Source organism: Aulonocara stuartgranti (assembly GCF_965226115.1).
Source record: "Aulonocara stuartgranti genome assembly, chromosome: 3".
Classification (NCBI taxonomy): Eukaryota; Metazoa; Chordata; class Actinopteri; order Cichliformes; family Cichlidae; genus Aulonocara; species Aulonocara stuartgranti.
The window spans coordinates 76,733,809-76,802,195 of record NC_138941.1 but is presented as its reverse complement, the minus strand read 5'-3'; the positions used below and the strand labels follow the sequence as shown (position 1 = coordinate 76,802,195).

The 68,387-nt window shown below is 41.7% G+C and overlaps 1 protein-coding gene and 2 long non-coding RNA genes across 3 annotated transcripts; all 3 read right to left on the bottom strand.

Annotated features, from left to right (window-relative positions):
• Nucleotides 1–10,181: 10,181 nt before the first annotated feature.
• On the bottom strand, nt 10,182–29,418 carry LOC309703510 (uncharacterized protein). The gene is made up of 10 exons (XM_082528396.1): nt 29,321–29,418; nt 27,467–27,823; nt 18,839–18,955; nt 18,158–18,502; nt 17,077–17,415; nt 11,976–12,317; nt 11,568–11,903; nt 11,152–11,236; nt 10,748–10,811; nt 10,182–10,631 (listed from the first exon to the last, which is right to left on the bottom strand). The coding sequence occupies exons 1-9, from the start codon at nt 29,355–29,357 to the stop codon at nt 10,769–10,771; spliced, it is 2,001 nt and encodes a 666-aa protein (XP_082384522.1). The 5' UTR covers nt 29,358–29,418; the 3' UTR covers nt 10,182–10,631; nt 10,748–10,768.
• Nucleotides 29,419–39,192: 9,774 nt separating this feature from the next.
• Nucleotides 39,193–41,958, bottom strand: LOC309703750. Its single transcript, XR_014276015.1, has 4 exons — nt 41,569–41,958; nt 39,976–40,042; nt 39,403–39,798; nt 39,193–39,319 (listed from the first exon to the last, which is right to left on the bottom strand). It is a non-coding gene; the product is annotated as an uncharacterized lncRNA (long non-coding RNA).
• A 7,288-nt stretch (nt 41,959–49,246) lies between these two features.
• On the bottom strand, nt 49,247–49,858 carry LOC309703760. The gene is made up of 2 exons (XR_014276025.1): nt 49,716–49,858; nt 49,247–49,609 (listed from the first exon to the last, which is right to left on the bottom strand). It is a non-coding gene; the product is annotated as an uncharacterized lncRNA (long non-coding RNA).
• Nucleotides 49,859–68,387: the final 18,529 nt, after the last annotated feature.

Below are 68,387 nucleotides of genomic sequence, written 5' to 3'. Positions count from 1 at the left end.
TTAGCTCGTTAACGTGTTGGCTGTCTAGCCCCATGCACGGAGCGATCGGCGGTAGCTGGTTAACGGAGATTTGCCGTTGATAGGTTTGTAGCTTGTACCTATCCGCTGGAACGTTGAAGACAATATAATTACACTGCAAAGCAAGACACAAGTAGGCAAGCTTCTTCATGTTTCTCGTGCACGGGAGAAAACCGGACAGACGCCGTTCTCTCGTCTGACCCCAGTTGCTCTCGTCCGTTCTCCCGTACCACTGTTCTTTTATTGAGGTTACATGAATATGCATAAGTTCATTAACATATGACATCTACATACACACAAAGAGTACCTTGCCTGTGTATGTGTGTGTGTGTGTGTGTGTGTGTGTGTCTGTGTGTGTGTGTGTGTGTGTGTGTGTGCGTGTGTGTGTATGTGGGTGTGTGTGAGAGATCTGTGTGAGGTCAAGATGTGACCCTGTGAAGACTCTGGCGCTAGCTTGTACCAGGACGTCTGGGTCCATCTAACAAAAGGCTCTTATACTTAAACAGATATACGTGTGCTTGCTATACCATAAATCAAAGATAAACTCTCCTAGGGAGTATGTGATTTATACCAAGGATACTGAGTAGAGGAATGTATGCACCCCCCTCTACACAGAGTTAATACAGACCTCTTTTAGGATGAGACATCCTTTCAATCTACCAATGATTATATACTTCTAAGCATATAGGAGTAAATGTTTCTAAGCATAAATGACAATCAACAATACAAAATCTAACAGCCGTGTTGTGGCGTTAAGGTCATTTCAACGAGATTAACCTGAAAGCACTAGTGGGAACACAACGAATATGACTGCACATTTACGCCGACATCATCCTAGTGCAAAGACAAGTGGAAGCAGACAAAAACAAGCAAGCATGCTACTAACTTTAGCCGAGTCATTTAGACAGCTGTTAGCACAGGATTCTCCTTATGGAGACCTGATATGTTTAATATGCTGCTGAGAATATAGCCCAGAAGAAGCGGATAGTATAGCTTTTATTTTGGAAAGAGACATTTCTCTGTAATAAACTCTCTTTTCCAAAGATGAGTGATTCCTCGATCAGATACAGGGCTCGCAATATCGCTAGCCCGACGTCCCCGGGCTAGCGATTCTTTCAGTCGGGCTACCAAAATCTATCTCTTCCCTGCCCGTCGGGCTATTGTAGGAAGGAAAAATATATGTCAATGCTTTTGCATTCTTTCAGAAATGTAGCTGGGTAATTATGTCATTGGCATCGGTGAGCCACTGTCAATATGTGACATATTGAAATTGCGTTTGAATTTGCGCTTTTTTTTTTGCTTTCACTTTGCAATCGTGCGAACTATGTATAGAGAGCGACAGCACTGATCTGTGAGTGATGATAATTTTTGCACCAATTCCTCTGACATCGTCTTATTAATCGTTAGCTTACTATGCAAACATGACAAGTGAAATCTCCCGCAGCTTAAACATGTGAGAGGTTGATCGCGCAGAGAATCGCTGAGCTTATGTGAGTGCGTGTGTAAAAGCATTTCAGTTCTGCTGAGCCAAATAAGACAGGTCAGGGTGAAGAAGTGACAGCCAAAGAAAAGCTTACCACAAAACGGAGAAGTTATGACAAATCAGACTATAAGGCAAAAAGAAAGTGCAGCTTTATGGTTTCATGGACAAAAGAATTTCTGTGGCTGCAATATGACGAGCTATATAACCAGGGCTGCACATAAGTGGTCCGCAGGTGCGCATTCGCTGTCAAAATAAAAAACACGCACAAGGGTTAGGGTTAAATTTAAAAACTGTACTTTTGAGTTAAAATATATATTTATAATTTTAATAAATGACAAATTAAAAAGGCATGAACATTTTTTTGTATTGAAAAAATATCAAACCGTGACACCAAAGTATCGAACCGAATCGAACCGTGAATTTTGTGTATCGTTGCACCCCTACTAATCACCTCCTGTGTATTAAGTCCTGTGTTTTCAGTGTGTCATTGTCAGATTGTCTGCTTTGTTTGCAAGCCAAGAAGTTGCGTCAAGTTTCCTCATGTCAAGTCCATATTCCTGTTGTAGGTTTTTAAGTAAATTTAGCTCACCCAGTTTAGTTTATTGTTAGCCTTGCATTTTGCCTTTTCTTTACAGCTATTTTGCCAGCCTCAATAAATGGCTCGTTTTCTGTTATTCAAGTCATGTTTCACATTTTGTTTCTGTCTGCATTTGGGTCCACCCTTCACTCTACACACAGTCAGCCCTGCTGATTGTGACAGAACGATCTGACCAGTCATGGACCCAGCAGACTCAGCTCTCACTGAGTGTCTGGAGGAGATGGCTCGGATCCAAGCAATCCTCAACCGCGTCCTCACAGCACCCGATTTGAAGAGCAAGCTTGTAATGGTAAACGTCGCTGAGGCTATTATGAAGAGGGATCCCCGCCTCCTCCAGCTCCCAGACTCACCTGCCATAGTTGATGCTTTTACAAGGATAAAGGAGATGCTGCAGGCCCAGGATCTGTCGAGTCATGTAATGGCTTCTAGCGCCTACCAGTCACAGCAACCCCACAACCAGTCGTCTCCACCACTGCCTCTAGAACCTGAGTGTGTCCGTGTCGGCTCACTGAGGTTTGCCACAGCGCCCCTCCCTTCGGTGCCGGCACTGCCCCCCAGCTCGCCAGTTTCCTCTTCGCCATCACGGATTAGTCACTCACCCTCACAGTCTCATTCAGACTTCATATCTCCAGCCTCATTTCTGGCGAGGTTGTGGTCAGAGGATGAGGAGCCAGACCCCACAATTAGCCCTGCTTCAGTCACAACTGCTTCTAGAAAAAAGCGGCGTTCACGTCGTCAACGTACCTCACAAAGGTTTGAAGTGAGTGACTATATTTTGGCTCCTCATGTTTTTTCTAAGGTGAATATTAAAAGTAACACTGCCTTACCAGTTCATGGGCCCGGCTATAAAAAGACTGTTTATGATTTTGAAGTTACTAAGACTGAGAATGTTTCGGCCAAGTCTTCCACGGACCATCTTATCCCTTTGCAAAATTATCTAGCTTCTCTGTATGTTGATCATGCCATGAGCTATGCTTCCAAGAAGCCAAATTATAAGACTGTTTGCACTGGAAATGCTAGCCATCAGGCTCAGCTAAGCCGCTGTGGGACTGTAATCCAGGCAGGCCAGGTTGGAGCCAGGGGCTGAGTTGCAGTTTGTGCAGCCTTTTCCAGTGTCCGCTGGAGGGCCCGAGGAGCCCGTCCAGCCCCATGCCACGTCAGCTGGAGGGCCCGAGGAGACCGTCCAGCCTCATGCCACGTCAGCTGGAGGGCCCGAGGAGCCCGTCCAGCAACCTTCCTCGTCAGCTGGGGGTTCAGGAGAACCGCACCAGCCCCATGCCTCGTCAACTGGAGGGCCCGAGGAGACCGTCCAGCCTCATGCCACGTCAGCTGGAGGGCCCGAGGAGCCCGTCCAGCCTCATGCCTCATCCGCTGGGGGTTCTGGCGAGCCCGTTCAGCCTCCTGTCTCCGCTGGAGGGTCCGAGGGGCCCGTTCAGCCACCAGCTGCTCCACCAGCAGCCTCATCCATGTTTGCAGCAGCCATGTCTTCATCCACGCCAGCTGCGGCCTCCGTGTCTCCGCCCACGCCGTTGCCTGGTCCAGCTTCATCTGAGCCTTCATCCTCGTCTGGTCCAGCCCATGCCACTGCTTCTGCCACGCCTGGTCCAGCCTCGGCTTCTGGCCCTGCCACGCCTCAGCCGGAGGACGACGCCTCGTCTGGTCTCGACGCGACCCAGCCGGAGGACAACGCCTCGCCTGTGCCTTCCACGCCTCAGCCTGGTCTCCTTCCACCTGCCAAGCCACGTCCAGGTCCAGCATGGCTGTTTCCGGAGCCTGTCAGGACAGCCTGTCGACGGAAACCAACCAAACCATCCAAGGATTATCGTCCACGCCATCGACCACCAGCCAATTCTTGTTCACGCCGCCGGCCACCAGCCAAGCCGCCCGACGGTCTTCATACGCGCCCACGTCGCCGCCGGCCGCCAGCCAAGCCGGCCGCCAGCCAAGCCGCCCGACGGTCTTCGTACGCGCCCACGTCGCCGCCAGCCGCCAGCCAAGCCGCCCGACGGTCTTTGTACGTGCCCACGCCGCCGCCAGCCGCCAGTCAAGCCCCCTGACCGTCTTCGTACATACCCAAGTCGCCGCCGGCAGCCAACCAGGCTCTCCAGGTGTGGTCAGCCATGCCTGCTTCGCCACTGCCATTTTCCACGTTGTTGGCCTCCTGATCTGCTGCATCGCCACCATTGGACTCGTGGCTGGCCCCCTGAACCCTTGAACTATGGACTACTGAACCGTTGGCCTCCTGGTCGGCCACCTGAACCGTGTGAACTCTTGTACTGCTGTCATCTGGGTCGGCCTCCTGAAACTTTGAATATTGGACTTTTTGCTTGTCCCCCAGGGTTGGGTTAGTTGGTCTCATATGTTTCTGTTTTAGTCTGGGATTCCACTTTGAATTTTTTTTTGTTTTCTCGTTTCCTTTTTCCTTCCCGGTTTCACATAACTTTAACCTCAGCCAAACCGATTTGCTCAGTTGTAAATAAAACAGCGAAGTAAACGTGACCCGACAGACAGAACCTGAGTGAATGAAGTCCAGCGTTTAACCACTGAGAGCTAAAACTCAGCTGAGGTTCAAAGCTGTGTGCCGGTGATTGGACATCAGCAGCTGATGAAGCTGGTTCGCCTATAAAGTGCTCTGTAAGGAAACAAGCTCCAGCAGCTCTGCGCTCTGGGAAAACACTATATTTACTTATCTTGTGCAGACATTGACATTGCTTTATATCAAGCACCGGCTGCCCAGTTAAACTGTGACTATCACCAGGTAACGTGGGCGTGTTTCTTGAATTAGCAGCAGGTGTTAAACAGCTGACAGAAGAGGAGGAGGATGCATGCAGGTAAACTGAGGGTCTGTTGAGCTGATCGCTGGTTTCGTGAGAAAAAGGTCAGCTCGTTCTTTATGTTACAGAAGCACAGAGACACAAGACCAGGCGGAAAGAGACGATCGTTCGGTCAAAATGAGAATCTGTGAATGCAACATGTGGAACACGGAGAGTGGAATATGTAAACAAACCGGTTAACGTAACCCCCTGGGTGCACTCTGCATGCTGACTGTTAGCAGAGCTAGTGAAATCTCTAAAGTCAGAACAGAAAGATAGCGTAGGAGCATTAAAGATTAATGACTGTGTTTTATGATGTGTAGTAAACTATCCTCTTTTTCTCTGTCTGTCCTTCTGTGTGTGTGTGTGTGTGTGTGTGTGTGTGTGTGTGTGTGTGTGTGTGTGTGTGTGTGTGTGCGCGCCTTAGAAGTCAAATTAGGCATATTTACAAAAACATTTTGAATTTCATTTAGAAGTGAAATTTGAAGTTGAAAGCAGAAATCTTGTGCTCAGCCAGAAGCATGTACACCCGCTTTCACAATGCTAAGGTGTCAAATCCATGAACCCCAACAGATGGTTCATTAAACAAGGGCAACAAGGGTGTAATAAACTCTGTGTAATAAGTCACCCTTTACTGACACAGCATCATGCACTCTAAGATTTTGGAAGTCTGTTTAGAATGGTTTAGCCACAAGCATAATTGTCACTTCTGGATAAAGGTCGCTCTATCTTCATGCCTAAGAAATTAAGCGTGCCGTGTCTTTATTAAACTCTTATTTATAAATAAACGATGATAATGATAAATGTCACACAATGATATGTGACATGTGCTCTTTTACATTATAAAATATCAAAATGAAGACATTTATTCCAATGTATGAAATGTCATGACCTTCCTTCTGCAAGCATATATATTAATGGCAAGCATTCATCCATGTGTGCCATTCCTGAAACATGGATCAATGCGGAGAAAGGACTGGACTTTGGACTGGAGGGATATGAAGTGAATTTTGTAAATAGAAGGAACAAGAGTGGAGGGGGAGTAGCTGTGTATGTGGATAAAAACCTAAATTACAAGGTGGTAGAAAGTATGACAACTGTAATTGATAATTTATTACAATGTATAACAATTGAAATTTATAAGGAAAATGAGAAAAATGTAATAATTAGCTGTATTCCTAAAATAACCAGGCCTAGCAGAATTACACCACATTGTGCCACCTTACTTGACAATATTTTCACTAACAATATGGAAAACAACATTGTGAGCGGAATATTAATTAATGACATCAGTGATCACCTACCAGTTTTTGCAGTTTATGACACCAATTATAAGAGAAATCAGCATGAAGAACAACTGAGATACAGACGTGTAAGGACAGAAGAAACTATGACTGCATTTAAGAACGATCTATTAAATCAGGACTGGGACAATGTGTACAAAGAAACTGATACTGATATAGCATATGGCATATTTTTAAGAATATTCATGGAGTTGTACGATAAAAACTGTCCAACAATAAAATACAACAGAAAGCACAAATATTCAGATAGACCATGGATCACTAAGGGTTTACAAAATGCATGTAAAAAGAAAAATACACTCTATAGGGAATACCTAAAACAAAGAACAAAAGATGCTGAAAATAAATATAAAAAATACAAAAATAAGTTGACCAATATTATACGTGTATGTAGAAAGGAGTATTATAGTAAAATATTGAACAACAATAAACATAATATGAAAGGAATATGGGATGTTTGAAACGGTATCATTAAAAATAATTCTGGACAACAAAGTTATCCACAATACTTTATCGACAATGGCAATATTATGGAAAACACTGCTGATAAGGTCAACAGCTTTAATCATTATTTTGTAAATATTGGACCAAAACTGGCAGAACAAATTCCTGAGTCACTGCCATCAGTAGACTGTAGTGAAAACCTGATTGATAGGAACCCTAACTCAATGTTCCTCGCATCAGTGGAGGAAAAAGAAATAATTGACATTGTACACATGTGTAAATATAAAACATCTACTGATTGTCATGATATTGACATGAAAATCGTCAAGAAGGTCATTGAAGGAATTGTAGGACCTCTAACATATATTTGCAACTTATCATTTCAGACGGGAAAAGTGCCAAACAAAATGAAAATAGCTAAAGTTGTGCCGCTGTATAAAACCGGGGATAGACGCCACTTCACAAATTACAGGCCTGTTTCTTTACTACCACAATTCTCCAAAATCCTAGAAAACCTGTTTAATAAACGATTAGACAAATTCTTAGATAAATATAAATTACTCTCTGACAGTCAATATGGATTCAGATCAAAAAGATCAACATCTCTGGCATTAATCGAATCAATTGAGGAGATTACGAATGCTATAGATCAGAAACAGTATGCAGCTGGAGTATTTCTGGATCTCAAGAAAGCATTCGACACAATCAATCATGACATATTAATTAATAAACTGGAACGGTACGGGATTAGGGGGGTTGTACTGCAATGGGTGAAAAATTATTTCAGTGACAGGAAACAATTTGTGAAGCTGGGTGTCCATTCCTCATCATGCTTGGACATTGCTTGTGGTGTTCCACAAGGCTCTGTACTGGGTCCAAAATTACTTGTTATTTATATAAATGATATTTGTAAGGCATCTGATATATTAAAATTAGTATTATTTGCAAATCACACAAATATTTTTTGTTCTGGGGGGAATCTAAAGGAGCTGCTGGATACAATTACTTCAGAAATGTGCAAAATTAAAAAATGGTTTAACAGGAACAAACTAGCACTAAATCTAAGTAAAACTAAAATTATCTTATTTGGGAATTCCCTTAGAAATGCACAAGTGCAGATTCATTTAGATGGTGTGGAAATTGAAAGAGTACTTGAACATAAGTTTCTTGGTGTGATTATAGATGATAAATTAAAGTGGAAGTCTGATATAAATCATATACATAACAAAATTTCAAGAAGTGTCTCAATCTTGAGTAAAGTAAAACACATTCTGGACCACAAATCACTCCACATTCTCTATTGTTCCCTGATTGCACCGTATTTGAATTACTGTGCAGAGGTTTCGGGCAATACTTACAAATGTTCGCTATCATCAATCTTTCTATTACAAAAAAGGCCCATAAGGATAATCCATAAAACTAGTTACAGAGATCATACAAATCCACTATTTGTTTTTATTTTTTGTGTTTTTGTGTCTCTGGTCCGACCAGAATCCTGAACTTCTCTGGTCAGTGTCTCAGTTTCACTATCGGTCATTGTCACATCTTCATTGCTTCAGCATTAATGGTCATTTCTGATAACCTGCAGTACAAACATGAGCTGGAACTGTGAATGTGCAGAAAGATGAAAGTAAAAGTCAAGTTCATGCACTGCCGGGTGATCAGTGGGCAGGGCCTGTGCCAGAGCATATGGACTGGATTGATAGCCAACTTTTGACGGGGGGGGGGGGGGGGGGGATTTCTCTAAAGTCTCTCCTTTTTAATTAAATAAATTCATGAAAATAAATTAAAACATTAAATACGAAGAGAGCTAATCTAACATATCTGTATTGTATAAACTGGACCATCTTCAGAAGCCAGACAACAAAGTCACTTTTACACAGGTTACTTTAAACTGCATCGTGACCTGCTTTGTATATTTACTTCACAGACAACAACAGAGGGCAGCACGGTGGCACGGTGGTTAGCACTGTTGCCGCACAGCAAGAAGGTCCTGAGTTCAATTCCACCATCAGGCCGGGGTCTTTCTGTGTGGAGTTTGCATGTTCTCCCCGTGTTTGCGTGGGTTCCCTCCGGGTACTCCGGCTTCCTCCCACCGTCCAAAGACATGCAGCTTGTGGGGATAGGTTAATTGGATAATCCAAATTGCCACTAGGTGTGAATGCGTGAATGAATGTGAGTGTGAATGGTTGTCTGTCCTTGTGTGTTAGCCCTGCGACAGACTGGCGACCTGTCCAGGGTGTACCCCGCCTCTCGCCCTATGACAGCTGGGATAGGCTCCAGCGCCCCCCGCGACCCTGAAAAGGATAAGCGGAAGCAAATGGATGGATGGATGGAGACAACAACAGATATAAGAATGTAAAAATGTCTCTTACAAGTCACAGTGTAATAAAGAGGAGACACTTTTCCTCCAGGTGCAGACTTGATCAATGAACTCCCCTCACACTGGAGCATGTCTGTGAGCACACTGAAGGTCTACACATGTTCATTTGTATTGACAAGCAGGAAAGCTAGCCTGACCTCTTTTTAGCTCCAAAAGGGACATGAAGGGTACCTGACGAGGTCGGTCATCGAGACCACTTGAGACCAAAACAATATCTCAGGATCAATATCTTACCCAGGGTTGCTTTCATGGTCAGTAAGACAACAGGCTATTAGGTCTGTAATAACACAAGTTGGTCTGCTTAATGAGCTTGGGTCGCTACTGCAACAATCTATCAGAGCTTTAACTTTATCATTAATGAAGTCTCAGACCTAATTTTACTAGAGAAAGTAAATTGTATCAGGAGAACTCAGCAGAGGGGGTACATAAACATTTTTGCATCAGCCCAGACCCTCGGCATCCACATGCTCATGAACCTGAGTAGTTGTAGCAGCAGACCCAGACAATCAATAAAGAAAATCCAAAGAAAACGTGTCAGATGTATGCACTAGGAACTCTCAAAGCTTGAAAGACAGACCATCTTTAAACTTCTAATCAAATCAAATCACTTTTATTGTCACATCCCATTACTGGTACACTGGAACAGCACATGAGAGTGAAATTCTTGTGTGCAAGCTTCACAAGCAACAGGTGTGAAAAATACAAAAACATAAGAACAAAGCAAAATATAAGAATGGATAAATACATGTACAAATATAAGAGTGTATGTGCATTACTGAATATGCATAGTGTCGAAATCGACAATTACACGAATGTCGACCTGTAGATGTCCTGGAGGGAGGGAAGCTCACCTCCAATTATCCGTTCAGCACACCGCACTACTCTTTGGTGAGCTTTGCAGTTGTAAGCAGTGCTGTTGTCATACCAGGTGGCAATGCATCCAGTGAGGATGCTCTCAGTGGCACAGCGGTAGAAGGTCCTGAGGATATGGGGGCTTACGCCAAATCTTTTCAGTCTCCTGAGAAAGAAGGAGACTGTTTTGTTTGTGTGTACTGACTATGTGAGATCGTCTTCCAGATGTACACCCAGGAAACGGAAGCTGCTCACTCTCTCCACAGCAGCTTCGTTGATGGTGATGGGGGTGTGTGCTTCTCTGCACCTCCGGAAGTCCACTATCAACTCCTTTGTCTTTGCGATGTTGAGGGTAAGATGGTTGTCTCGGCAACAGTGACCTCCTCCCTGTAAGCCATTTCATCACCGTTGGTGATAAGACCCACCACTGTGGTGTTGTCCACATACTTCACAATGATGTTGGAGTTGCTAGTGGCCGTGCAGTCGTAGGTGTAGAGTGAGTACAGGAGAGGGCTCAGTACACACCCCTGTGGAGCACCAGTGTTCAGTGTGATGGGGGATGAGGTGATGCTGCCCAGTCTGAAAACTTGGCGTCTGTCAGACAGGAAGTGAAGGATCCAGCTGCAGAGAATGAGCAGGTGTCCATCCGAGATTATGTTTTCTAAAAGTGGAACCAAAGAGGAGTATACAGGGAAAACTAAGTGGCCCCAATATAAAGGTAATCCGAAAGATCGTCCTTTTCCAAAGGTGAGAGAGAACAGTCAGTCAGAGATACACACTGGATCAAACACAGATCTGCATGTAATTTGAATCAAACATTTGTGAGAAGGACGGCTGTGCACAATGACCTACCTGCCAGCTCTTCTCCTCCATTTAACTTGCTTCTTTAGTAGTGAGTGGAATAGATTCATGAATCCTGGTCCAGAGAAGACAGAACAGTCAGCCAGGAAGAAGCAAGCGAAAGATCAACATATGTAACATTGGTATTTCCAGTTTGACACCAAGTTCCAAATAATGAGTCACATGATTACACTTAGATATTTAATATAAATAAAACAAACTTGATCAGTAAAGAAGACTGAAAGAAGGATGAATGATTCAGGTTCTGATGTGAGCTGAGGTTTTAGCAAATATTGGATTTAAACCTGCAGGATGTGCGCTGAGTTAAAGATTCATTATAAATGTTCCAGCTCCAGTCTTTACATTTCACACCAACTTTACAACAGACAACAACAAGAAGAGGAAGAGGACTTTACACAGTGGAAGAAGGTCCATCAGTCATGGATTTTTTCTTCTTTCTGAAGCCTTGAAACTGCTCTGTAAAGCTTGCACCATGTTTTCCTGCAGAGGAAACAGACAACATTGATTCAGAGTCTCATTTAACTTGTCTTCAATCTCTGGTGCGAGTTATCAAGAATATTTGAAACATCAGAATCAGGACTGCAACCATTACTCAGTGATATCAAAGAAAACTATGGGAACCTTTCCTCATTTCAAGACAAAGCAGAACCATAAAATTACACTAATGGTTAACATTTAAATATTGTTTCAGAATGAGTGTATTAAGTGAATCTATTTGGCATCTGACACTCAACAAAAATGGACACTTGATGTTTTCACAGCAGTTCCTCAACTAAAAGAGCAGTGGGTGGAGGAAGCTACATTCACTGACCTCTGACAGTAAGCATCACAATTTTCTGTCTCAGGATGTCTTCACCCTGGGAGACTGTGCACATGTAGAAACCACTGTGGGTGTTTTGGGGGTCTTTCAGGGTCAGACTGAGGTCTCCAGTCCTCAGTGGCTCTTCATTCATCTCTGTGCGACCTCTATAATCCTGTCCCTGTTCTTCTAGCAGGTTTTGGCCATCCTGATAGGTGTGGACTGTGTCTCTGGAATCACCACGTCTCCACTCGATTGTGACATCATCGGGTAAATCAAGAGTGGTTTTAAAGGGCAGCAGCACAGACTTCTTCCCCTTTGTTACTTCAACTATTTCCACCTTGTAGCCTGATAAAATACAACATGAGCTGTAAATACAGACAAATTATAAATTTACTGGCCTCAGATGAGTTTACTGACCTCTGATAGTGAGTATCACTATTTTCTGTTTCAGGATGGCTCCATCATTTTTGTAGACGGTGCAGGTGTAGACTCCACTGTCAGTAAGTCGAGGGAAATTCAGGATCAGACTGAGGTCTCTGGTTCTCAGTAGCTCTTCATTCATCTTAGTGCGGCCTTGATAGTCCTGGTGTTGCTCTTCATGCTTGTTTTGGCTGTTCTCATAAACAAGGACCTTCACATCTTCAAGGTCTGAACGTCTCCACTCCACTCTGACGTCCTCAGGCAGGTCAGCTGCGGTTTTGAAGGGAAGCAGAACACGCTTCACCCCCGGTGTCACCTCCACTGTCTGAAGCTCGTAGACTGAAGAAAGGAGAAACAAGTTGTACAGACAGGCAGAAGTTATGTGCTGCAGTTAATTCATATCAGTTTGATTTATTTAGTGTCAGATCAAAAGTATATCCGAGTGCTTTACAATGAAAATAACTCTAAAATACCAAAGACAGAACCACACTGATCAGGTAATCTCATTCATTTTAAAAGAAGATACTTCCAATAGAAACAGGATCACGGAGGTGTAGCCATATTTTGGGTGGTGAGGGGGTAGAGGAAGAAGATCAGAGAGACCACACATAACAAACAGGACAAATAACAAACTGCAGCAGAGAGAAGACAAAGTTCAGGACATGAACTAGTGGCGTATGAACATACAGGGAGTGAAATATGGGCATGAAAAAAAATTGGTTTAGTGCATCATCGGAAACCCCCAAAGCCTGTAGGAGGAGCCTGTATACAGGGAGTGCAGAATTATTAGGCAAATGAGTATTTTGTCCACTTCATCTCTGTAACGAGAAGGGGTGTGGTCTAATGACATCAACACCCTATATCAGGTGTGCATAATTATTAGGCAACTTCCTTCCCTTTGGCAAAATGGGTCAAAAGAAGGACTTGACAGGCTCAGAAAAGTCAAAAATAGTGAGATATCTTGCAGAGGAATGCAGCAGTCTCAAAATTGCAAAGCTTCTGAAGCGTGATCATCGAACAATCAAGCGTTTCATTCAAAATAGTCAACAGGGTCGCAAGAAGCGTGTGGAAAAACCAAGGCGCAAAATAACTGCCCATGAACTGAGAAAAGTCAAGCGTGCAGCTGCCAAGATGCCACTTGCCACCAGTTTGGCCATATTTCAGAGCTGCAACATCACTGGAGTGCCCAAAAGCACAAGGTGTGCAATACTCAGAGACATGGCCAAGGTAAGAAAGGCTGAAAGACGACCACCACTGAACAAGACACACAAGCTGAAACGTCAAGACTGGGCCAAGAAATATCTCAAGACTGGTTTTTCTAAGGTTTTATGGACTGATGAAATGAGAGTGAGTCTTGATGGGCCAGATGGATGGGCCCGTGGCTGGATTGGTAAAGGGCAGAGAGCTCCAGTCCGACTCAGACGCCAGCAAGGTGGAGGTGGAGTACTGGTTTGGGCTGGTATCATCAAAGATGAGCTTGTGGGGCCTTTTCGGGTTGAGGATGGAGTCAAGCTCAACTCCCAGTCCTACTGCCAGTTTCTGGAAGACACCTTCTTCAAGCAGTGGTACAGGAAGAAGTCTGCATCCTTCAAGAAAAACACGATTTTCATGCAGGACAATGCTCCATCACACGCGTCCAAGTACTCCACAGCGTGGCTGGCAAGAAAGGGTATAAAAGAAGAAAAACTAATGACATGGCCTCCTTGTTCACCTGATCTGAACCCCATTGAGAACCTGTGGTCCATCATCAAATGTGAGATTTACAAGGAGGGAAAACAGTACACCTCTCTGAACAGTGTCTGGGAGGCTGTGGTTGCTGCTGCACGCAATGTTGATGGTGAACAGATCAAAACCCTGACAGAATCCATGGATGGCAGGCTTTTGAGTGTCCTTGCAAAGAAAGGTGGCTATATTGGTCGCTGATTTGTTTTTGTTTTGTTTTTGAATGTCAGAAATGTATATTTGTGAATGTGGAGATGTTATATTGGTGTCACTGGTAAAAATAAATAATTGAAATGTGTATATATTTGTTTTTTGTTAAGTTGCCTAATAATTATACACAGTAATAGTCACCTGCACACACAGATATCCCCCTAAAATAGCTAAAACTAACAACAAACTAAAAACTACTTCCAAAAACATTCAGCTTTGATATTAATGAGTTTTTTGGGTTCATTGAGAACATGGTTGTTGTTCAATAATAAAATTATTCCTCAGAAATACAACTCGCCTAATAATTCTGCACTCCCTGTATGAGGGATATAAGCAGTTCCACGTACAATATTTATTTAATGTGAATGTTCACACAGGCACATTTGTTGGCCCTTTATGTGTATACATATACAAAGAAAAGTACTCCATCTTTTGCTTTACTTTCAATGTACTTGCCAGAATAGACAAACAGACAATATGACAGATGCTGGGTCTGCGCTTCCACAGGCCCCGCTGGTTAGAAACTTATTCTTGTTAACGGCAAACAAGACGAACATCTTTTACTTGCTACCAAGGGAGGCCCGCTTGTAAAACCCCCCTATGGTTACAAAAGACAAGGCACTATGTGTGTATGTGTGTGCACTTGTAAGCATGTGTATGCATGTGATTGATGATCAATCTGAAGCCGAATGTCTTGGACGCTGTATGCATTGGAGACCTGGCGCACCTAAATATATAGTAAGGTTTCTCTGGGAATGCCTGGCAGAAGTCCTGGTCTCTAAGATCTTCAACTCCCATCACCTACAGCATTCTGTCTGAGACATCAGGCAGAAGAAAGAGTCCTATCGGGCTCTGTTTCCCTGTGGGACTTAGGAGGCAGCTGATGAGTACCAACAGGTTAAGCAGAACGTGGCTTGGGTGGTAGCTGAAGGAAAAACTAGGATGTGGGAGGAGTTCAGAGAAGCCATGGAAAAAAAAACTGTCTTGTTGGGATTCTGTCATGGGCCTTGTCTGCAGTTGGAGTCAGCAGGACTCCACTCCAAGAAGCAGAGTCTGGTTGGCTTTAAGATGGTTAACCTCCTAGGACCTGGCATCCACATATGTGGACATCACATTTTGGGTTATTTAGACCAAAATACTAAATCTTGCTCTACATACAGTGGGGCAAAAAAGTATTTAGTCAGCCACCGATTGTGCAAGTTCCCCCACCTAAAATGATGACAGAGGTCAGTAATTTGCACCAGAGGTACACGTCAACTGTGAGAGACAGAATGTGAAAAAAAAAATCCATGAATTCACATGGTAGGATTTGTAAAGAATTTATTCGTAAATCAGGGTGGCAAATAAGTATTTGGTCACCTCAAACATGGAAAATCTCTGTCTCTCACAGTTGAAGTTTAAACATTTAAATGAGTGCTTACAGAGAAACTCAAAGAAATTTCAGCCCTTGCTTTTCAAACCCGTTGATTAAAATAAACCACACATTTTTTACTCAGTACTGAAACTGAAAGATCAAAGTATTTGGCTTCGATCCTGAACCCACTGGTAGGCAGCTCTAAACACCACAACCAGAACACCTTGGACTTGGTAGGAAGGTGTTGGGATGAGTTCTTTCACACTCAGCCGGAGGCACACAAAGTAATACACACATCTATACACACATAAACCTCACACGGGCTGAGCACACACAATAAAATGTTTCTCCCACTGAAAATGTGACATCCAGATGAACAGAATCAACTTTTTGGGATTTACTATAAACAGTGTTGGAAGGTTACTTTTAAAATGTATTCCATTACAGATTACAGAATACATGCCCCGAAATGTATTCTGTAACGTATTCCGTTACGTTACTCAATGAGATTAACGTATTCTGAATACTTTGGATTACTTAATATATTATCATGCTTTTTACAACAACGTGAATGTACTATTGCTGTGTGATTTATTACTATTACTGAAGGTCCGCGACTCCGAACTGTAGTAAAGGGACCTCTGACTAATACGTCGGGTTCTGTGTCGGCTCGTAGCCGAAAACTAGCTTTACTTTGTTGTCTGGGTCAACTTTGCTAGCGAGAGACAGAGAGAGGCGTTGAAAGGCTGCTCCAACGAAGCTTATTGTTTCGGAGGAAAACACGAACACAGTGTACAGTCGAGTCTTAATAGCTTACTTACAACTGGGCTCGTCAGGCACTCTTCTTGGCTGCAGTGGTTATTATTATATTTACATGCTTCCAGCTCCCGTTTTTCCTCGACGACAACTCGTACCTTTCCTTTTTCTCCCTCCTCGCTCAAAGACACATAACGTGTATGGCAGTCCATTCTCCCTGCAACACGGACTACACTGCCCATGATGCTACATTCTTTAGAGCTATGTTTGTAGCATTCTGCCTGTTAGCTTAGCACAACAACAACAAAAAGTCCTCTCTCACCCAGGAAACATGCAGAGAGAGAGCATCACCTGTAACCATGGCAACCATAACGCTGCCCCCTGGAACAACAGAACGTAGCTGTCAAACAAACCCAAAAAGTCCTGACCCGCGACAAAATGAAACAGGAAAGTACCGCAGTGTAATCCATTTATTTCAACAAAGTAACTGTATTCTGAATACCACCTTTTTAAACGGTAACTGTAACGGAATACAGTTACTCATATTTTGTATTTTAAATACGTAGCGGCGGTACATGTATTCCGTTACTCCCCAACACTGGATATAAACATGTTAACTCTAATCGAGGCAGAACAACTATTAAATATCTAACACAAAGTAATGAAGTGCCACTGCTAACTGCTTATTTACCTATATGTTAAGTTTAAGATGGTTATGCTTGGTCAGATGTACTACCTGTCAAAAGTTTTAGAACACCACAGCTTTTTATTGAAAATTATGTCGTAAAATTGCACTTTGAAATGAAAGTATTGTACAAACTAGAAAGTGAAGATTTCTCTGGCAGTTCACATCTTACCTTGGTACCATTTCAAGCTATTCATTGGAATTGAACAACTTGTATTCCAATAAATACCTGGAAAAAGTGGGGTGTTCTAAAACTTTTGGCCAGTAGTGCAGATTTCCTTTTTTCATGTTTTTCATACAGTCAATGGAGTCCAGAGTGTTGACAACAGGAATTGACAACATACCACAGCCTCTCTGATGTGCTTACTGACCTCTGACACTGAGCACCACCACCTTCTGTTTCAGGACTTTTCCATGCGTGCAGACAGTACAGGTGTAGACTCCACTGTCAGTGATGCCGAGTTCTTTCAGGGTCAGACTGAGGTCTCCGATTCTCAGCGCCTCTTTGTTCATCTCTGTGCGACCTCTGTAAATCTCGTCCTGTTCACCTGAAAGGTGCTGGCTGCTCTGAAACGTGTGAACTTTCCTGTGTTTGGAGTCTGAGCGTCTCCACTCCACTGTGGCATCCTGAGAAAGGTCATCTTTGGTTTTAAAGGGCAGCAGGACAGACTTGTTCCATTCTGTCACCTCCACCGTCTCCATCTGGCTCTCTGAGAGGAGAACACAGTAGAACATGAGACAGACAGACATCAGTGAGGTGGATCCTCCATCATGTCCTCTGCTGTGTAACCAGCAGCTCCTGTTTTCAGTGTTTCTCTGACTTTGAGCTCGACTGCTTGTGTGTTGATGTGTGAGGCTGCACAAAGCGCTGCTTTGCTCTGCTATCTGCTGCTTTCTTTAGTCTTCTGAATTTATTCTGTCACACCTGCAGAAACTTACAGCGTCTACCCTTCAGCATGATGCTGGGGAATTTGTGTTTTTAACAAAGCAGTGAGTCAGCAGGAATCACAGCCTCTGCTACACAGCATGGATCAAACTTTTGTTTGGACTCTGGTCCTGTGTGTGTCACATGTGGTGTGATGGACCCTTATTTTTGTGTTGTTATATTGACAGTGGTAAATTTATTGACAAAAATTCTTGTCATGGATATGTTGCCATGGAGATCTGACATAGTACAGCCAGATGTTAAGTCCTGTAGAAGAAAGAAGCAGTGTGGAAATTAATGAGTTAATGAGCTGAAACAGGGGATTAAATGGCAGATGTTATCCCATGTTTTTTTTTTTTCATTCAGAGGTCTGTGCAGGCCTTAATCGGATTCACACAGCTCCCTCAGTTCGCAAGTTTAATCAAAATGTCTGCATTTATTCATTCAAATGAAAATGTGTCAGCAGCAGTTTGATTTTGTTCAAATTTGTGGAGGATCCAGAAGACAATCAAAGCTGTTCCACTCACCTCTGACAGTGAGAGACACCACTTTCTGAAGTAGGAGGCTTCCATCCTTGCTGCTGACGTTGCAGGTGTAGACTCCGGTGTCAGTAACGCGGGGCTCCTTTAGTTTCAGACTGAGGTCTTTATCTCTCAGTGGCTCTTCCTTCATCTCTGTGCGGCCTTGGTACACCTCGTCCTGTTTGTCCGGCTGATTTTTTCCACTGTCATACACGTGAACCTGCATGTGTTTGGGGTCAGTGAGTCTCCACTCCACTGTGGCGTCCTGGGGAAGATCCTCTGTGGTCTTAAAGGGCAGCAGGACAGACTTTTTCTCTCCCTCTGAAATCTCCACCATCAATACCTGACTGTCTGTGAGGAAACAGAGCAGAACATGAGGTGTGCACACAACACCAACAACCAACACATCATTCTACCAGGACCTCAAAGAGAACGTGTTCAATTGTTTCAGTGCCCAAGTCATGAAGGACAGAAAAATAAGAACAACTGTATCCACTGGAGATCTTTAGGGCCACAAATCTCAAGTGTTGCAAATTAGCATCAATCCACAACTGCACAAAGCTCAGATCAAATGAGTGCCCACAAAGGAAGAATAAGAGGAAAATCATTCACTCATTACTTCCTGTCCAGTTCTGGTTTACAACAACAAACCAAACAGCAGCACACGCAGACACAAGGTCATCCTACCTGCTGGGCATTTCATCCTTTTATATCTATAACACATGACGATCCCACTGCTGACAGCCAGGAGAGCCAAGACAGCCAGGATGCCAGAGAGGACCCAGGGCCAGGTCGGAGGCCGCTCTGTGGTGAACAGAAGAAACCTGAACATGAAACATTCACAGCAGATTTCCTCACTCGTTCACTACTGTGTCCTGATCAATGAGCTCATTCACAAAATAAAATCATTTTAGATGCAATTTTTATTTAATGTAACAAAAGTGGACCGTACAATCTACAGCTCAACTAGCAAGATGTCAGCAACCTATAAGTGAAAAGATGATAGGTTCTTACTAAGCAGACATTTTATTAGTTACAGCATGCACTAAACTGCTGCCATGTGATTGGCTGATTAGATATTTTTGTTAAAGAACAGCTGAACAGGTGTGCCTAATAAAGTGGCACTGAGTGTATATGTGTTGAAGTCAGATTGCTCCCCCTGCTGGAGTCACTCGGACATCTGTTTTTCTTTCACACCATTACAGAGCCACTGTCACAGAGCCTCACTGGACACTTTATTAGGTACACCTTGCTGGTATCCTGTTCCTTTGCTTGTTAATGGCTCAGATGTGACATCATCACTCACATGCTGCACATTTATCATGTGACTCTTCTGTTCCAGCACATACCAAGGACGCTCTGTTGGACTGAGATGTGTTACTGTGGAGGCCGTCAGAGTGCAGTAAACTCATTGTCATGTCTGAGATGATCTCAGCTTTGTTACCCTGCAGGAAGCATACACTGAGGTCATTATGGGATGGACACGGTCAGCATTAGCAGTCATGGCTGTGGGGTTTAAACAATACTCAGTTGGTATTTAAGTGGCCAAAAGTGTCTCAGGAAAATCTCCCCTACACCATCACACCACCAGCTGTCTAAGCCTTTAAGTTAGCATGAATCCATGCTTTCAAGATGTTTTCACCATACTCTGACTCTACCTCTGAATGTTGCAGCAGGAGCCAGGAAACAGATGCTACCCCTCTGTTGTCCAGTGAGTCTGTGCTCTGGTCTTAGCAGACAGATGTGGCTGTAACTCAGGCGGTAGAGCAGGTCATCTACTGATCAGAAGGTTGGTGGTTCGATTCCTGGCTTCCCCTAGTCTGGTTGCCAAATATCCTTGGGCAAGATATTAACCCCAAATTGCTCTCCGATGCATCCATCAGAGTATGAATGTGTGTGAATGTTACTTAGAAAGCACGAATGGGTGTGAGTGGGTGAATGCACAAGTTGTGTAAAGCGCTTTGAGTGCTCAGAAGAGTAGAAAAGCGCTATATAAGAACCAGTCCATTTACCATTTACCAAGGTGTGGCCTTAGCCTGCAGCTGTGTTTCAGACCTCTGTAAACTCACAGATGATTGGAGGGAAAATCCCTGCAAATCACCAGTTTGTGAAGTATTCAAACCAGCACTCATTGCCACATTTAGAGTCACTAAAATCATTGTTCCTTCTCCATCATTGTCCTTCCATACAATATAAAGCGCCTTGGGGCGACTGTTCTTGTGATTTGGTGCTATATAAATAAAACTGAATTGAATTGAATCCATTCTGTTGGTTAGTTTGAACTTCCGAAGGTTGTTTTCAGCATGTCTACATGCCTAGGTGCAGTAAGTTGGTGTCATGTGACTGGCTGATTAGATATTTAAATCAATGAACAGCTTACTGGTGTACCTAATGAAGTGTCCCATGAGTGTACTTAACTCATTCACTGCCATTGACGTCTATAGACGTCAATTGAAAAACTTACGTTGACTGCCATTGACGTCTATAGACGTCAATTACGTTTTTCAATGGGAGGGGCTAGAATACAACCTCGGGCAGCTTGTCAGTGAATATCAGACTTGCATTCATGGTATGTAATGACAAAAATGTGGTGCAAGTCTTGTTGTGTGCCCTTGCATCCCGGAAAGTGTTATAATGATTACCACACAAAAGTGAATTATTCATTGTGAATAAATGTTTCACTATGTACATTTTATTTTTTCATATATTTGTAAATAAATTGTTTTGATAAAACATAACCTTTCTCAGTGTTATTTCTGTTTTATAGAAGTGAAAAACTATTTTATATGTTAGAGGTGTCACAAAGCAAGAAATATTAGTGTCAAAGGCACTTTTCTGCTTGAAATGTATTTTTCACAAAAAGCTCGTTTTCTCCCTTTTTTTGGTCAAAACAGGCATTTTTGGTGGAACCCACCTCTCTTCTACAGCTGATTACTAAAGAATGGAAAATGGTAGAAACAAGCTTTTTTTTTTGGATGAAAGAAGAGAGTCTGTTCTTCATTTTGGTAGGTTCAGCGTTTATATGATCATAACACACAGTTTTCTGTGGCTCTTCAAAAATGAGTAAAAATGCTCAAAAACCCTGGCAGTGGGGAGTTACCTGATTTGAAAATGGCTGGCAGTGAATGAGTTAATGGCCATGGAACCTGTATAATTCCACAAACCTTTAGTCAGTGTTTTGGAATGTGTGTTATCAGTAGGGCTGCCACGATTAGTCAACTATCAAAATCGTCGACGACAAATTTAATAGTCGACGCGTCGTTTGAAGCTTTGTAAGATCCCAAAAGACGCAGGAATAAGTAGTAGGATTTAAGAGTGTAATAACGGACTGAAACAGAAGATGGCAGCACTGCATGTACAAGGATGCCAGCTGCCGTTAAACCCCGAAGAAGAAGAAGCTGTGTCCCAGAATTCATAGCGGCGGCAGCTAGTTAGTTTTAATATTACTCTTATTATTCTTTCTGGGTCACAAAATAAACGTTTAACATATTTTCAGGCGAGAATGTAGCTGTGTAAGCCTCAAATATCTGCTCAGTTTATCAAGACACCACATATTTTCAAAGCGCTCCGACGTTTTCGGAGACGTCTGTTACCCACTAGCTCGATAGCGAGCCAGGGGCAAGGCTCACTAGAGCCGTGAGAACACCGGACTCCCGGCAGATCGTTTTCAAACCCACCGCCGTCTTTCGCTACTCAGGTTAAACATGATATATGAGTCACTTAGATAACTTGTATTGTATTTTGTATTGTATTGTATCTTTATTTGTTTCAGACATATAAAACAAAAAAACAATATATACACACTACATATATTTTCATTTACAGATACGAATATATATGTAGATATACACACACACACGTATGTGTTCAGATAAACAAAAAAAAAATATAATGAAATAAAACAAAATCGTCTGACATAATGTAACAATGTTTGGTCTGAAAAGGAGTAGGAAGAAGTATGAACATACTTATTAATTCCTACCCCTGCTCAACATCTTATTGATCCCACATAATTCACCTAATTCCCATCATCACATACTCCACACAATACACGAGGAGAACCTATATAAACATGGCTACCGTGATTGATATAATTTGGATATAATTTGATATTTTTATACATACAATGGGTGATCATCTTTATCGGTATCATATTCTTCCAAAATCAGTTTTCGAAGTATTTTCATGAACTTACTAATTCCTGAGCATTGCTGTAGATCTATAGTAAAACTATTCCACAGTTTTACCCCATAAATAGTGACACAAAAGGTTTTAACCTTTGACCGTGCTTTAAGAATCCTTAGATTCAATTTCCCCCTCAATTCATAGTCTCCTTCTCTGTCATAGAACATCCTCTGTATATTTCCTGGTAACATATTGTATCTGGCCTTGTACATAATTTTTGCAGTTTTATATTTTATAAGATCCATAAACTTCAGTATTTTTAATTTCAAAAACATGATGTTAGTATGGTCTCTAAATCCTGCTTTATTAATCATCCTGATTGCTTTTTTTTGAATTTTACATATTGGTTGAAGTGCAGTTTTATATGTGTTTCCCCAAATTTCCACACAGTATTCCAAATATGGCAATATAAGTGAACTTAAAATGTTATTGTTTGGTCTTTAAAAACATTTTGACCAAAAAATATAATTGGCGTTTTAACCCTTCCCTTCTGAATGATCAAGAATTTATTAAATATCTCAATGCAAATATGGATACGTTTCTTGCCACTAATGATAATGGAGAAGTTTCAGATTCTATTTTGTGGGAGACCTTTAAAGTTGTGATGAGAGGTCATATTATTTCCTTTGAATCTTCCAAGAAAAAAAATATTGGGAAAAAGACTTAAAGAAATAGAAAATAAGCTTCCTGAATTGGAAGAAGTATATAGATCATCTTTGTTGCAAACTGATTTAAATGAAATTTTGAAATTAAAGTATGAATACAACACAATTTTAAATAAACGTGTTAGCAATCTTCTTTTGAAGCTCAAACAGAGACATTTTGAATTTGGAGATAAACCAGAGAAACTGCTGGCAAATCAGCTTAGAGGGGAACAAGCAAAACGAGCAATTCAAAAAGTGATAATGACATCGGGTAAGATTGTCACGGCTGCCGAGGCGAGCCGTGTGGAGTTGGAAAAAGGACCCAAGAGCAAGCAGTGTATGAAAAGATTAGTGGAGTTTATTTACAAGGTGTCAGTGGCAGGAACAGAAAACGAATAATGAGACAAACTAACGGAAACCTACACTGGGGAAAACTAAAGAGCAACTAGAAATCCACAGGACACGGGGTGAAAGGCAGAGAGACGCAGACTGACGGAGGATACAAAAAAACCACAGAGAGACACAGATGAATGCAGAAAAGCGCGGACTTACATGGAGTAATACAGACGAACCGGCAACAGGCAGGAGAACACACAGGGCTTAAATACCCACACCAGTAATCAGGGGATGAGAAACAGGAGGGCAACACAGCTGGGAGAAATCAGAGCTGACGGGACAGGGGAAATGTAAACTGAACACACTCACATCAGACATGAACCTTCAGAATAAAACAGGAAACTAACAGACACAGAGAACCAGACAGGACACTGAACTTGACAGGCAGACTCATGAGCAGACACAATAACACCATGGACAGACAGAGGGAACACAGAAGTGGGAGCAGGAAGGCAAAGAACAGAAACCTAACAAATGGCAAAATCACAACAGAATACACACTCGGAATGAACAAAAGCATAAAGAAACACAAAACACTGAGTCCTCAGACTCAGGACCATGACAAAGATAAGTATCAATCCAAAGGAAATTAATACCTGTTTTACCAAATTCTATAAAGATCTGTATTCTAGTAAAATTAAACCATCTCAAAGTGATTTTAGCAACTTCTTCGACAGGTTAGCTATTCCTCAATTAGACAAAGCCCTGAGAGATGAAATTGATTCCCCTATCTCTGAAAAACATCTCTTAAGAACAATTCAAACCTTACCACTTGGAAAGACAGCTAGCCCAGATGGATTTGGTAATGAATTCTATAAAGCCTTCCAAAACAAAATTATTCCTCTCATTCTTAGGATGATAAATGATTCCGTTAAAAATAAAAGGTTACCAGCTTCACTTTACGAGGCAAATATTTGTTTGCTTCATAAAACTGGAAAGGAGGAAGGCATCCCAGCAAATTATAGACCCATTGCTCTTTTAAATTGTGATCATAAAATCATAACCAAAATCTTAGCTACAAGATTGAGTAAACATATTTCAACAATTATACATCCTAATCAAACAGGATTTATTCCTGGTAGATGGTCATTTAATAATGTCCGTTTATTATTAAATACAATTTACTCAGGTTATGGAAAAGAGGTTAAAACAGCAGTACTTTCTCTGGACGCTCAAAAAGCGTTTGATCAGATTGAATGGTCTTATATATTTGAGACTCTAAAACAATTTGGTTTTGGGGAGTACTTTAGGGATTGGATTAAAATGATTTATCTGTGTCCTGTATTCTCACTAATGCAGATAAATCCTCTCCCTTTCAATTACAACGCGGGGTGAGACAGGGGGACCCCCTCTCACCGCTTCTTTTTGATATAGCCCTGGAGCCCCTAGCCATTAACATAAGAAACCACCCAGGTATACAGGGAGTTAAATTTGGGAATGTGGAAAGTCTTGTTAACATGTATGCAGATGACTTACTGATCTGCCTTTCCAAACCAGAAATCTCATTCCCTAATCTTTTAAATTGTATTAAACACTGGGAAATTATCAGGATATATGATCAATTGGGATAAATCTGAATTTATGCCAATAACAGATAATCTATGCCCAAAGTTCCTCAGCTCACTCCCATTCAAATTAGTAACTACGTCTTTTACCTATCTTGGTCTTAAGATCTCTAAAAATCCCAAACTCCTTTATAAATTGAATTTCCTGGAAATGCTGGATAAGCTCAAAGATGATATTAGAAAATGGAAACTGCTTCCTCTGTCTCTGATCGGTCGAATAAACGCAGTTAGGATGGTGTATTTGCCACGATTTTTATATCTTTTTCAAAACCTTCCTATTCATTTGCCACTTAAATTTTTTAAGCAGCTTGATTCATTGATTCACTCATTCATTTGGGCAGGAAAACCCCCCTCGGATATCCATGGCTCAAAAAAACACTTCCTGCGGGGGGTTAGGTCTCCCTGTGTTTAGACATTATTATTGGGCAGCAAATTCAAGAGCTCTATTGCACTGGCAGTGGGGTTCGCCTATTGATTATTGTCATGACAAGCTTCCGATCTGGCTCCAGGTAGAGGCAGCAACAGTATATCTATATCTAGTAGATAGTATATCTATCTACTTAGCACTTTTAATTCTTATTCTTATTTTTATTTTCATGTCTATTTAAACGTAATTTATGACAGTATGTTTGCACTGAAGCACCGCAGCAATTTCCTAATGTTGTAAACCTGCTCAACATTTGGCAATAAAACCCTTTCTGATTCTGATTCTGATTCTGATTCTGAAGCCTTAAACCGGTCTTATTGTTTTCTAACACGGGTTCTTTTAACAATTCGCTCAGTCGTAATTTTGTTGTTAAACACTCCTTAAAGATATTAAGTCAAATTAGGAAATCTCTCAAACTACCTGATTTTTCAGTAGGAATGCCAATAATACATAACTACTTGTTTAAACCAGGTAAAATGGATAGGGTGTTTTTAGAATGGGGGGGAAAGGGATTGAAATACATTGAGGACTTATATACAGATGACAAATTTATGTCCTTCCTTCAACTTCAAGAAAAGTTTCAGTTACCTCAATCACATTTTTTTCGTTATCTTCAAATAAGGAATTTTGTTCAACAAAACTTTTCAGACTTTCCACTGAAGCCACGAAGTTATACTTACTTTGATATAATTCAGAAAGCAGATTTTAAACATTTGATATCTCAGTTTGTTAAGTGCTTTACAATCCCAGTTGATTCCGACCGAATTAAGAAAACATGGGCTGAAGACCTCGGGGTCCCTCTGTCTGAAGAGCAATGGTCAAATTGTTTGTCCAATATTCAGAAAGGCTCAATAAATGCCAGATATAAACTAATCCAGTTCAAAGTTATTCATAGACTACACTTTTCTAAACTCAAACTTAACCGGATCTATAATTCTGTATCCCCCTTATGTGACAGATGTAAAGTCGGTGAAGGTTCCCTTGCACATTTATTTTGGCATTGCCCTGTTTTGAATGCTTTTTGGAGCCAGATTTTTATGTGGTTTTCAAACCAATTTAGGAAAAAAGTACCACGTGATGGTACATTGGCTATACTTGGATCATTCGCATCAGTCGAATCTTTTTCCTTTTCACAAAAACAGATAATTACAATGGGTATGCTGGCTGCAAAGAAACTTATTCTTTTACAGTGGCGGTCTTCTTCGGCCCCGTGTTTTAACAGGTGGCTTAATGAGATGGTGTCTGTGGCCAGGGTGGAGCAGATAAGATTTGATAGAAAGGGGAAACTGGCGAGTTTTTGTATGATTTGGCAACCATTTCTAGAATTCTTAAAAAAATAACTGATCATAATTCATGCCTCACACTCCGCGTGAATTATTTTATTTGGTTTTTTTTTTTTTCCTTCTTCCTCTTCTTTTTCTTCTTTTTTTCCTTTCTTTTTTTTTTTTTCCATTCATGCTTATAAGTTCACAAATGTTAAAAACAGTAATTGTTCTTGGTTGATTTTGTATAAGCATGTTATGTTTAATTTAAATGCAAAAATAAAATTTAAGAAAATGTTATTGTTTGGCTTTTTTCAGTAATTTATTTGTTCCTGAGTAAATCGGTTTGGCTGAGATTAAAGTTATAGTTTTTACACAGCTGAATAAACGTCAAGCAGACAGCTGATCATCAGAAGTGTGAGATGCTCGAGAATTTACTCCGGTGTCCTGTTATATTTTAGATAGCAAGGAGTTTATTAAACTCCACCGAAACAATCTGCAGATTTCATTTAAATTTAATAAACTATCATATTGTCTTTATTTTTAGTTAGCACATACCTGACACACTTAAAGCTGTAAGCTAATGATAGTTATATAAGAGCAGATGCTGCTGGTGCAATAAGCTGTACGTTTTACGTCCAATGGATGATGATCTGATTAGTCGACTAATCGCAAAAATAATCGGTGACTAGTCGACTATCAAAATAATCGTTTGTGGCAGCCCTAGTTATCAGCCAGTGGTGATGTGTGAGCTCAGAGTTACAACATCTCATACTCCAGTCACACATTACTGTACACACATCATAACGACAGTACAGACGATTTCACACACTGACCTTTGACCTTCAGTTGCACATGGGTCTTGCTCTGATCTTGTCCATATTTGCGGACGATGCAGATGTAGGTCCCACCATCAGAGACTGTAGGGTTCCTCAGGGTGAGGCTGAGGTCTCCAGTCTGCAGGGCGTCGGCTTTCATCGATGTTCGGTTGGTGTAACGATGGTTCTGATCATTCAGAATATCATCTCTGCTCTGCACACGCATGTGGACTGTTGGGATCTTGAACTCATCACGGTCCCAGACCACTGCTGTGGAGCTACTGGAAACATTAACAGGTACCTGACAGGGCAGCAGGACAGACTCCTCCCCTTCATACACCTCATACACTTCCACCCCTGAGGCATGCTGGGAAACTGATAAGAGAAACAGAGTGTCGTCATTCAGTCTGTCCACAGGGTGGGTCACATGTCGGGATGAGTTCTAACAACAGGTTTTAAATTAGTACCAGTAATGACCACAGTGTGTAACACTAGAAACCTTTGAAAACATATTGAAGCCCATCAGGAGCCTCCATCAGGGCTCAAAGGTATGATCAGGAGCCAAAGAAACATCTGCTCCATGCAGACAAGTTTTTCTTGGAAGGCCTTCGTGTTTGAGCAAAGGATGCTAAACCGCAGACTTCATCTATTCCAGCAACACAGCTTCATAAGAGAAGAGTCCGGCTGCTGAACCGTCTGAACCTTTCACCAGCTGACAACATCTGGAGCATCATGAGCTCAACAACAGGACGAAGCAGAGCCAGGACAGCTGAGCAGCTAGAACCCTCCATCAGACCAGAACCGCTGCTGTCCTCAGCTCACAGACTGATGTTAAAGAGGAAACATGGACCTGTGCTACTTTAGAGAAATTTTCCATTTTCAAACTCCAGCGCTTCTCTGAATTCCAGATGTTTCATTTTCAGGTTTCTGTACTTGAGCATTTCTCGGGGAGCTCATATTTTTACTTTCTATGTTTTCAAAACTCCACTTTTTACATTTGAAACAAGCTCATTATCTCACGTCACTGCACACCTTCCCTGATTAACCTGACCTCAGACTCGATGTGAAGTTCTCACACATGACACGAGTCATGTTTATTTCCTTAAAAGCAGCTCATTCAGCATATGCGCTTCTCTGTCTGCTGTTAGACAAATCCTCACACACACATTTTCTGCTAATTGGCAAAAAAATTATTGCCTGTATTCAAATTGCTGTAAATGACTTGTTGGTCTACTCTAATCTAATCTGTCATAAATGATATAGAGTCATTTTAAGCCTGAACATTCCTGCCTCAGGGTAAATATCCTTTTCAGTCCAGCTAAAAACACACACGGAAACTTCTTCCTGGCACACCAGCATCATCCCCTACTTTGACAGTAAAATCAGTGAAATGCAAACGTTTGATCACTGCAGATTGTGTGGGAGCATTCCTGGTCAGAGCTCAGGGATTATGGTGTATTAATGACGTAAAGCTGAGAAGAAGCAGAAGCAACACAAATGTCAACCATTTGTGTTGCTTCTGTTTGAAAGACATTAATAAAAGTTCCTACAGGTCACCCGAGATCAGCCAACCACTTCCTTTACTGTGAAAAGGTTGTGAAACATCCTAATCATGCTCTTAAAAGTAAAAAAAAAAAAACTGGGTTAACATATAAGAGTTAAAATAAACTCTGCATTCAGTCGGAGACAAAGCTTCATTTGTAAAATACAAAACTACTTGTAAAACCTGGAGAGTAACAGACTAAGCTGTGACTGAGTGTGGCTCATCCAGCAATCTGTTATTCACTGAGTTGAAGCAGGGGCCGGTAAATACTGAAAACATCCCCCTGTGGCTGACAGCAGCCCAACTATAGACGGGTTCAAAGTTCTTACCGTGCACGAGCAGCAGGAAGGACACGAGGTTCTTCATCCTCCTGTGGCAGAGACGATAACCAACTCTGCTCCACCCGACACCCAAAACCTCACACGGCTCTAACTTTCCAGCTGTAACAAGAAAGTTTTACTTTCGGTTTCAACCTTCAAAGTAAAAGCTCATAGAGACGTATTCAGAGACTTCCTTATTCCATCAGAGGGAAAAGTGCTGCAGTCAGTGACAGCAGGAGCTCAGTAAAAGCTCTATTTTTATTCTCTCTATTATTATTATTATTTTTTAATCGCTCTGTGTCGTAGTTTGCAATTGTTACATTGTATTTTACAATTACATTGTAAATTACATTACAGTTACATTGTGTATCACAATTGTAATGTAAAGTGTTTGTAGTTTGTAAAGCTCTGTCAGTAGCGGTTTTTGATACGGGCGACACGGGCGGTTGCCCGGGGCGGCATCGTGGTGGGGGGAGGCATCACGGGCATCGGCAGAAAAAAAAAAAATTGCTCGTACTCATGCTGCCCCGACATCAGCCAGCCATATTGGGAATGGTACAGGCACCGATCGGCTTTCTATCGCCCATTTGCTGGGAGTAAGGGCGCCCTCCGTTTGCGAGGTGCGCCTGCTGCTTGCGGCACAGGGAGGAGAGGGCGGGGCGGCGGGGGACTCTCTGGCTGGCTGGAGCAGCATCTAATAACCAACTCGCAAAATAAAACAAAATAAAAACACCAGACATCATGATACAGACTTATAATTTGCACAGATGTTTTTCGAAATTCTGTACACGAAAAGTGAGCGCGAGAGCCCTCGGTGCGCCTGCGCGCTGCTGAAGTCAAAGTAAACTTTATTGTCATCTCCGCTACAGACAGTCCAGCATATAGAGAGACGAGACGACGAGGCTCCAGTTACAGGAGTGCAAGTAAACAAACAATAAATATAAGAAGAGTAAGAAAATAAATATACACTTTAGGACTCGGGGTAAAGGGATCAATGATAATTTAAAATTTATAATTTACAGTTTGATGATTTAAAGTCTCACAAACAACCCGTCGAAAGGGGAGGGGGCCCTGCTTCTTCCAATTAGACCACATTTCATTCATAATGTTGTAAATCCAAGCCCATTATGTATTCATGATTTGAATCCTGGGTTGTGTGAAATCCCAGAAATAAACCCAAGACAAAGTGAATCTGTGAACTAAGGTGTAGAACAGGGGTCTGCAACCTTTAACACAGAAAGAGCCGTTTGGACCCGGTTTCCACGCAAAAGAAAACACTGGGAGCCGCAAATACTTTTTGACATCTAAAATGAAGATAGCACTGTATATATTATTTTATTTACTTTTATGCTTTGTGTGAACAACTAAGGTGTGTTGCTTATGAAATCCATGAAGTGCTACAGAGAAAATTTCATTTTATTTATGTAATTAACACATTTTGAACTAAAATATAACAAAAGGAACGACACGCAGCTGAACTAAAATGATCCAGCAAACAAAAACTGTTGTCAGCCACCACCCTTATACGATGATACCACCTGGCCAGTTCACCAGTCTAAATCAGTGGAAATCACTGCAAACATTTTAATGTTTAAAATTATTAATTCATGCATTCATTCATTTACAGAGTGGCTTTGGTCATTCTGTGTGAAACACCTCAAAACTGTTGTTCTGTGCTGCCCAACCTTTTTCGTATATGTCCGACAATATTTTCACGGACCGGCCTTTAGGTGTTGTGGATAAATACAACAAAATAAAACCAGTACCAGTGACAAAAAAAAGAGGACTTATTCATAACACGCGGACCCAGGGAAACCGAGTTAATGATAAAAACATTTAAAAATGTAACGATAAAGGCCCTGAAAACCATGAATTTCCCACCCGAGCCTCAACTCTCGTGGCCTGGTACCAAACGTCTCACGGACCACTGGTCCATGGCCTGGGGGTTTGGGGCCAGTGCTGTAAAACACACGTGACACACAGATCAGCTGAGTGTTCAGGAACCCTGATCCTCTCCTGTTCAATTCGATTTTATTTATACAGCACCAAATCACAACAACAGTCACCTCCAGGTGAGGTAGAACCTACAATAATACATACAGAGAATCTTATGACCCGCTATCAGCAAGGGCTTTGGTGACAGTGGGAAGGAAAAACTCCCATTTAACAGGAAGTGTTAGGGTGCCTGGGTCGTCGACCCAGGGTTTTTGAGTGTATGATATTATTTATACTTTCTAGTTTTTGGTTTCTTTGAGTTCTGTCTTATGGTTTATGTCTCTGTCTTCTTTAGTTGTTCTGTCTCCCCTATCACCTGCATCCCCTTGTCTAGTTCGCGTCTCTGTGTATCCTTAGTTGCTATATCCCCGTGTTCAGTCAGTGTTTGTGTCTGCCCTGGTCCCACGTCTCTGTTCCCTCTGTTACAGTGCGTGCGAGTCTGTGTCTTTGTTCAGTCTGTGTTATGTGTTTCCTGTTTTACTTTGAAGGTTTCTGTCTTATCTCAGTGTGTTCAGTTTACCCTTCTTTGGTCTCGTCAGTTCTGATTTGCCCCAGCTGTGTTTCCCTCCTGTTACTCATTCCCTGATTGCTCCCTCTGTGTATTTTAGCCCTGTGTTTCTCTGTTTCCGTGTCGCGATCTACCGTTTTCTTAGCTGTGTGTTCTGTCATTTCTCCAGTTTAAGTTTGTTTTGAGTTTTTTCAGTTATGTTATATTTTGAGTATTAAATTAAAGCCTTTTTTGAGTTCACGTCTGTCTCCGGAGTCTGCACCTTGGGTCCTATTCCTGCCTGCACACAGCCACACCTAACAGGAAGAGCTTTTAAGCAGAACCAGACCGGTTGGGGGTGATGGAGTTGTCATATGTTGTTGTCCAGGCGAGATCCTGATTGGCGGTGGGAGCTGTGCATCTCTGATCTTCCTCTCCTCATCCTTTGAGATGTCCAACTTTTGGGTCGCCCTCGCTTCCTGCTTTCTTTTTTGGATTTGCACTGACTTTGTGCAAGATTTGGGACCACATTTCCACTTGCCCTTACACTTGTAAGCTCAGGTGGTTAAAGTTCACAGCTAAAATAAAATAAATTGAACTGATCCAGCAGAACTAACATTTTGTGTTTAATGTTAGTGAGCACAGAAGCTGTCTCTAGCTCCCCCTACAAGCTCAAACAGAACATGTAATGTCAGGTTGAGGTGATTATTTTGAGTTTGCTGATGGCGTTTGATTTCAGGAGTTGTTGTCAAGGTTACCTGTCAACCCATCAGATTTCTTCTTTTTTTTAAAGACCACCTGACTATAACTGACCTGAGCACACCCTGGGGACAGAAATATGAGGGAATAATATCAGGTAGATGTGAAGGTGAACACTGAATCACCACCATCATCATCAGTTTTTGCTCATGTTTACCTGAAGGGTAAGACACACACACACACACACACACACACACACACACACAGTGAGAAATTGTGTGTTGACTGAAACTATAAAGGATGGTGTGTGTGTGGGTTGTTTTGGTGACACACACCTGTCCTGTGTGAAGGAGACATCAGCATAGGTGACATCTGAAAGAGGAGATGAGTCACTCCTTCCTGATAAATGAAGCAGGAAACAAAAACATATTCTAGTGATTAAACTGTTCATTTGAAGTCCTTCTTATCTTCGTGACCTTATAGTACCATATCACCCTATTAGAGCACTTCAAATCCTTCCTTAGTTATACTGCAGTTATACAGCAGATCTGGGCTCCAGGTTCTGCTCAAGGTTTCATCCTGTTAATTATGATGATAATGATGAAAATGATTATTATGATTATTTTTTATTGGGAGGTCAGTCAGTAACACATGCCTGTAAAATATGTTGGTTGGATGAGGTTATGTTTAATTTAATGCTTTCATGCTGAGCTGACCAAGCATCAAACACAAAGAGTAGCAGCATAAACACCACATCCTGTCACAGACACAGGTACATATAAGGTATGTAGACCACAGGATATGAAGTTTACACATGGGCTGCTTCCTGTTGACAGAGATGAGAGCTCATAAACTTTCACATTATAAAGTATGTCAGAAGCAGATGAAACCACACAGGTCTTACTTGTTTAAACTCTAATGCAAAATATATTGTAGAGCCCAGAGTGGACATTAACACTCAGCTAAAGATTAATTAAATAATCACTTAATTCTTAAAGTACAAGAGCAAGTAAACTAAACAGTACTCTGGTCCTGCACTGGTTTAAACTCTAACAACTTAACAGAGTGAACCCTTTACAGGCTCGGGCACTGATCATGACGGTAGAGGAGAAACAGCTCTCACATCATTTTTATTTTTATTATTGTTGTTATTATTATTATTGTTGTTGTTGTTGTTGTTGTTGTTGTTGTTGTTGTTGTTGTTGTTGTTATTATTATTATTATTATTATTATTATTATTATTATTATTATTATTATCACAAAGCATCTGAAGCACTGTTAAAATGGTTTCCCACTGCCTTTCAGAGGACGGTTTAGGAATGTGACACTGCTGCACTCTTGTAGACTCTTATATGATCCACACTGATCTGACTGCAAACTGTTAAATCTAAAAGACTTTATACCTTTTAATTTCCTATAGAGGAGCAGAGCTCCAAGCAGAACTAGAACCAGAAGAATCACAGAAACCAGACCGGCTATCATGGCAACGATGGAGGAGGAGGAGGAGGAGGAGGAGAGAGGAGGCGATGCTGTGCCAGTACACGGACATGCAGAAGTATCGGGAGAGTTAACAGGAGAGGTGCAGGCTGTGGTGAGGATGAAGATGGTTCAGTCAGTTCATTATCAGGTCAGCAGGTCATTAAAACAAAAGTGATGTCAGTGTTCTGACCTCTGACCCGCAGAAAGCTCTGATGAGATTCTCCAAATGTGTCAGTAGAACATGAGTAGAGACCTTCATCAGACTGCTGGACATTTGTGATGATGAGCTCCGATTTAGATTCAGACCCAACATGACTTCCATTAATGAAGAAATAAGCTCTGACTGTGCCACCATTCCTCTGTCTGCAACGCAAGGTCATGTTACTTCCTGTCCTCACAGGAAGTGCAGGAATCTCCAGGATCACATGTTTATCTAACCAACAGAAACACAAACAGAGCATGACACAACGTCTTTGGAAAAACAGGAATTTTACATCCAACCTCTGGAAACATCTGCACAGAGACACAGCTGGAACATCTGACTGTCTGTACCTGAAACACTGATGGACACTTCATCGCTCTGCTGTCCAGATGAGTTCTCACAGAAGTAACTTCCCCCAGAGGAGACGGAGCAATCCAGAACACAGGAGGAACCATGAACCCTCCCAAAGCCTGCAGCTGCTCCACAGTCCTCAGTGAGTCCTCCTCTGGTCCTCTTCACTGTCCATCCATCAGCTGTCTGTCCATCATCAACACAACTCAGAGACACTGAAGAAGATCCTCTGAAGACCTGCTGAAGGTTTGGACTGACAGACAGAGACACTGGAGGACACACACACACACACACACACACACACACACACACACACACACACACACACACACAGAGTAAATGTATTTGTGTTCTTGTTGGAGTCTCACTGATTGTTTTCATTTCATCAACTCACCTGCAGAAACAGTCGGTGCAGACAGCAGCAGCACACACACACCTGTAACAGGAGGACAAAGGTCAGTAAAGGTCAGAGGTCACTGTGTGGGAATTACTATAATTCCTGAGAATATAGCCTCATCAAATACTGTGAACTAACATCAAAAACGTATAATAGTGAAACTGCTCCATTCACTAACCGTCTGAAAGTTGTTAGAAGCTACTAAATAAAACTGGATGCAAAACTGATACATTACTGCTGGAAAGAGAGACTGAACGCCTAACGTTGCAAAATCACCTCCACCTCAAAGCAGGCACCAGTCTTTTGGTGCCTTATGGACACAGAGAACTATAAAGGTAGTGATTTTGGGGGGTCTGCTATTGTATAGAGCACTTTGAGTAATCTGGGAGAGTAGAAAAGTGCTATATAGGAATCAGTCCATTCACTGTCTGAACAGAGTTTTGTCGTGTTTCTTTTGCTTTATAATGTTCTGGCACATTAAGGTGATTAAGATACACATTAGGCTGACATCTGGGGCCAGAATCAACTGGCTTTGTGCTGGCCCATGTGTGGGCCACCTCTGGCAAACCAGATCTGGGCCATTGAAGGGCCGTCATTCTTTGCAGTATGTGGGCCATGTGTAAGCACATTGTGTGGGCCAGTTCGGGGCCATACCAATTTTGCTATTTGGGCAGATTCAGATTCATGGCACAACATAGATGGGACAAGACTCGGCGGTCTAGCTGCATCTAAGGGGCAAAGGTCACTGTGTGAGGATGCCAAAGTTCACATTTTGGACAGAGAAGATAGATGGTTTTAAAGAGGAGTGAAAAAAGCCACAGCAACTATCTGCCATCTATAATCCAGTGTTGAGATCCTTTCCCAGAATCCTTAACGCCCACTCACATCCTGGGCCATCTGACCTCAGGAAATCACATGATAGGGTGGAGCCAGGTTTGACAATGAATTCACGTGAAATCTTGGCTGATTGTGACCTACACCCATTTTCACACCTTGGCTCATGTGATTAGGTAGAGGATCAACAGGGGTCAATTGTCCCCATTGAGGGGGGACACTCCCTCGGGGCTTAAATCTGGGACTCTCCACCATTTGACCCTAAAACAGAAGAAGCTTCTCGGATGAAACCTCTTCAAGAAACTTAAAGAAGTCTAGATGCTTTTCTTTCCAAGCGCCTTAGAATGAATGATGCAAACCTCAATGAGATGAAGCAAAACTATAAAGTATTGTGGGCCTAAATTCAATTTTCAATTCAATTCACTTTTATTTATTTATATAGTGCCAAATCACAACAAAAGTTGCCTCAAGGCGCTTCATAGGTACAGAGAAAAACCCATGGCAGATGATGATGGCAGATACTCCCTTCACCTTGGCCAAAAAGGCTAAAATGACCAAAGAAAAAGTGAAAAACAGCTGAACATGAGAGGTTTTTGGACAAAGTTTGTGTTTTTTCCATTGTTTAATCACTGCTTCCAGCCAAGAGTGATACCATATATACCCTATAGCTGCAGAAAAGGCTAACATTGTTATCTTTTTACGAAAAAAAAACAGCTGAACATGAGAGGTTTTTGGACAAAGTTTGTGTTCTCCATTCTTTAAGCACCGGTTTGAGTACCGTTTAAGCACCGGCACCATTTGAAAAGGAACGGTTTTGTACTGGTATAGGATAAAACCTAAATGATACCCATCCCTATGTGGAAGTACTGACCTTACTTTGAGTTTGATTCCATAAAAAGTGACAAAAACATTAGTGTCCGTTGTGCTGTAAAAAACTTCTTTTTACAGCAAACCCCCCCCGCCCTCCTAAACCTCCAAGCAAGCACCGGGAGTGCGCTACCAATTCACAGAGAATCTCATGGATTCTTCCACTGACCGCCGCGGCACACCTGCACCAGGGTAAACCTCCGCCTACCCCACTCCTGCTTTACAGGTAAAAATAGAGCAACAGGACCGCTGAGTCTTTAATTTTATTTATTTTCTGCTGTGTTTCACTTGCATGTATTTGAAAGAGTGAGTGTAAACACAAAAACCTATTTTATTTTATGTGCTGGAATGTGCAGAAAATAGGTTTAAATGTTAAATAAATTTCTTCCAGTCAGAGAATGTTGCATATAACTGATAAAACAAGTTAAAAAAAAAGAGACTTTTCCATTTGATTACATTTTGTATGATGGATTATACAGAAAAAGTAGAATTGGGCTGAAAGATCTATCACTTTATCACCTATTCAGGTTGTAAATCGTGTTTTTAAAAAGTAACTAAGTAACTAAGTAATTAATTACTTTTGAAAATAAGTAATCAGTAAAGTAATGGGATTACTTTTGGGGGGAAGTAATCAGTAATTAGTTACTGGGAAATGTGAGTAACTGTATTCTGTTACAGTTATCGTTTAAAAAGGTGGTTTTCAGAATACAGTTACTTTGTTGAAATAAATGGACTACACATCGTTCTTTTCCTGTTTCATATGTTAGGCTGTCCCCTCTCTATTTGTGGTTATTTCACGCCGGTGGAAACTCAAACAAAACATGCATTAAGAGGCTCAAACGTCTGTGTCTCAATCTTACGGCCCATGTCACCTCTACTTGCGGCCCGCATAAATGATGTGAAGAAATATTTGTAAAAATCATTATTCAAAAAATTATATGGAGGCAATTGAGAGAGTGTTACAGGTATATCATGTATGAAGCATGTAAATATAATAATAACCAAAGAGTGCCTGACGACCCCAGTTGTAATTGAACTATTAAGACTCGACCTCTCTGTCTCTCGCTTGCAAAGTTGACCCAGACAACAAAGTAAAGCTAGTTTTCAGCTACGAGCCCGACGTATTAACCAGAGGTCCCTTTAATACGGCTCGAGCCGCGGACCTGCCGCTGAATAGTTTTCTATACAAGATCGCTGCAAAAAGTGCAGCCTTACCTAATGTCCACCTACTGTTACTCATGTATATTAAGATTTAAAAATCTAGTTTGTATTGATATGGCGAGTAGCCTTCAGTAATAGTAATATATCACACAGCAATAGTACATTCATGTAGTTTTAGGAAGCATGATAATATATTAAGTAATCCAGAGTATTCTGAATTGAGTAATGTATTCTGAATACATTACAAAATACATTTTTGGGCATGTATTCTGTAATCTGTAGTGGAATACATTTTAAAAGTAACCTTCCCAACACTGGTTAGAGCTGAGAGTAGGAAGTGTGTGATGGACTCACCGAGGAGCAGACAGACACATGCAGTCTTCATGCTGTCTGGATGACGACCGACTGAAGTGCGACAGAACAAGGACTTCAGCGACAGCTGACACTTCCCTGTTCACACCTCCAGCGTCACTGACCAAACCTGCTGCTGTGACAGATGTTTAAAGTCATGTATGCTTTAAAGCAGCTGAGATGTCGTTTGAGTTTCTGTAAGAGATTTAACACAAAGTGCAGCTACACTGTTTCCCTTTATTATCTATTTTTAATATGTTTGTGTGGGTTGGGGTAAAATTTTGCTGCCTCACATAACCTTATGATGCCATTTATTTAATGTCATTGTGTCATTAGGCTTAATTAGGTCATTTACATTGTTATGCAAGATGGTGCTAATGCTTTGAGTTCCTTGACAATTAAACGGACTCACTGTCTCGATCGTGACATCAGCTTTGTGTTTGACGTGTAAGAGTTTAACTTCAGGGATGAATTATTGAATCCTGTTAAGCTCCACGCCCCTGGTACCGGGGGCAAAAGGGGGCACGTTCAATCAGTTATAACACAGGTCAGAAATATAAGTTCCACAGAAACCTCTGAATCTCAGCTAAAAGCTCATAGAAACCATTATCTACAACCACCAAACACAACAAAAACAAGCCATGATTAAGCGCTTTTGCCGGTGTGAGCCGTGATGTTGAAAGGGTAGCGTGAAATAGAAAGGTTCATACAGTGAGTGTTAATAGATATCTTATCTACTGTAATATTGATTGATGCTAGGTGCTAAGTGTAATTTTTTCAATGTGATTTCAGACATCATTTTCCCCAAAATAACAAATAAACCTCAATGAAACTCATTAACAGGGAACAGCTTACAACTTACAAAGACAATTATGGAATTATGGATGGAAACTCTTAGCAGGCAGAGTTCATTTGGACAAAGACTCAGACAGGAATGTTTGTGGTGAGAAACTTTAATAGTTTATCACTAAAGCAGAGAAACTGTGTAATACATACACAGTCACATCTGTCATGTCTGAAAAAAAAAAGACAGAATGAAGAAGAATTAAGGACGAGGTTGTTCATCGGCATGACTTCCATTAATGAAGAAATGAGCTGTGATGATGTCCCCATGCACCCGTCTGCAAGGCAGAACCACATCATCGCCTGTCCTCACTGCAGGGGTCTCCTGGACCAGCCCTTTATCTGAGGAACAGACACAGAAACAGTGATGCAGAGACAGAGTTAATGATAACGGAGACACAGCTGGAACAGCTGACTGTCTGTACCTGAAACACTGATGGACACTTCATCGCTCTGCTGTCCAGATGAGTTCTCACAGAAGTAACTTCCCCCAGAGGAGACGGAGCAATCCAGAACACAGGAGGAACCATGAACCCTCCCAAAGCCTGCAGCTGCTCCACAGTCCTCAGTGAGTCCTCCTCTGGTCCTCTTCACTGTCCATCCATCAGCTGTCTGTCCATCATCAACACAACTCAGATACACTGATGAAAATCCTCTGAAGACCTGCTGAAGGTTTGGACTGACAGACAGAGACACTGGAGGACACACAGAGTTCTCTCCCTCGTGCACAAGTAACAAAAAGAGCTCTGGTGACTTGCGTCTTGCTTTTCCTGTTGTTGTAGAATTGTCTCATTCCAGTGAGGGGTTGTGCTAGACCAGACCTTCCCAAAGGGGGGAAAAAACAAAACCAATAAACAAACGCTTGGACACTGCCAGCACGGGTGCCTACACAAATGCAAAGCAGGAGATGAAGCATAGCTGAATATGTTTTCAAACCAACTTCATTGTAAGGCAAAGACTAGAAAATATGGTGAAGCAAATCTTCCCCTTGGTTTCACCTGCACAAGTGCCGAGGTAGGTCTCCACTGCATAATTGGTTTTCCCGTCGTCAGGAGCAGCACTGGGCTGTTCAAATCACAGACAAACAGTATCCCACAGCTGTTTATGTTTTTAAACCCATTTTGCACAGAGAGGCATTTTTTGAAAAATGTATTGACAGCAATGTTGAACATTATTACACAGGAAAAAACAACTACATGTAAAATAATCACACCGTGACGCCTCTGCCTTTCTTAATAGACAGTAACTGCGTGTGTATATGTAAGCGTGTAAAACCTGAAGATCAGTGTTGGGTAAGTTACTTTAAATTAGTAACTTAGTTACATTACTAGTTACTTTCATCAAAAGTAACTCAGTTACTTCAAGTTACTCGTTACTTTCAAAGTAACTAGTTACTAGGGAAAGTAACTTTGGTTTTACTCAGACTTCTCTTGTTAATGTGTTGCTTCCGTAACTGGATACCCAGCCAGACTGCCAGTCTTCTAGCTTGCTTACTTGCCACAAGTGCACTGTGCCACCTACCAATAGAAAGGAAAAATAATGTGCATATTTCCACGAGAGAAATCCCACGCCTGGACCGTCATTGACTGCTGCCATGATTCTAGTCTACGTCACTGCTTCATGTTACATCCAACACAAAAACTGCAGTCGTGGTGCTTTCGATTGTACTCAGAACTCGGAAATTCTGCCTTCTGAATAGGAAGATGTTGGTAACACCAGACTGCAGATGAGCTGCATACAGGGCTGGACTGGGACAAAAAAACCGTCCTGGGGAATTTGAATAGAGCCCTACCTGGCCCCCTGGCAACACTTTGCTAGACCCGCCCCTGCATAGTTACCAGCTGTCAGCTACATAGAAAAGCATCCTGGTGTTATTTGTCTCTCAGAAACAGATCATAACTTCCCTTCAACTCATTCATGTCACCTAAAAGGTAAACCTGTTTCTCCATCACAGCTCTGATGATCCAGTAAGGACATCTCCTGGTTTCATCTTCATGTTTCCCTCTCACCAGATATACAAACCATATCATGACCAGCAGCTTTACAGCTGTGGCTCCAGCAAACATCAGCTGATACTAGAAATTAATATTAAATAAATTCTAACAACAGCTGATCAAACGTGCTGCTGTTGTTTAACGTGACATCCGCTGGTTTCCTCTTTCTGGCACGAAGTGGGCGATAAACAAACAACAGAGAAAAGCCGATCAGCTGATCATTGATCAGTTTCATGATTGAAGTAGAAACAGGAGAGGGAGGGTGAGAGAATGAGAGAAGAAGAAGCAGCTGTGCAGCGAAGACACAGAATAACTCCAGCTTTGTGTCTTTTTCATTTCATTTCTCAATACGAAACGCGTAATATTTTCTCTGAATACCAGACGATTCAGTTTTTTACGGGACGGTTGGCAACTCTAATAATTAACCTTATGAACAAAATAAAGTTCAACATCAGTAACATAGCACCCACCCAGCTGTATAGAAACTCTGTCATGCTAGCTAGCACGCAGTACGAAAAAGTCAGCATAACGAAAATAAACTCCACCTAAACTTGGTTCATATCTGACCCAGATACACTGCAGGTCATAACTTCTTACCTGAAGTTCAGTTCACCTGACGCTCGAACAGGCGGCCGCTTCGGGTCTCTCCTCTTGCCTCCCTTTTCCCTCATCCACCTGCTGGCCTCCACCACTTGCTAATGTTACTGAATCTGTGGAACCTCCGCGATAGCCACCACACGAAGTAACAAATAACGAGCCTATCTAAATCCCAGTAACGAGTAACGCGTTCCTGATTTTGGCATAATAACTAGTTACCGTGCTCGTTACCACAATAATAACGTAGTTACTGTAACGCATTACTTAATAACGCGTTAGTCCCAACACTTCTGAAGATAGAGACAAAATACTGTTTATCTGCCATTCAGCAATTCATCTCACGTAAACAATAACGTGGCACACAGCGTGACGTGAAAAAAAGGACTCATATCTTTGACGTTGCGTGATGAACTCTGTATTCCTCGTCCACACGTAAACGCAAAAAAGGAGTTTTAAAAAATCTCCGTTTTAAAAAATCTCCGTTTTCGGTGATTTGAAACGCCGTTTACGTGTGGACGAAACAGCAGCGTTTTCAAAAATACCCGTGTAGGTGCGGACGTAGCATAAAAGAGTTAGTAGTTTATTTTCTTACTACCTGTAATTTATTGCAATTTACTTGTATTTGCTTAATTGTTTACTAAATGTTTGAGGTGTGAAATAAACCGCAATTGAGCAAAATATGTGTGTGTGTGGTTGGAGGATGTGTTCGTGCGTGGGGGGGCGCAAACATTTTTCTTGTAAAACAAAGGGGGGTCCAGCAAAGAAAGTTTGGGAACCACTGGTCAAACAGAACGAGCTGCATCGTCCGTTTGCTTTTCGTCAGACTTGGTGACCACAGCATTGTTTTTTAAGTTTTATGATCCAAAGTTTTGAAACATGCTGGGATATTTTTCCTTCATATATTGAAAGCTTTTCAAAATGTGCTATTTTGAGTAATGGTCCATCTACACCACAGGTGTTGAACTCCGGCCGGTATCCTGCAAGTTTTAGTTGTGTGCTGGACTGAGCAAATATGACCAGCTGTCCCATATTGCCAGAAATATCCACAAATGGTGTAATCGGAAAAGAAGTAAACTCTGAAAGATTACACTTTCATAATAACTGAAGCTAATTGTGTTAAATGTGTGCTTATTTTTCATTTTGAACCTTTGTCTACCTACAACTTTGACCTAAAGCAGTCTGATAACTGAAAAATAAAATTCAAATATACTACAAGCTTTAAAAATACAACAATCGAACATTTTCATGTTTACATATAACACTTATTGCAGCATTGATCGAGACAGTAAATATGCTGATCACTGATCGCTGCTTGCCTGTAGCAGGGTTTGGGGGACGTGTGTTAGGAGCTTTATGGTTTGCTTCACCACAGCCCTTTTTTTTTATAGTGGACAGTTTGTAGCACTCTAACAGACTTTAGAGGCTGGAAAAGTTGAAGTCTATGCACACACACACTCTGATCTCGGTTAGAAACCCAAAGCAACAATCCCACTTAAAGCCTTAGATCTGCGTCCTCAGTGTGTGATGATCACAGACAGAAGCTCTTCTTCCTGTGCAGGAGGATCACAGACAGCAGTCCCATCTTCATCCTCACATTCCCGTTTTAGAGCTCCTCACTGCTGCTGACCTCACCCTCCTCCCAGGAAACTCAACAGGAAGTTGCACCTCTCTGACAGGAGGCCCTAGTGATGCGCAAATCATGAACGAATCGTTTAATACTCGAGAATCACTTTACTGACTCGTGAATCATGATTCACAAGCCCAACTGACTCACTGACTCATCCCTATTTCTATTAGCAAACTAATTTCATTAGTAGAAATATATCTTGCTTATAATTAAAATTGTGGGAAGAAAAAAAACAGTTTCTGAACAAAAACATTTCTGCTCTGAACTGGAAGAAAAAACCTTGAGTAGAAGCTCACATCAAGACAATAGCTCCTCGGTTCACAGTAGCATCGCTCAGCTAACATGCTAACAGCACATTTGAGCTACTAATCACAGCACGAATGAGTCACTCAGGACTCACCAATCCCCTCCCTCCTGGCTCACAGCTTCTTCTTCTTTTTCTTGGTTGGCAACCAATGTTAAGGCGCTTTACCGCCCCCTGGCTCACAGCTCAGTGGACATTTAGATGAGAAAATATATATTTGACACATTTGAGGAAAATACTAATAAAATACAAATAAAAAGAAATAAAATAAATGTTCCTTTTAGAAAATTTTTTGCTCACTAAAAATAGTTGTTTTTCTTTTTCAATCACTCATCTTAGTAGTAGGATATACATTAAAAAGAAACAAATTAAGTTTGAGTGAAAAAAGTAAATTTTTTGCACTCTCTGGTCAACTGACTTAGGCTACGTCCACACGTACCCGGGTATTTTTGAAAACGCAGATTTTTCTATGCATTTGCACCTTTCGTCCACACGTAAACGGCCTTTTCGGTCACTGAAAACGGAGATTTCTAAAAATGCCTGCCAGGGTGTGTCACGGCTGCTCAGCAGTCATGTGGTGAATTGAGAAAAGGATCCAAGATGCAGGCACTGACTGGGGTGCGAGTGAATGTTTATTTACAGAGGTGATAAGGTGACAAAAACAGGAAGAGCAGAGCGGGGAGAAAACCAAACTAAACTGGGGAAAACTAAAGAACTCAACTTAAGCCAAACATGCACGGGAGGAGGAACAAAATGCACAATGAAAGATGGCGGAGAGACGCAGACTGAACACCGGGTTACACAGAATGATGCAGACAGACATGGAGTTAATGTCACGGTTCTGGGTCCGTTGGACCCAGTATTTTGAGTTCATTACGTTTTGGTACTTTTGCATCATGGATTTTCTTTTGGTGTTTTAGTTATCTTGATGTTTTTCTATATTATGATTTATGATCTGATACTGTTGTGATTATGATTATCATTTAGTAGACTTTGGTCAGTGTCAGGTCTGTCTCTGTCTAGTCCGTGTCTTAGTAAAGTGTGTTTTGTTTCCTGTTTTACTTTGAAGGTTCTTGTTCCTGTCTGATGTCAGTGTTCCGGCTTCGCTCTCCCTGTCTCGTTAGGTCTTATTCCTCCCAGCTGTGTCCCCCTTCTGTCTCTAATTCCTTGATGACTCCCTCAGTGTATTTAAGCCCAGTGTGTCTTTATGTCAGTGTCGTGTCGTTAATGTCTGTTCACCCTCAGTTTATGCCTGTGTGTTATTGGTTTCTGTTTTCATGGCACTTCACGTTCATTTCTCATGTCAGCAATAAAGCTGTGGTTTTGATTCACAATTCTGTGTTCGAGTCCTGCACTTGGATCCTCCCCTCCACCTAACAGAGGACGCGACAGAGAGCACAGGAAAACACAGGGCTTAAATACACGGGGAGTAATCAGGGAGTGGGCCACAGGAGGGAGACACAGCTGGGAGCAATTAGGCTAACGAGACAGGGGAGAGGTAAAACTGAACACTGACATGAGACATGAACTTTCAGAATAAAACAGGAAACTAACAGACACAGAGAACCAGACAGGACACTGAACTTGACAGGCAGACTCATGAGCAGACACAATAACACCGTGGACAGACAGAGAAGTGGGAGCAGGCAGGCAAAGAACAGAAGCCTAACAAATGGCAAAATCACAACAGAATACACACTCGGAATGAACAAAAGCATAAGGAAACACAAAACACTGAGTCCTCAGACTCAGGACCATGACAGGGTGGATATTTTCGAAAACTCGCAACTCGTTTTTGCATGAGGAAAACGAAGAAAACGCAGCGTCAAAGGTGGGCGCCTTTTTTGACGTCACACTGTTATTGTTACATTATTGTTATTGTTACGTTATTGTTTCGGTGAAATGAATTTCTACAATACTGTTACTGTTACTTGTACTCTCTGCAGTGTTTAAATGCTTACATATACACACAGTTACTGTCCCTCCACACATACGACTCAGTTCTGCTTCTATGCCCCAGCTTTGTTTACTATTTCCCACCGAGGTAGTGATGTGCAGATCGATCCTGAAATATCGATTCCTCCGATACCAGTCATTTATGTTCTAGAATCGATTCTCACATTAAAATATCGATATTTTAGTAATTTAGAGTAAATTTGTAGTTTATCATTAACAGGAACACAGTGGAAAGAAACTATAACATTCGGATTGTCTACATTCAAAGGAACTACTTCCTCTTTCGCCTTTCATAGTCATGTGTGAAATACGGCTGTAAATGTCTCGCAGCGCTTTGGCGTGCGCACTCACAACAATGGCTGAGCGTAATCGGAGTCATGTGCGGAAAATTGTCATGTGAGTCAGTGTATTTTACCTCCACAGACGTGGTTTGGGATACATGTGGGAAAAAGTGCTCCAAGAGTGAGGTGTTGTGGCCATACTAGGGAGACATTCAAAAGGGCTGTTGGGGGGTAAATACATTTTACAGTGTTTATTTATCGGATAAAATACGTTAAATGTCACCGTTTTCAATGGCCGACACGGAAACAGCGGGGGTGTCCAAATTCAGAGGCTGCTTCCACCTGAGGACCCGGCCTTCGTGGTCTAAAGAAAGCCAGGTAGTACGTCACGAGCTCCGTCAGTGGAGTGAAACTCTGCCGTCTGCTCCTTGCTCTCTAAAATATAACCGGGCACTGATGTAAACTCTCAACCGTCTCACTCTTCTGTTTAATCATTTCCTGTTTGACGTTTATTGAGCTGTGTGAAAACCCCGGAGTAACCCTCCTGAGGGATTAATAAAGTTTAATTTAATCTAATCTAATAACTTTAATCTCAGCCAAACCGATTTACTCACGAACAAATAAAACACTGAAAAAGCCAAACAATAACATTTTTAAGTTATCAAAGTGACTTATATATCATGTTTAACCCAAGTAGCGAAAGACCGCGGGGGTTTGAAGACGATGTGTCGGTCGGCTCAGATATTTGAAGTTTACACAGCTACATTCTCACCTGAAGACATGGTAAAAAAAAATTTTGCGACCCAGAAAGAGAAATAAGAGTAATATTAAAACTAAGTATCTGGAAACTGGAATTGGCTCGGCCACGCTATGAATTCTGCGATATGGTTTTTCAATTTTGTTGTCCGGGTGGAAAATCTGGAGAAATTCAGGAGAATGGTGACTCCGGGAGAATTTCAGGACTTCTGATTGGCCAACATTTCTACACTGTTAGGAGTATATCGCCACCTGTTGCTTTGGCCCGTGTACGTGTGGACGTAGCCTCAGTGACTCAAAAAACCCGATTCACTTTGGTGATTGACTCGTTCAAACTCGATTCAGGAAAAAGAATCAAATTTACCATCACTACCTTCCACAATAAAAGCTGCCCTTACAACTGAGTGATTGGAAGATATCTCATTGATGGTGAACGCTGCCCCCTCCTGGCACCCAAGATTTTACCCGTGTGTGTCTTCAGCAATAACACTTAACTCTGTACAATAACACCCACCTCAAACATGGAGTAGATATTTGAGCAGGTACAGAGTCAGCAGCTGATCTCAGGCTGGTCACAGATTGACTGTCAGGTAGTCACACACACTCCCGCAGGAAGTGACCTCTGTCCTGTAATGATAACATGCTGTTTCAGAAGCAGCAAAGCAGGCGATGAAGAAGAACAGAGGGAAGAGCAAAAGAAGAAGAAGTCTCCTGTAGCACTAACAAGTTCAAAAGAGTGATTAAAAGATTAAATAAAACTTGAAAATGAAAAGCAGAAGCGAATGGATGGATGGATAAAACTTTAAATATTGACAACAAATCACAGTTCTCTGACTCTCATTGACTATGAAAAGAATGAATGAGGGCCAAAAAAATGCTTCATTACTGTGTGTGCAGAGGTCTCATGATATTCATCAGTACTGTCCTCTCTGAAGTGAACTGAAGAGTCTGATTCATAGAGCGATCATTGGAACTTTTCCACTCAGAGCCACAATTATTCACGCAGCTCATTTAGACTCAGCAGTTAACCTCAGATGCATATCTGTGGACTGTGGGAGGACATGCAAGATCCTCACAGAATGCCCAAACAGGAACCTCTTTATAAAAAAGAAAGTTTAAACCAAGCTTGATCATCTGTAGATGGAAGTGTGATGCTGTAAGATTTCACATTATTTCAATAAAAGAAGGATGGGGCTTTAGGTCACGTATATTACAGGCAACACTGATCATACTACAGTTATGTCCTGATCTACACAGAATCCAACCAATCACTGTTCATGAGTTTCAGCAATGGATCCATGATGATGGTGAACAGTGTGCACAGCAGAGATGCTCTCAGTCCTGTTTGATGTTCAGTGGACAGAAGACACGGGACCATTAGGATGGTGGATTTCCAGGTTCATGCAGACAGATGTGATCTGGTTATTAACGTCAGTGGAACAGAGATGAACGGCGTAAGGAGACAGATTCTTATGTTGCATACACACAACAGCTGGATCCAGTAAAGACGCAAAAGAAATACGCATCCACACCATGGAACTGGACTGTGAGTCCTTATATCACCCAAATATCTTAATAATAAAGCATCTAACAACATTGTAACTTTGTGTGATACAAATCCAAAGATCTAACATTTAGTAGAAAACATAAAAACAAGTGGTGGATGTTCAAAGAATACAAAATGCCTGTAAAAAAGAAAAAACACATCACTTAGAGATCTGATTAAATATCAAAGTAAAGAAGCTGGAGATATAAAAGCAGCATTGCAGTAAATTAAAGTCATGATTTAAGATTTCTCAGATCGTCATGACACCAATATAACATTATTGATATTGTGGTACAGAGTTATCACAGCACCTGTGGACAGTTATACATGTGTCCTGTAAACAGGAGAGGAACGGTTAGACGGGGAGGCGTGGCTTGTCACCATTATCTCCTCCTCCTCATACTTATGCAGTCTTTCGTTACTTGACAGTATTACAGCTGTGCACCAACTTTTCCCAAACACATCTCACATATTCTCTGTTATCAAACAGAGTTATCGCATATCCCACTGTCACACCTGGACACTGCCAACAAAAGAGCAAACTGTGGTTTAACACTGACACCTACTGGTGCAAAGATGGAATGGCAGCTGCAATGTCCCTGACTTCTAGTTTAAACGACTTAACTTAGGACATTTTAAAATGAAAAGATCAGTCAAAGTTAAAGAAAATGATTTTAGTGAGTATCATATTTACAATGTGTCTTTTGTTTTTTTATTTTATTCAGTCCTCCTCAGCGCCCAACTTCAACGCATCAAGAAGGTAATGTAGCGTAACTTAAAGGGAGACACACATGGCTAAACTCTTAGCTGCTGCCTCATGTGGAAGCAAAAAAAGTGATCTGTAAGTGTGTGCAGTCCTTATATATTGTGTGCCAGATGAGTGCAATTGAGGGCAAACTAGAGCCTTTCAAAGGAGAGAAATGGAAACAATGCAAGTCTGGTGAGGTGAGGGAGAGTAAGGGGAAAAGGGGGCAGGAAGAAACAGGAACCTTTGTAACATTACCTTTAAAACATTTGGGGAGCTGAGGCAGTGTGGGCGTGGCCAGTGGCTGGATTAACATCCATTTAACAGTCTTGATCACATATCATCCCACTGATGAGCAGGAACATCTTCTGTTTTTTCTACTGACTGCCACCCTGTCATGGTGCTGTGCTTGGAGACCAGCTGTTCTCCAGCAGTCTTGAACAAAGACTCAGACATTAATGTGTTTGTGGTGTGAAACTTTAATAGTTTATTATTACAGCGCAAAACCTGTGTAATACACACACAGTCACAGCTCTCATGTCTGACAATACAAGTCATTGCAGAGCTGCAGGAAAACCTTTAAATGTCCCAAAATACTTTACTTAAAAGCATTTTTTTTAAAAACCCACGAAGTGCTGCATAATAAGACCAAACATGCAAAATCCCAGTAAAGATACACCAGCAAAGCTGACACTCTGAAGACACACCCCCTGCTTTTATACTGGTTACTGGAGCTTCAGGAGGGGCCAATGATGTCACAGAACAGCAGCCAATCAGAGACAGTAGGATGAAGGTCCTCCATAAGACAGAGTGTGTCCTCACTTTCCTTGACAGAGACAAACATCAGCAATTTCAGCTCGGATCTGGTGACCTTTGACCTTTCCTAACACACACATGTATGTGCTCTGTGACTCAGCTGACACACGTCTTACCTTTTAGCTTCCTCCAAAGGAGCAGAACTCAAACCAGAACCAGGAGAACCACAGAAACCAGACCTGACATGATGAAGGCTGTGAGAGGAGGGCCAGAGGATGGGGACCAGTACCACCCATCCTCCTCATTTTCCTTTATTGGTTTATTGTTACCAGGAGGGTTTTTTTTTTTGTATTTTCAGGGTCTTTTTTACTGGTACTTTGGGGGCTTGATGTTCTGGAAGAGTGAGTGATTGGGGTAGAAGAAGGAGCTTTTACATTAGGAGGAGGATCTGTGGGAGGATCTGCAGGAACAATGACAAAGATGGTTCAGTCAGTTTATTATCTGGTCAGCTCATCAGTTCCAGTAGTCTGTGGAAGCTTCCTCACTGATAGACAGAGCTGTCTGAATTCTTGAAAGACTAAAGAAAGGATCTTCAGGTTACACTGAGGATACACTGAGACTATCTGTCATGAAAGTCTTTATTTATGGACTTTATCAGGCACAGGATGGAGAGGAGTGCAGTGACGGTCTGGGCGTACCCATCTTCTTCTCTCATCCCAAGACCGCAGACAGAAATCAGCATTATAGAATAAATGAGTTAGATCAGGATCAACTGCAGACGATTGGATCGAGGGATTCTGCCTATCCTGAGTCCTCTCCTGTACTGTCCTCACACACATGACTGCAAGCCTGCCTACAATACCAATGGACAGGTGTGTCAACTGTGGTGGGCCCGATCAGCAGAGGAGATGGTCTCATTCCAAACAGACTCCCTGCATCTTTCACAGCAGCTATAAGATGTGCTTTTCTCTGTGGTTAAACCTTAGTGACTCACATTTGTGTGATTCATTCAAATATTCTCCTCTTGAAAGAGAAACATGGGCCTGAAAAGAAACTAATGTTCACATCTGTCAGTCACAACCTGACACTGAGTCTCTTTAGTAAATCCAGCAGTGTTTTAAAGTCAAATAGAGGTTTTGTGCCACCACAGTGAAGATGGACTTCTTTGTTCCTTCTTTAATATTCCAACCTTTGTAATGATGGGATAATTTTCTCTGGTTGCTCTGTTTATGTGACCTGAATACATTAAGAGAACATGTATCGATAAAGTAAGATATAACCTACCACCTTTCATTGATCTCTATGACATTTCTACTAAAGTCCAGGAAAAGAGGTTGAATAAGAAAGATCATTGCACTGACCTCTGACTGTCAGCCTGAATTCAGGAGACTTCTTATCAACACCAGCTGAGCACGAGTAGAGACCTTCATCAGACTTCTGAACATTAATGAGAATCCACTTTCCTTCAGGATCAAATCCAATCCTTTCAACACTTTTATAAAAATCAGAGTTCCCCTGTTTACCCTCTCTGGATTGACAGAGCAGAGTCACATTACTTCCTGTCCACACAGGAGATGAAGGGATGTCCAGCATCAGGGAACCTGCTTACCAACAGAGACACAAACAGAGTGATACAGAGACAGACTTCCACCAACACACAGAGTCATACAGACACAGCTGGAACATCTGTACCTGAAACAACGATGTTGACTTCATCACTACGCTGATGCCCAGATGGGCTTTCACAGAAGTAAGCTCCATCAGAGGCTTTGTCCAACATGAGTTGACACATAGAATTTTTAAGAACAAATCCTGCAGCTGCTCCACACCTCTCAGTGCGTCCTCCTCTGGTCCTCTTCACTGTCCATCCATCAACTGTTTTTCCATCATCATCATCACAAGTCAGAACTGCTAGACCACTACCAGTGAAGAACGTTGTTGAATTTGGAGTTACACTCAAAGAGACTGAAGGGCAGACAGATACACAGACAGAGTAAATGTATTTGTGTTCTTGTTGGAGTCTCACTGATGGTTTTCACTTCCATCGACTCACCTGCAGAAACAGTCAGTGGAGAGAGATGCAGCACACACACACCTGCAACAGGAGGACAGAGGTCACTGAAGGTCAGAGAAAGTGTGAAGGTGTACTACGGGGTTGGCCAACTCAGGCCTCGAGGGCCGGTGTCCTGCAGGTTTTAGATGTGTCCTTGATCTAAAACAGCTGATTTAAATGGCTAAGTAACTTCCTCAAGATGTATTGAAGTTCTCCAGAGGCCTGGTAATGAACTAATCATCTGATTCAGGTGTGTTGACCCAGGGTGAGATATAAAACCTGCAGGCTCTCGAGACCTGGAGACACTCCTGGTGTACGAGCTTCATTCTCTTATAGGGTGTGTAAAAAAAAAATTGCATAAACCCTGCATGATTCATCAACAGAGGTGGGCATTACCAAAGTACAGATACTTTGTTACTGTGCTTAAGTGGTAAAAGTGGGCGGGGCAGTAAGTCACACTACTTCAGCATCTAGCTAGCCCTGCTGAAGAGGAGCGAGCATAAAGGGAGTAACGGTTTATTATATGTCAGGTCATTTAAAATGCAGCGTTTCTATGAGCACAACAAACATCAGCAAACACACAAACTGTTTGTGTGCAGTTTGTCTCACAGTGTGTTACAGTTAACGGTCCAGCTGCTGTATTTCAAAGAGAGGAAAGAAAGAGAGCTAACGTCACTCAGAGATGGAGAAAGATAAGAAAGAAGCACATGAGAGGCCGTAGAGAGCTTAGATTTAAAGGGAAGGACTGCTTAGTGTGATGTCATGAACTGGAAATGTAAACAAGCCATGATTTTAATCACATATTGGACCTGTATGTGAAGATCTTTCATGTTGTCAAAGTAAAGTATACTTAAATCCAGTGTTGGGAAGGTTACTCTTAAAATGTATTCCACTACAGATTAGAAAAATGCATGCCCCAAAAATGTATTTTGTAACGTATTCCATTACGTTACTCAATGTGAGTAATGTATTCTGAGTACTTTGGATTACTTTATATATTATCATGCGTTTTATAACTGCATGAATGTACTATTGCTGTGAGATATATTACTATTACTGAAGGCTACTCGCCATACCAATAGAAAATAGATGTTTAAATCTTAATATACATGAGTAACAGTAGGTGGACATTAGGTAAGGCTGCACTTTTTGCAGCGATCTGGTATAGAAAACTATTCAGCGCATATATAAAACAGGTGCGCGGCTTGAACCGTAGTAAAGGGACCTTGTAAGGTAAGTTGTGTTAGCGCTACTTTAGCATCTAGCTAGCCCTGCTGAAGAGGAGCGAGCATAAAGGGAGTAACAGTTTATTATATGTCAGGTCATTTAAAATGCAGCGTTTCTATGAGCACAACAAACATCAGCAAACACACAAACTGTTTGTGTGCAGTTTGTCTCACAGTGTGTTACAGTTAACGGTCCAGCTGCTGTATTTCAAAGAGAGGAAAGAAAGAGAGCTAACGTCACTCAGAGATGGAGAAAGATAAGAAAGAAGGACAGGAGAGGAAGAAGAGAGCTTAGATTTAAAGAGAATGACTGCTTAGTGTGATGTCATAAACTGGAAGTATAAAGAAGTCAGGATTTGAATCATCTGAATGTAGGGCTTCTACTATTAGCTGACTAGTCACGATTACGTCGACTATCAAAATCGTCGACTAATTTAATAGTTGACACGTCGTTTGAAGCTTTGTAAGATCCCAAAAGCCGCAGGAATAAGTAGCAGGATTTAAGAGTGTAATAACAGATAGAAACAGAAGATGGCAGCACTGCATGTACAAGGATGCCAGCTGCCGTTAAACCCCGGAGAAGAAGAAGCTGTGTCCCAGTTGCCAACAATGGCGGCAGCTAGTTAGTTCTACTACTTTTATTATTCTTTCTGGGTCACAAAATAAATGTTTAACAGGCGAGAATGTAGCTGTGTAAACCTCAAATATCTGCTCAGTTTATCAAGACACCACATGTCTGTGAAGGTTCTCAGTCATCCAGGTCATCGTAGTCAAAGGAGCTTGCAAAGAAAAGCGTCTGGACTTCTTTAAGTTGCTTGAAGACGTTTCACCTCTCATCCGAGAAGCTTCTTCAGTTCTAAGATCAAATGGTGGAGAGTCCCAGATATAAACCTAGTGGGAGTGACCCCCACAGAGGGACAAAAGGACCCCCTGATGATCCTCTAATCGCCTGAGGCAAGGTGTGAAACTGGGTGTGGGTCCCAATCAGCCAGAGTTTCGGGTGCGTTCATTGTGAAACCTGGCCCCACCTTATCATGCGAATTCCTGAGGTCAGATGGCCCAGGATGTGAGTGGGCGTTAAGGCGTCTGGGAAGGGATCTCAAAACTGGATTATAGATGGCAGAGAGTTGGTGTCGTAAACCCCGCCTCTGTTCAAAGATGGTCGCTCACAGTGGACATAGATGGCTTCTTTCACTCCTCTTTCAAACCATCTGTCCTCTCTGTCCAAAATGTGAACATTGGCATCCTCGAAAGAGTGTCCTTTATCCTTAAGATGCAGATGGACTGCTGAGTCTTGTCCTGTGGAGGTGGCTCTTCTGTGTTGTGCCATGCGCTTGTGAAGTGGCTGTTTGGTCTCTCCAATGTAGAGGTCTGGGCATTCCTCGCTGCACTGTACAGCATACACCACATTGTTAAGTCTGTGTTTTGGCGTTTTATCTTTAACCAGTTTTTGTCTGAGCGTGTTGCTGGGTCTGAAGTGCACCGGGATGTCATGCTTGGAGAAAACTCTCCTGAGTTTCTCTGATACACCGGCTACATAGGGGATGACAATGTTGTTGCGTCTGTCCTTCTTATCCTCCCTCGCTGGTGTCTGGTCTTCTTTTCTGTGCCTCTTTACTGACTTTAAAAACGCCCATTTAGGATAGCCGCACGTTTTGAGTGCTTCCTTTACATGTGTGTGTTCCTTCTTTTTTCCTTCAGGCTTAGAGGGAACATGTTCTGCCCGGTGGTGTAGGGTCCTAATTACTCCAAGTTTGTGTTCCAGAGGGTGATGGGAGTCAGAGAGGAGGTACTGGTCCATGTGTGTGGGCTTCCGGTAAACTTCAATGTTGAGGTTGCCGTTCTCTTCAATGTGCACAGCGCAGTCCAGGAAAGGCAAACAGTTGTCCTTTGTGTCTTCCTTGGTGAACTTGATGTTCACCAGGGAAGACACCACATATTTTCAAAAGCGCTCCGATGTTTTCGGAGACGTCTGTTACCCACTAGCTCGATAGCTAGCCGGGGGCAAGGCTCACTAGAGCCGTGAGAACACCTGACTTCTGGCAAATCGTTTTCAAACCCACCGCCGTCTTTCCCTACTCAGGTTAAACATGATACATAAGTCACTTAGATAACTTAAAACATTTTCTTCAGTATTTTATTTGTTCCTGAGTAAATCGGTTTGGCTGAGATTAAAGTTATAGTTTTTACACAGCTGAATAAACGTCAAGCAGACAGCTGATTATCAGAAGTGTGAGATGCTTGAGAATCCATCCATCCATCCATCCATCCATTCGCTTCCGCTTCTCCTTTTCAGGGTCGCGGGGGTGCTGGAGCCTATCCCAGCTGTCATAGGGCGAGAGGCGGGGTACACCCTGGACAGGTCGCCAGTCTGTCGCAGGGCCAACACACAGGGACAGACAACCATTCGCACTCACATTCACACCTAATGGCAATTTGGATTATCCAATTAACCTATCCCCACAAGCTGCATGTCTTTGGACGGTGGGAGGAAGCCGGAGTACCCGGAGGAAACCCACGCAAACACGGGGAGAACACGCAAACTCCACACAGAATGACCCCGGCCTGATGGTGGAATTGAACTCAGGACCTTCTTGCTGTGCGGCACCAGTGCTAACCACCGTGCCACCGTGCTGCCATGCTCGAGAATGTCCTGTTATATTTTAGTGTCATGAACCGAAGTTCAGCGCACAAGCTGGACCCAGAAGCAGAGCCAACACACACAGGAGTATGAGAAAATAAACTTTATTTTAACTGAAGGTGTCCCGGGAGGGTAGAAGGAAAACACGCGTGAAACTAGAGAAACCAAGGGACCGGGAGGTGAGTCGCGCAGGAACGCCGAAAACGGGACTGTGGGAGGCTGCAACAGAAAAAGGAAAAGAATTATTGGGGCGCGGGGAAATAGCAGCATACGTGGGGGAAGAGTATGAGTCTTACGTGACAGCGGGGCTGTGGGAGCCGGAGGGAGGGGTGAGGGTCCGCGGGGGAGCTCCAGGAAAGTCGAGGTGGCGAGTACTGAAGGCGATCCAAATTCCAGACGGGCAGGTGGACAGGCAGGTGGCTCAAAAAAACACGCCGAGTTGTTTTCTGAGTGCACAGGACAGAATTAGCGCTAGTTCAGACAGATGAGTTTTCACAATCGCTTTCCCGCAGGTGTACGTTACCGCTGTGAGACGACTACGGACTGGCGTGGAGCAGCAGGCTGGGCTGGATCAAATAGTCCACCTGATGATCGCCTGGGATGGGGTGCAGGTGTGGAGTTAACAGCCATGCCCGTGGGCGTGAGCATCCCATCAGCTCCTCGGACGCCGACCATGACATTTAGATAGCAAGGAGCAGACGGCCGACTTTACTTCACCGAAACAATCTGCAAATTTAATTTAAATTCAATAAACTGTCATCTTGTCTTTATTTTTAGATAGCACATATCTTAATCACATAAAGCTCTAAGCTAATGATAGTTATATTAGAGCAGATGCTGCTGGTGCACGTTGTACGTCCAATGGATGCATGATATGGTAAATGGTAAATGGCCTGTATTTATATAGCGCTTTTTACTAGTCCCTAAGGACCCCAAAGCGCTTTACATATCCAGTCATCCACCCATTCACACACACATTCACACACATATGATTAGTCTAACTATGTCTGTGAAGGTTCTCAGTCATCCAGGTCATCGTAGTCAAAGGAGCTTGCAAAGAAAAGCGTCTGGACTTCTTTAAGTTACTTGAAGACGTTTTGAGATCCCTTCCCAGACGCCTTAACGCCCACTCACATCCTGGGCCATCTGACCTCAGGAATTCGCATGATAAGGTGGGGCCAGGTTTCACAATGAACACACCCAAAACTCTGGCTGATTGGGACCCACACCCAGTTTCACACCTTGGCTCAGGCGATTAGAGGATCATCAGGGGGTCCTTTTGTCCCTCTGTGGGGGGTTACTCCCACTAGGTTTATATCTGGGACTCTCCACCATTTGACCTTAGAACTGAAGAAGCTTCTCGGATGAGAGGTGAAACGTCTTCAAGTAACTTAAAGAAGTCCAGACGCTTTTCTTTGCAAGCTCCTTTGATTAGTCTAACTAATCTTCCGATTAGTGACTAGTCGACTATCAAAATAATCGTTTGTGGCAGCCCTATCTGTATGTGATGTACTTTCATATTGTGAAATGTCTTGCAAAACAAAGTAAGGTATACTTATTTCATGTTCTTCCATTAATACATGAAAATCCTGGGTAGTTTTGTGCAGGATAAACAGGTTAGCTTGCAGCACTGTGGTGAATTATTTAGAATGTCTTGAGCCAGTGAGGGTCGGAGGTCACTGAACAAACTGCTCTCTATCATGCACAACCATCACAGTGCTCACTGCTGAGGCAGCAGAGCTTCCTCATCCCTCAGACTGATTCAACCTGGCTGCCATGAAGAACATGAAATTCAGTCTTATGTCAGTCTGAACTTTAATGCTTTTAATTAATTTCATTTTTGCATTAGTTTTTTATTATTATTTTAGCTCTGTTATTTGTAGACTGATGCTGCTGTAACACAAATATTTCATTTGTGGGCTCAATAAAGTATCTTTCTATCCATCTGCAGTGACTGTGGTGTTCATGAGCGTCACTAAGGCAAATGTATTAGATAAGGGTCTTAGCATAAATACTTTTTCAGTTGGATAAATAAGAATGAGCCAGTTGCACTGTGAAAATTAAGTCTGAAGATAACAATATTATTACTATTCCCACAGCTATCTGCCAGGATATTCTCTGTCATTGATGCAGTGCTGAGCGGGCCTGGCTAGCTGAACCTGCTTGCTTGTTTGCCTAGCGCTGTTGGGTCATGTGACAGGAAAACATCAAAGTACAAGAGGGGAGAAAAGGGAACCGGCCCGGGCTGTGACACTTGAAAGAAGCAGCAGCCAGGCTGCCTCTGATGAAACCTCATCAGTGCATACAGGAGAGAAACAGAAACTGAAGCACCGATCTCATTACACTTGTACTGATCCATATAAATCAATGTTAACGATACTTGGATTGATCTGCCCACCACTACATCTGCTGATCTTCTAGTGATCTTAGGGTTGCCCCAGATGCCAAACCTCACTTTAGCACTTTGGCTGTTCTCATTTTTCTGATTGGTTGTGCACGCAAAGTCAAAATCAAAGATTATATATAACAGATTCAAGCTGATTATAATGAGAATTTGGATGGAATAACATCCAATTCAATTCAATTTTATTTATATAGCGCCAAATCACAACAAAAGTCGCCTCAAGGCGCTTCATAGATACAGAGAAAAACCCAACAATCATATGACCCCCTATGAGCAGCACTTTGGTGATGGTGGGAAGGAAAAACTCCCTTTTAACAGGAAGAAACCTCCAGCAGAACCAGGTTCAGGGAGGGGCGGGGCCATCTGCTGCGACCGGTTGGGGTGAGAGAAGGAAGACAGGATAAAGACATGCTGTGGAAGAGAGACAGAGGTTAATAACAGATATGATTCAATGCAGAGAGGTCTGTTAATACATAGTGAGTGAGAAAGGTGACTGGAAAGGAAAAACTCAATGCATCATGGGAATCCCCGGCAGCCTACATCTATTCCAGCATAACTAAGGGAGGATTCAGGGTCACCTGGTCCAGCCCTAACTATATGCTTTAGCAAAAAGGAAAGTTTGAAGCCTAATCTTGAAAGTAGAGATAGTGTCTGTCTCCTGAATCCAAACTGGAAGCTGGTTCCACAGAAGAGGGGCCTGAAAACTGAAGGCTCTCCCTCCCATTCTACTTTTAAATACTCTAGGAACAACAAGTAGGCCTGCAGAGCGAGAGCGAAGTGCTCTAATAGGGTGATATGGTACTACAAGGTCATTAAGATAAGATGGGGCCTGATTATTTAACCCTTTAAAACCGGTCAGAGCGGGCATGCTCCGCTTTGCGTAACTATTTTTAAATCCCGGTAGCACTGCAACCACGTGAGCTAGCGCAATAATTTTTTTGCATATGGAACCAGAGGAGTTGTACTTACATCTTATGCCATCAGCTTGTCCTTGGTCACAGTTTCCTTCCACATATAGCTTTGCAAAAACTGCATAAAAAGCACTTGAAGCAACAAAAACATAATATTCCAGAAACACGCTTTGCCGATCCGATCAGCTGTTTGTAACACTTCCTAGTCCATCAGCGCGAACTATTGCATGTCCGCCATGACCTGCCCGAAACCAGAAGTGACATGATTTTTGCGGAAATGTCGGGGTTTTTTTTACCATCAAGGCCTCATGAGCCTATACTGGTGTTTTTAAAAGTTATCTTTGATTTTATGACTTTCTGTATCGTTTCTGGGATGCTTAGGACTCATATTGCACTGCTGGAAATAGTTTATTTTGATGCATATGCTGCTTTTTTGCAAATTTGCAGTATAATATTTATTTTCGTTTTTCCTGCAGTGTATAGAAATTGGTGTATTTCAAAAATAAAACTATGAAGACACTCAAAATAAATTTCCTGTGGTGGGAAACTAGTTTGTGCAACTTTTTTGTATTTACAGTTTTGAGGGATAAGCCTCTTAAATTTCTTTAACTACAAATATATGTTAAAAAAACAAAAACGATTTTCAATTTTTTTGTAGTTTATTGCACTGTTTGGCAATTCATGTAATTACTATGCACTTAATGCAGACATATTATTAAAATTGAGGCTATAATGGTTGTATTGATGTATAGCAACTTGAAATGCTCCCAAAAATGGCTCCACAGCAGGTAAAAATATAATATAAGCTCTGGCGGACTTGGTTCTATGGTAGGGTTAAGACCTTGTATGTGAGGAGCAGGATTTTGTAGTAGTGATGTGCGCTACCACTGATTTCCTTTCCAAGTAATATTCAGGGTTGTATCGACGATACTGATCCGATACGATACTTTGTACAAAAATGTATTTTATTTATTGTATCTCAAATTATAGCGTCATAATGATTACAGGACATCAGATTACTTGTTCTTATCACTTAATAATGCAGAGTTCATCATGTAGAAATAAAAAAACTGAAGTTGTGCTATTTGAACACGTTGCCCTCCTGCAGCACTAAAGGACTCCGTGAGAGACGTCTGTCTCGCCCTAGCAGCACCTGTCCCTCTCATCCTCTTCAGTTCGCCTCAACATACGCTCGTCATATTCTGTGATATGATTTACTCTGAGGTGTTTGACAAGGTTAGTGATGTTGCCACAACACCTCACTTTTTTGCCACATGTATCGCAAACCACGTCTCAGCTGTTTGTGGAGGTAAAACAAGTCCGCACATGACTCCAATTACGCTCAGCCATATTTCGCACATGACTTTGAAAGGCGGAAGAGGAAGTAGTTCCTTCGAATGTAGACAATCCAATGTTATAGTTTCTTTCCACTGTGTTCCTGTTAATGATAAACTACAAATTTACTCTAAATTACTAAAATATCGATATTTTAATGTGAGAATCGATTCTAGAACATAAATGACTGGTATCGGAGGAATCGATATTTCAGGATCGATCTGCACATCACTACCAAACCCCCCCCGAAATGTACGCTGCCTTTCGGTCTGGTTACTACCCTTTATGTCAGAACCGGTGCAATAATGGTACCGGATACCGGTACCCATCCCTAGTAATAAAGTAACTAATTACTCTTGAAAAAAATTAATCTGTAAAGACTGCCAAGAGAAGTCCTGCCATTAATTAATTCTTCGATCTTAAATATGATCAACCTATCTCTAATGATCGGCTATGTACCACAGGCCTTCAAGCTGGCTGTAGTTAAACCTTTACTCAAAAAGCATCTCTAGACCCAGCAGTCTTAGCTAATTATAGGCCAATCTCCAACCTTCCTTTCATATCAAACATCCTTGAAAGAGTAGTTGTCAAACAGCTAACAGATCATCTACAGAGGAATGGCTTATTTGAAGAGTTTCAGTCAGGTTTCATCACAGCACAGAAACAGCTTTAGTGAAGGTTACTAATGATCTTATCTGATAGTGGACTCATGTCAGTGTTTTGAACAGGTTATAAAACAACAGTGTAAGAACAGTTTCATGGTGTAAGATGCCAGTTTTGACAAGTACAGACTAGTGTAACGGTCTCATCCTTCTCTTTCTCTTTCTGTGTCCTTTATATTAGAAACCGTCAATCCCACCCCCGCATCACCCTGACTCGTATCATGAACAGGCTTGTGTCCACATGAACGTGCAGACTTTCCCTCTTGAAAAACAAAACAAAACATTTTTTTAAATATAAAATACACCAAAACGATCTCCAGCACCGTCAGATGGAGGTGCTGGTCAATGAAGCCTCTAAACAGTAAGTCAAAAATAGAAATAAATAGAAATAAAGGCACACAGCTCTGATGCATAACGACTTGTGAGCACAGAAGCAGGGTTTATGAAAACCTTCTCTCAGGAAGAAGTTTTTCCAAACAATACTGAAGTTAATGCACACACACTGTGATCCAGCTCAGTTCATTTCCTTTCACACATGTGCCTCACAATCGGTACAAAATAACCAGAAGTATTTACTTATTTGTCCCTACCCCCTCAAGTTTGACCTCTCATTCATTTAATTTTCTTTTAGTCTTAAATTAAACAAACAACATATGAAGCAAAAGTAAGTTTTTCATATGAAAAAGACAGAATGTGTAAATCTGCAGATTCACAAGTTATGAAAACAAACAAACAAACAGAAAAGAACTACAACACCATTTACAGCAACATCACCGTGCTGGGTTAACCCTGTTTTTGTCATTCTTATAATTATTTGAAATAAGTTTTTTATATTTTATTTTCAACTGGTTTATGTTTTCATTTCTTTTATTTCTTCTGTTAGATTTTTAAAGTTGTTCTAGCACTTTGTATTTAAATTCCATTTCCCTCTTAAGTTATACCCACCTTCTCTTTCTATGAACAATTTACAGATTTCTTTTAGAAGCAATTTATTTCTTACTTTATACATTATTTGCGCTGTTTTAAGCTTCACCAAGTCTTGGAATTTAATAGCTTGCATTTTGACAAAGAGTACATTTGTATGGTCCCTGTACCCCACATTATTTATTAATCTAATGGCCCTTTTCTGTATTATAGTTATTGTTTGTGTGTTACTTTTGCATGTGTTTGCACAGCAAGCAGACAGAAGCTGAACACACATCCTGACACCCTGCCAGCATCTGTGTGTAAAGGAGACACACACACTGAAAAAGCTGCTCCTTCAGAGTGTGTGTTGGATCAGAGGTTGGAAATTCTTCTTACCGTGCAGCAGGATCACAGACAGCAGCCTCATTTTCATCCTCACAGTCCCGTTTAGAGCTCCTCACTGCCTCCGACCTCACCCTCCTCTCAGGAGACTCTCAACAGGAAGCTGTACCACTCTAACAGGAGGCACCGCCACAATAAAAGCTGTCCTAGACAAACACCTGTGCCAGTCGCGTCCTGATCATGTGTTTCAGACACGTACAAGTTAACCAGTATCCAGCATCAGGCTCAGACAGCACAGGCCTCCCAACCACAGCCAACACTGGATTAGTCTTCAAGTTTTCTTTCTGTTGTTGTAATACTGTATTCACCTTACAATATGGCACAATATAAATAAAACTGGAGTGAAAATGACTGAACAAGTTTACAGTGATGTGATCAAAATCATCCAACATGAGCCGTGATTAAATTTTACTGGAAGAAAGTGAAGAGAGAAACAAAGAGCTTTGATTGGACAGTTGAGTCGGAACTGAAACTGGGAGAGGTCAACATCAGCAGTGTTGGTTAATTTCAAAAAGTAATTAGTTATTGTCAGGTTTTGTATTGTTGATTGTCATTTATGCTTAGAAATATCTACTCATATATGCTTAGAGTTTTATAATTAGTTGTAGATCGGTAGAGGTTTGATCCTTAATAGTCTGCAAACTTTGTGTGCACACCTACATCCTGGGAGCATGGGAGAGGTCGTACCTTCTCTTATTGTTTTATGGCAGAATAAACGTGGCTGTATCTGTTTTAGGCTAAGTGCCTTTGGTTTAGATGAACTGCTGGACTTCCAGACCAGCAGGTTTAGGGAAGTCTTTATGGGGTCACAGGTACTCTTTGTGTGTATGTAGACGTCATATGAACCTATGCATATTCATGTAACCTCAATAAAAGAACAGTGTTACGGGGGAGCGGAGGAGAGCAACTGGGGTCAAGCGAAGGAACGGCGTTTGTCCGGTTCTCTCCCGTGCACGAGAAACATGAAGAACTTTGCCTACTCGTGTCTTGCTTTGCTGTGTAATTATATTGTCTTCAACGTTCCAGCGAATAGGTTCAAGCTACAAACCTATCAACAACGATCCCGTGCCAAGGAGTGCTCAGCCACACTGTTAAGTAGCTCCCCAACAAGGCTTGATCAGGTCTGAATTTACTGTTATTTTTTTTTTCATTTTGACAGTGGGGACACTGTATTAACACAATTGATCTAAAATCAGATAAAGAAAACAAACTCTCAGTAGGAAAAGTTTTATTTTTTACTGTAACAACCACAAACATATTTAACGAATCATTTTCAGAACTTAAAATAAAAAATATAAATTGTACATTTTAAAAACCTGTGCACGAGTTTTGCAAATAGCAAATCCACTTGCACCTATTTGCATAAAAATGCAGCTTTTCTTTTAATGATTTATTATTTACAGAACAATCAGGTGTTCTGCATCAAATAAGCTCCACACAAATTATTTGTGCGACTTCAAAAAATAATTTCTAGCCGCTATAAGACAAAGAAGAACATGACAAGCTTCATCCTGTAATGAAAGCTGCTGTGTGCAGCCATACACACTCACATAAACTGGGCTTAAACTCAAAATGCAGCTTGATTTGCTGACCGCGATAAGAGCCGCTACAAAACATTACAAAACTTAACTGATGGCAGAAAACTGGGTCCAGATTAAGGAAAGTAAAGCTAAGAACGTGTCTTTATCAACACGACCTTTCATTAATGCAACGTCGGTCAAAAACCCAACAATAGAAAGTACTCTCAAGGTGTGGACAACAATTATCTGTTTCAAAGACCGCACCAGTGAGAGGCAATCGGAAGAATTCCAGCCTTCTGTGTGAGTCAGTGGCTTTAGTAGGTGGGACAATGCAGGCCTTTGGAACTTAAAATCAGATGAGAAAATAGGAAATTATTCACATACTTTTTGGGATTGTCCATTAATCCAATGATTCAGGATAAGAATCAAAGAAGAAACAGACAAGTTATGTCTCCACTAAATCCAATCAGATCTCTTTTAGGAGTTATACCTAGAGAGACGTATAGTCCAGTCAAAAACTATATTCTAATGATACTCCTATTGATAGCTAAGAGAACAATAGGAAGAGAGTGATAGCAAGCTTGCAACTGAAACTGGACATCTGCCACCAGAGGTGGAGCTGTGTGACCAGATACCCCAGTTACTGGACCAGAATCCTGGAACGCTGCATTAACCTTGTAAAGACTGTTATCAGCTATAAAGTAACTACTGTACTGAAACACATCACTACAGAAATGGCTACTGCAGGGACAGTTCTCTGTTCAGTTGACCTTGAATTCATCTTAATCATCTGCGTGACCAGCCAACAGTTCTGGACAGAGGCTCCAAGCTGATGCAGTCTGGTATCTGTAAGAAACCACAGCAGACAGGTAAACACAACACCTGGATCATCCTCCTGACTGAGGTCACCTGCATGTTATGATCAGCATGTAGAAAGTGACCTGAAACAGAAACTGATCACCTGAGCCAAGACACCAACCGCTCACAGAGGACGAGCTGCAGCATGTTAGTGTCACACAGGGACATGGAGTTGCTTGTGGTTCTGGAAAAGAGATGAATAAAGTAGATCATAACAAACAGCAAGAAACAACAACTTAGCCTCAGCTTATGAAGCAAAGCGTGACTGCCAGCACACCAGACATGCTAACACCTGCAGAAACCTACACTCTAATAAATAAAACATTGTTTCAAATAAACAAAAACATGTTAACGTTTTCCACTAGAATTTTTGAGTTAAGCCAACTTCTGGCAGAATAGCATTAATTCAAAGCAATATTTTTGATTATGGTGAAGTAGCTTTTTTGGCCACAATTAAAAACATTCTTAAGTAAAATTAACTTAATAATTTTCGACTAGAACACAAAAATTTAAGTTCATCCAACGTGAATTTTATGTATAGTGAAATTACTTTTAGGCCACAAAAAAACCCACATTCTGAGTAACATGAACTTAATAATTGTCAACAAATACACAGGAATTTAAGTTGATCCAAGATTATATTTATGTATGAAGTAGTAACTTTTTGATCAAAATAAAACACATTTATAATTAAAATGAACTTAACTGTCGGCATAAATAGTATTTATGTTGGTCAAATATGATATTTTGGTTACAGTGTAGTAATTTTTTGGTCCTACAGGAGATTCTATAAGGCCATTTACCTGTTTCCCAGCAGGCTAAGTCGCTCCAAAATACAACCTTGATCATTTGGCTGTGTCTTATAACCATGACTACCGCGTGGGCAGGCTCATGCATGGTGGTGCCTGCCCACAAAGAAGTCAAGGTTCTAAGACCTTAGAAACTTGTCGATCACTTTTTTCCCCAAACGAAGGTCAGCCTTAACATGCGCTGTGTGTGCTCTTGTGTCATATGCGCTGTGTGTGCTCTTGTGTCATGACCTTCAGAAAAAGAAATGGATGTTGTGTGTATTTGGTTGAATGCGGCAGATGTGATGCCAAATACCTGGACATCAGCTAAGGGACGCGTACCTGGTGCTCAGAAAGAATAGAAATTCAGACAGATGTATTCAAATGAGTTAGACCCATTTAATTACAATAACAAACATCACAATTCTTTAACGTGCATGTGAAGTGCAAGATTTGTGGGCTTCAGTTTCCTAGAACACAAATTGCCCGCTGAAACTTAAGGAACTGTGTATTAAAATTGTAATACAACCTACTACTTGAATCCTCTTTTTTTTTTACTTTAACATTTGACAGTGAATCAAAACAAAAGATGACAGGCTGCTATACATTAAATGCACTAATTTAAACATAAAATGAGCAAAGCTTCTTTCATTCAACTTTGTCAGCACTCAAAGTATTCTTGATTCTCTTCTATATTTGACTTTTCACCCTCAAGATTAAGGCCAGCTAAAGAGCATTACACAAACTTTAAAAACCAGCATTACAACATTACAAACCAGCATTACACAAACTTTAAAACACACCAGTACCCTCAGAACACAGGTCATGGGAGAAATTAAACGCATTCCTTAAAAATGTGCAAATAACAGCATTTAAGACACGGCAAAACATTAACTCAGAAGACTTAAGAACAGCGCTTTAAAATTTAGTAAAACACAATGAAGTAGTGCAAGAAATGCAGGAATAAGGTTTTTGTGAAACTCACTCACGAATGGTCTATCAAGTCTGCCTTAGAAAATACCAAACTTAAGATTCATTACTTTAGAGCTGGCTTTTTGTCCATCAAGCTCAAGGCACAGCTTTTGAAATACCTCAAAGGTAAATTTCAGCTGCTTGGGATAGGTAAGGTTCAGAGCGTAGATTACTCCCATCATCAAAGCACAGGATCTGGCAACATCAATCCTCTCCAGGATCTTGGATCCCTCAACGATGATGGTTGCAGGCCCATCACCAATGATAGCAATCTTCATGATTTGCAGTGCAAGGTCTGCGTTGAGCTCCTCCTCATCCTTGTAGGAGAAATTAAATGCTAGGATGTATGAAATACATAGCTTAAGCACTTCAGGATGACGTGCATAAGGGAATGAACTACTACAGGTAGGAAAATAAGCTAAAACAGGTTGTCTTTTGTGTTTTTCAGTGATTTTACTTTGTCATTCTGTAATTTTTAAAAGCTAAATTAATCCAACGTTTAAAATAAAAAATGTCTTGTTTTTCACAGTTTTGTTTTTCCACTTTGAAAAGAAAATCTAATAAATCATTTTAAGGGTTATTCCACTTCTAAGTGAAATTTTATCTATTGCCATATTGCCACAGTTAGAAAGTGAGAAACAAGCCTTTTGTAGACAGCACACTAATTCTCCTGATCTGGAAGCAATCCATTTGCTTTAGCAGAGCATAAACAATGGAAGTGAATAGCAGGTGCTAGCATGTTGTGTGCAAAAGTGATTAAAATGACTCAGTAATGAAAACAAATATTTCTTGGGAGTTCAGTAATCATGTTCACGGCAAATGAAAAGTGCAAAAGTAACACGGAAGATTTGCAGAAGCTGATTTAGACTTGAGACTACATTGCAGTTACGACAAACACCGCTGTAAAGATCCACTGCATGGTGCATGGATATAACACAACAGTTGAAAAAGCCTCCAGCTTCCATAAAAAAACACACAGCCACTACTATACAAGCATAGTAAGCATATAATGTTTCATCAGCTCTTCCTTAGTGGAGGTTGCAAATTTACAGATTTTGCAAGGAAAATCCATACTTCATGATTCTGAATTACTCAATTTAAGCTTACTTGTTAAAGCTTACTTCAGAAGGTCCCTTGGTATTCGATACCAGGAGAAGATGATGGTTTGAGCCTTTGTCCTGGCCTTCGGTGAGATTCCCACTTTCTTTAGAAGGCTGACCACGTCTTAACTGGAACCACTAGATCTGCAACGCCAGGACAGTGTGTAACACCAGAAAGTCGTGCCTGCACAAAAATACAAAAAATGGTATTTTCAACTTCACCTGTGAGTCTTCAATACAGTGAATAAGTTTCACCTGTCAAAGATGTGTGAGCTAGAACCAAACATTCAAAACTACATAGACCTGAATACACTGGGTGCTGGAAAGCCTAACGTGGCTTTCCATAGATCAAATATACATAGAGGTGACATGGACTGGGCCAGTCTGTTGGAGCGTGTATCCCAACTGACCGCGATCTTGGAGGGGTCTCCACTCGCCCCCAGTGCATGTATTTCTACTGAGGAATGTGTTAACTTAAAAAAAAAAAAACAACTATATATATATATATAAAAAACACCCAGCACGCCCCTGCAGGCGGTTTATCCTTCAAGCTCGGGTCCTCTACCAGAGGCCTGGGAGCTTGAGGGTCCTGCGCAGTATCTTAGCTGTTCCCAGGACTGCGCTCTTCTGGACAGAGATCTCCGATGTTATTCCCGGGATCTGCTGGAGCCACTCGCCTAGCTTGGGAGTCACCGCACCTAGTGCTCCGATTACCACGGGGACCACCGTTACCTTCACCCTCCACATCCTCTCGAGCTCTTCTCTGAGCCCTTGGTATTTCTCCAGCTTCTCGTGTTCCTTCTTCCTGATGTTGCTGTCATTCGGAACCGCTACATCGATCACTACGGCCGTCTTCTTCTGTTTGTCTACCACCACTATGTCCGGTTGGTTAGCCATCACCATTTTGTCCGTCTGTATCTGGAAGTCCCACAGGATCTTAGCTTGGTCATTCTCCACCACCCTTGGGGGCATCTCCCATTTTGACCTCGGGACTTCCAGGTTATACTCGGCACAGATGTTCCTGTACACTATGCCGGCCACTTGGTTATGGCGTTCCATGTATGCCTTGC

What these genes read in the sequence shown, in the direction of transcription:
- LOC309703510 (XM_082528396.1), bottom strand. Translation starts at nt 29,357, where the DNA reads ATGAAGAACCTCGTGTCCTTCCTGCTGCTCGTGCACG. An exon ending in CTTCCTGCTGCTCGTGCACG is followed by an intron (nt 27,824 to 29,320) that starts GTAAGAACTTTG and finishes TTCTCTTATCAG; the next exon opens with TTTCCCAGCATGCCTCAGGG. An exon ending in GGTGTCTCTCACTGTCAGAG is followed by an intron (nt 17,416 to 18,157) that starts GTGAGTGGAACA and finishes TTCTCCTCTCAG; the next exon opens with AGAGCCAGATGGAGACGGTG.